Source organism: Xenopus tropicalis, chromosome 6 (assembly GCF_000004195.4).
Source record: "Xenopus tropicalis strain Nigerian chromosome 6, UCB_Xtro_10.0, whole genome shotgun sequence".
Lineage (NCBI taxonomy): Eukaryota > Metazoa > Chordata > Amphibia > Anura > Pipidae > Xenopus > Xenopus tropicalis.
In genome coordinates, this window is record NC_030682.2 from 71,890,783 (window position 1) to 71,958,030 (window position 67,248).

Below are 67,248 nucleotides of genomic sequence, written 5' to 3' on the forward strand. Positions count from 1 at the left end.
CCCTACCCTGCCTGTGTGTGCCATACTCTGCCTTCCCTACCCTGCCTGTGTGTGCCATACTCTGCCTTCCCTACCCTGCCTGCGTGTGCCATACTTTCACTGTGTGTGCCATTCTTGGCTGGTTTGTGCCAAACTTGGCCTGTGTGTGCCATACTCTGCCTGCCCTACTCTGCCTGTGTGTGCCATACTCAGCCTTCCCTACCCTGCCTGTGTGTGCCATACTGTATGGCACACACAGGCAGCCTACAGTGACACAATGCTGGCACTGCTCCTACAGTCTGCACAATAACTATATATTAAAAAACTTTTTAATTGCAGTACCACCTCAGTATATGTTCTTTTTGTAGTATGCAGGGATTATTTGTGGGTTTCTACTGCTCCTGAGGTGTGAACAGGGGAACAATGGGGGCGATTACAGCCTGAGCCTGAGGTGTGAACACTGCAGGGGGTGAACAATGCAGAGATTAAAAGGTGTGAACAGTACAGGGGATTACATATTTAAACAATACAGCCTGATTACTGCCTGAATCTGAGGTGAGAACCATGCAGGGGGGGGCAGTTAATCACAGTACTGATACCATTTAAAAAACCATCAAAGCAGCCAGACAGGTGGGGGGCCACACAGAGGGGTGTCGCGGGCCCCATGCGGCCCGCAGGCCGCCAGTTGGACAGCACTGTCCTAGACCAAACCTTTGAACATTTGGACAATCCCACCAGATATGTATCATTGAACCTGCTTGTCCACATCTCCTGAAACAGTCTTTACTGAGTTGGGGGTTTATTCTGTGTAGGCGAGAAGGGACCATATACCAGCGCATAAGAACTTTATACGTTGTTTCTAATAAAGAGGTATTTCTAGAGCAGTTGGCTGTAGTTTGCCATATCTGGGTCCAATTCTCATCAGTAATCTTAATGTTAAGGTCTCTATGCCACGCTTGGGTATATGGTAAAGGGTCTTTTGAGTGTGCACTTAGTAACATACTATACAAATTGGAGATTAACCCTTTAGAGTATGGGTATTTAATGCACATAGTTTCAAAATAGGTGGGGTCAAGTTAACCTTATCTTTATTAATTGCACGGATAAAATGATTTTCTGCTGATAGTGGAAAGCTTCTGAGGGAGGAGGGTTATGAGTGCTTAGAATTGTTGGCCACGTCTTAAGGCCTGAAAGGGAATAAAAATTATATATAAATTGAAAGCCTTTTGATATCCACCATTGGAAAGCAGCAAAGGAAAGTCCCGGAGGAAAGAGTGGGTTGCCAAACAGGGGTGTTGCTGGAAGAGTCGGTGACATAAGTGAGGCAGAATGCTTATATTTATCCCAAACTGACATGGAATGAGTCAGGAAGGGATCTGGATTTTTCGGCCGTTTTAGAGGGGGAGACCAAAGTAAAGAACATGGGGAAGTCGGGAAAAGTTGATGTTTTAGCATAGTAACCCATTTAGGAGGGATGAGAGCGTGCATATGGGCTAAAGGGACCAGTTGTGCTGCTATATAGTAGTTTTGTAATTGTGGAACACTCAAACCTCCTTGTTGTTTAGATCTATACATGGTTTGTCAGGTTATTCTGGGGTGTTTATCTGCCCAGATAAATTTAAATATTTTCCCCTGCATGGTCTTGAGATCTTGATCGGGAATAGGAACTGGCAGTGTTCTGAACAAATAAAGTATCTTGGGTAAAAGGGTCATTTTAAAGGCATTGATTCTCCCAAACCAAGATAAGTCCATTTTGGACCATGACTGTAACTTTTCTCTCGCCATTTTCCAGAGTTGTGGATAGTTATGCTGGTACAGGGTTGGTAAGTGAGATGGAATGTTAATTCCTAAATAATGTATAGCCGAGTGTTGCCATTTAAAATCAAAATTTAATTTCAATAGTTTGATAGTGTGTTCTGGTAGGGTTACGTTTAAGGCTTCTGACTTACTATGGTTTATTGTTAATCCTGATATGTTTCCGAATGCATCTAATAAATGGATTAGATTGCGTAATGAGGTTAATGGTTTTGTTATGGTCATTTGTATGTCATCAGCGTAAAGGGATTGTTTGTGCATCTGTTGTCCAATTTGAGGGCCCGTAATGTTTGCATCTTGTCTGATAAGTTCGGCTAAAGGTTCAATTGCTAGTATAAACAAGGTGGGAGATAGAGGGCATCCCTGTCTAGTACCCCTTTCTATAGTAATTGAGTTCCCCCGGTATGGACCCCATTTTGGGATAGCTTTGGGGAAATGGTACAAAGATTTTAAAATTGTGATGAAGTAGGGTCCGATTCCCCATTTGTTCAGTATAAAGTATAGATAATCCCATGAAATAGAATCAAATGCCTTATGGATGTCAATGGATAGTAGCATTCCTTGTTGTTTTGTAATCTGGAAATTATGTATAAATTGTAAAGTTCTTCTAATGTTGTCAGTGGTTTGTCTGTTAAGGATGAAACCTGTTTGGTCTGAGTTAATCAGGGTAGGGAGAAACATGTTAAGGCGATCTGCTAAAATTTTTGTTAGTACCTTAATATCAATATTCATTAGCGATATTGGTCTATAATTGGCGCATTCAAGGTGATCTTTCCGTGGTTTCGGTATAAAGGATAATTGCGCTTTTAATGATTCCTCATTACATGTCTCCCCTAGTCTGATTGCGTTGAACATGTTTGTTAAATGTGGGGTTAAAAGGGCTGACAGTTTTTTATAATAAAGGCCTGTAAAACCATCCGGTCCTGGTGATTTAGTTGTTTTCAAATTTTTAATTGCCTTCGTTACCTCATCATATATGATGGGAGCATCTAATGAGTCTGATTGTGAGGCCGATAATGTGGGGAGATGTAGAGTGGAGAGGAGTTTGTTAGCCGTTGAGGAAGGGAACGGTTTCGTTTTGGAATATATTGTAGAATAGTATGCAGAGAATTCTTGTAGGATCTTTTGGGGGTTACTTGTTAGGTATCCCAATTTCGTACTGATTGTGGTTGGCGGTGGAGTTTGGTGGGTTGGCTGATTTAGTTTCCGCGCTAGTAATGTTCCTATCTTGTTGCTTTAAGTATAGAACCTATGGTTGGTCCATTGTAATTGTTTCTCCATTGCTTGGGATTGAAGGAGATCCAAATCAGTGTGTATAGTAGCCTTTTGGGATGGGAAAGGTGTGATTTGGTCTTGTCTAGTTACTTTTTGTAATTGAAATTCTAGTTCCTTAATTTTTTGTGTAGTTTGCTTTTTCTTAATAGAGGCTATTTTTATAATTTCCCCCCTTATTACAGTTTTATGGGCTTCCCAAAGTGTAATCGGGGAGGAAACTGATCCTTGATTTTCTGTAAAATAATTTTCCACTGCTTGTTTTATTGAGCTGAAATTAGGTTTAATTTTCAATAAGGAGTCGTTTAGTCTCCAGTTCTTTGCCATAGGCTAGTGAGCGTGAGAGCGGTGGGAGAATGATCTGACAAGGGAGTGGTCAAAATATATGCTTGGCAAATATTGGGGATAAGTATTTGAGATACTAGAATATGATCGATTCGTGAATAAGTGCCATGTGGGTTCGAATAATGTGTATATTCCTTCCTATGTGGGTGGGATTCCCTCCAAGAGTCTATTAAGTTAAGTTGTAATAACATTTTCTTCAAACAAGTTGGGGAGTCTGTCATCAGTTGTGGGTAGGGAATATTGGGGTGTGATTTATCCCAAAGTGAGTCAAGGACTGTATTAGTATCGCCAGCTAGTACAATCGGGCCGGAATGGCAATCTGTTATTTTTTGAAGAAAATGTTCAAAGAAATTGATTTGTTGAGTATTGGGTGCATAATATGTGGCTATGGTAATTGGGGAGTCGAATATTTCCCCTATTAAAATGAGATATCATCCTTGATCATCCCGGATTTGTTGGGAGACCGTCAGGGGCAAGTTTTTCCGTAAGGCTATAAGGACTCCTTTAGTTTTGTCTGGGCCAGAAGAGGAATAAAAGGTAGGGAAATGGCGAGAGAGATATTTTGGGCTGGATGATTGAGAAAATTGGGTCTCCTGTATACAAAGTATGTCGGTATGGGTAGAATTATAATAAGTGAATGCCTTAGTGCGTTTATGAGGGGAATTAGAACCCTGTACATTGTGTGAAAAATTTTTAAGTGAGTGGCCATGCAAGGGAAAATATCAATCGATCACATTTTATACTCACTACCGTATTAAGCAGTAGAACCATTACGAACTCCTGGGGACGCTGAATCAAAATGGGAAAAACCTCTCGTAGGAACCTGTTCAAGTCAACCGTCAGTAGGATAGAAACAGTTTTAAAACTTTTAACATCTGAAATGTAAAAAAAACATAGGGCCCGATTCACTAAAGTGCGATAAAATTTATTGCACGCTTTTTTGAGCTAAATTAGTCACGATAATTATCGCGTGATTCACCAAAGTATTATCGCGTGCGTTAAAGGGAAAGGAAAGGCTTTTGAAGGTGTTCTCACCTTTAGATAAAGCCCCCTCCTCGCTCCTAAATCGCTATATCCGTTTCGCTATGGGAGACCTCCTGCTGCTGCAATCCCCGATTCAATTTCAGCACCGTTCGAAACGCTGGCGCCACCATTTTGAAAGCGCGCCGTCATTTCCCCTTTCCCCTGCGCATGCGCACACCGTTTTTTTTTTTTCTGAAACGCTGACCTCTGTAAGAGGTAAACAACCGCACGTGCAGAGCAGCGTAGGCAGAGGCGCATCGGTCAGGCAGGTAACCACTGAACACCAATGTTGTCTGCAGCCAAAAAAATAATGTATTAATAGTATTAAATACAATATGAACTGTGTACATATATTACAATAAAATTGGATTTTAACTGAAGTTTTCTTTTTGTTATATTTGTATATGCCACATACATTTTCAAATTAACATCATTATATTACATATCTGTTTTACTTATTTTTCAAATACTATGATTTTTAAAAATGGTATTAGTTTAAAAAAATATTTAAAATTGCATGTAAGTGCAATAATTGATACTTGGTAAAAGTTTACTTTTTAAAAAGTTATTTTCCTTTTTTTTGTGGGGTGCACTTTCTTCCAGTTGCTGTATCAAAATTTAACAATAATTTTTGGTTTACATTTAATAGTTTATTTACCTGTAAGATGTTAACACCTAAAGCCCTGTTCTTTTTAGTTGTCAAGCTGAAAAACACTTATCGATAATCTGCCCCACTGCTGTATAAATTTTAGATGCTGTCTAGATTTTAATTGGATACTTAAGCTTATTTTTGAATTACACCATTTACATAGCAAATAATTCCCTCTGCCATTTAAAAATTATTTCTTGAACCAACAAATGTATTTGTAGCTGTAATATTGGTGTGTAGGCGCCATCTCAGTGCATTGTGCCTGAGTCTGAGCTTTCAGCCAGCGCTACACATTAGAACTGCTTTCAGCTAACCTATTGTTTCTCCTACTCCCATGTAACTGGAGGGGTCCCAAGCCGGACTTGGATTTCTTACTATTGAGTGCTATTCTGATACCTACTGGCAGCTGCTATCTTGCTCCCTTCCCATTGTTCTGCTGATCGTCTGCTGGGGGTGAGGGGGCGGATATCACTCCAACTTGCACCACAGCAGTAAAGTGTGCCTGAGTCTGAGCTTTCAGAAGGAACGAGCGCTACACATTAGAACTGCTTTCAGCTAACCTATTGTTTCTCCTACTCCCATGTAACTGGAGGAGTCCCAAGCCGGACTTGGATTTCTTACTATTGAGTGCTATTCTGATACCTACTGGGAGCTGCTATCTTGCTCCCTTCCCATTGTTCTGCTGATCGGCTGCTGGGGGTGAGGGGGGGGATATCACTCCAACTTGCAGCGCAGCAGTAAAGTGTGCCTGAGTCTGAGCTTTCAGCCAGCGCTACACATTAGGACTGCTTTCAGCTAACCTATTGTTTCTCCTACTCCCACTCCTACTGGAGGAGTCTCAAGCCAGACTTGGATTTCTTATTACTGAGCTCCACTCAACCTTCTGATAGCTACTGGGAGCTATTATCTGGTATCATGCCGAAATAATGTGTGTGTGCACTCAGCCATATGCAATGTTTCAAGGTGCCGACATAGCCTAAAAATTTGGACTGAATTTTGAATTTTTGACAAAACGTTATGTGTTACTAAGGCTGCGGACACACAGAAAATTGGCTCCACTGCTCTCAGCCTGGCATTTCAGCCAGAGAGAAATGGATCTGCTCCTGTATATGGCTACAATTATCTTCACTGCATCTGTTTGCTTGCAGGCGCATGCATTGCAACAAATCTTATGTCAGACAAAAAGCACCTTTTTTCAAAATTTAATGGCTGAAAAAATAATGCCAGGTGGAGAACAGTGGAGCTAATTTTCTGTGTGTCCACAGCCACATGCCACACATAGAGTTGTGTTTGACAAGAGTCAGTCAAAATTTTTTAAGCTATGTCGGCACCTTGAACCATTGCATATGGCACACACAGCTTATAAATATCGATATTTTTATATATATATATTTTAATAATTTATTTTCAGATTTCAGACTTACTTTTACGGAATTAGTTAAACGGAAAAAGAATTTTCAACCCAAATAGAAGCAGAATTCGTAAAAATCATGGCAGAGGAATCTGAATCAAAAAGTGAAGAGGAATTCAAAACACAAAGTGAAGAGGAATCCGAAACACAAAGTGAAGAAGAATCCGAAACACAAAGTGAACAGGAAGCGGAAAAACAAGCTTCAACGTCTGATGATGAAAGCGTAAGTCAAAATATAATTTATTCTGAAAAATAAGAGCAAACGCTCCATGTATAACGGTCAAGAATACTTTCAGGACACTTGATTAAAGGGGGTCATAAACAGTAAGGCCGGCCATACACGCACTAATATTGTGGTACGAAACCCTGTTTAGTACTATATTCGGTGCGTGTATGGCGGCTCGACAACGTGACCGATATTGCAAAGTCTGCAGATATCTTTTGTGTAGTCAATCGGGCAGGTTAAAAGATTTAGATTTGGCCCCCGAGTAAAATCAACGTTTCTGGCTAAATCGTCAGGTGGAGGTTCAGTTTCTATGGTTTCTACCTCTACATCTGACAATTCAGCAATGAACGTCAATGGAGGGTTGGAACGATCTTTTGTGATCATTTCTGCTAAATGTATGTCCACCGTCATTTGTTTATAATTGTTGCGAAACATGTGAATCTGGTAATGAACCTAATCAAGTCTGCTGATGTACATTTGCACTATTTATGCCCAAATGTTGGTCATGTCGGTTTCTTGCAGGACAAAGCCGAGGGAGGAAATGGGAACATCTGCCTTTTCTTTATTCAGCAAACAGCTTCTTACAATTATTTACTAGACTTTTGGGACAGAGTCTAGTAAATAATTCTAAAAACCTGTTTGGTGATTAAAGAAAAGGCAGATGTTCCTTATTCGTCCCTCTGCCTCATCCTGCCAGAAACACGGGCGCCGCTGCAGCATTTCCTCTATCGCCATCAGGGACGGGGCTCATTTCCTACTGGAACCCAATCTGTGAAAGCTGCATTCAAACTGAGTGCGAAACAACCTTTTGCATTAAGTGAGCAGAACCAAGACTATGGAACTGCTGGAGCATCGGTTATTGATTGTTTTATATGTTACTCTGTATGTCCAATGTATGTAACCCACTTATTGTACAGCACTGCGGAATATGTTGGCGCTTTATAAATAAATGTTAATAATAATTAATAAAATAAATAGAGGCATGATGAGGGGCCCCCATACACATGCAGATAAGATAATTCATTTGTCCGAAGGACTCAAATACTCTGCTTAAATCTGCCATTGAATTTGCAACAAAATATGTGACTTTAGCTAACTGGTTCCAATCACTGATAATTATAATATATAATATACCAACAGACCATGATTTAAAAGGTAACTCTAAAGTAACAGTTTTTCAACTTTTTTCTAAAAATGTTGTTATGTCTGTAATTGAAGAGCACTTCAATTAAATGTATTACTTTCCCTAGTTTCACATCCTCCTTGAGAAAATGCGTCATAGACCTGATGTCACTAGGGCAAAGGATTGCTTTCCCCTCAACCCATCTATATCTAAAAAGATTAACATACAAATCAGAGAAGAACACAGTGATAGGAGTGTACAGCAATCACAGAAAGAGGATGATGAGGGTGTTTCTCAAGCAACATCGCAAACTGGTAGACTTCTAAATGACCCAATCAGGGTTGGCAATGCTGATTGGTGCCGGTGTGGCTTATGTATTCCCATGCCTACATCATTAGAATGCATTTGCTGTTATGATGTTCCTCAAATTTTTGAAAGAATACCAGAGGATGCTTTTTGTATAATTGACAATCCTGAATTTGATACAGAAGTCACCAATCATCAAAGACTTGATTGGGGTTACAGGATGACAAGCTTTAAAATTACTAAGCAGCCACGTAATTCTGATTATATGAGGTATTCATATTAGGTATCTTCAAAATTGTTAAAGAAAATAAATGATGTTTTAACTTTTTTATTAGGTATATGCATGTGATATATGATTTGCTTGGTATTAAACTGATCATTTATGACATGCATGAACTTACAGGACAAGCAGATTTAAATTGCATAGTGCATGTTCCAGCATAACCTCTACTGTGGTGCACAACTGCAAATACACAACAGGTTGATGATTATATTGTTAATATAACAAATAAATTTCAAATAAATTAAAAATCCCATTTTATTTTGTACATTGTTATGCAACCCCCCTGTATTTACAATGCTTACCTGAAAAACTGCATAAAACACCTTAAAAATTTACAGTAAAATAATATGATACCACGTACTCCAGCATGAAACTCCTGTGGCAATGTGGTTACTCTAAGCAGTCAACATAGAGCACATATAGAACACCTACATATAAATTTTGTAATTAAAAAACCTGTTGAGTGGTTAACATGCCCACAACTCTAAGGGGCTGATTTACTTACCCACGAACGGGTCGAATGGAGTCCGATTGCGTTTTTTTCGTAATGATCGGTACTTTGTGATTTTTTCGTATGTTTTGCGATTTTTTCGGATTCTTTACGAATTTTTCGGATCCAATATGATTTTTGCGTAAAAACGCGAGTTTTCCTATCCATTACGAAAGTTGCGTAAAAAGTTGCGCATTTTGCGTAGTGTTAAAACTTACACGAAAAGTTGCGCATTTTTCGCGTAAGTTTTAACGCTACGAATCCGAAAAAATCGCAAAACATACGAAAAAGTCGCAAAATGTTCGTTTTCAAGTCGGAACTTTTCCAATTCGGGTCGGATTCGTGGGTTAGTAAATCAGCCCCTAAGTTGAAAATACTTTCTTCTCCTTTAAACATATTTATATTCCTTGTGTGTTATCATTTTTCTTAATTATTAAAATGTCCCTGAATACTCATATATTACTAACTATCTTAAAGGGGTTGTTCAAGTTTGAGTTAAATTTTAGTATGATTAAGAGAGTAATATTCATAGACAATTTGCAGTTGGTCTTCATCTTTATTATTATTTTTTTTTTTTTTTAAATTACTTCACTTTTTTTTCTTCAGCTCTGCAGTTTGGAGTTTCAGCAGCTATCTGGTTGCTAGGGTTAAAATTACCTTAACAACCATGCAGTGGTTTAAAGGATAAGAAAGTATTTTCAACTTAGAGTTGTGGGCATGTTAACCACTCCACAGGTTGTATGTTAGGCTGATGCCACACGAGGCGTAGGGCTGAAATTTTCGGCAAGCAGAAAAACGCTTGCCGAAAATTCAGCCCTACGCCTGCTACTTGTGCCTGCACCCGAATGAATGGTATACGCTCGGGTGCAGGCACATGTAGCCGATATACGCATGAAAACGCGAGACTTTGTTAGGCATCAGCCTAACATACAACAAGTTAACTTAATTGTTAAATTTCACTTTAATTAGTGTAATATTTATTTTGTACACTCTGTACTGCTCATGTCAAAGGCTAATGCCTCACCATGCGTATGGTGTAATTTTTGTGCAAAGTGAAAGCGCTTGCCAAAAATAAGCGCCACACGCCCCTACCTGTGCCTGCATCGTAATGAATTGAAAACGCTCGGGTGCAGGCACATGTAGACAAAATCCGCATAAAAATTTGCAATTGTGCATTCTCTTGCATTTTTTGGTGGATTTTTGGCGTATTCCATGTATGCAGGTGCAGGTATGAGCGTATGGCGCGTATTTTTGGCAAGCGTTTTCGCTTTGCCAAAAAATTACACACTATACATGGTGCGGCATTAGCCTTAAACAATATATAATGTGTATATATATATGTGAATTTTAATTTATTATAAATAACAAAAAATGTTATTTATTTTGCAGGGCGCTTCGCAAAATAGCATACCGCGCATTCACCATTTGGATTTATACTTATTTGGGCTTCCAGAACAGAAAGCCGATACCATCCTGCGTTGTTAGAGAAATCAGAAGCAAGTTTCCTGATCCTAACAAAAAATATACTGGATTTCTACTAGCTTCAGACTACTTTGCAGAGGATATGGCTTATGAGTAAAAATAATTGCTCTGCTTCGTTTGTAATCTTTTCTGTGTCAATTTCAATACAGGTTATCTACAATGTATATTAATGATATTCGTAATGTTTGACTATTTGGATAGTTATAAGTTATTTGTAATAGTTATTATATTTTGGAGGCACAAATAAAAAGATTGCTTTATTAATGCTTAAGCACATGTTAAATACATGTATTGATGCTTTATTTCTAATGTGAAATAAAAGTAATTTCGTTACCTCAAGTTAGATGTCTGTGTTTACTAATTGTCTTGAATATGTGTGAACTTTACTTGGAAAAGTATTAAAAGAAATTGGTTAACAGTTAGGGGCACATTATTTATTTATTTATTTGAATTTATCCAACCACAAGTTTATATGACTGTCAAGGCCACAAAAATGAGTTTCAGGCCCCATCAGGGCCGCCGTCAGGGGGGACAGACGGCCCTGGCACTCTTCACTTTTAAAGGGGGCCCGGCCGTGCTACAGTTTTCTGACTAGCTTAAGCCCCCTTTAATCTATTACGGTCCAAGATAGAAAACTGTAGCAAGGCCAGGCCCCCTTAAAAGTGAAAATTGCCACTTTTAAAGGGGGCCCAGGCCGTGATAGGACGACTTGCCATACTTCATATGGCACAATAATAATGTTGTGCTGTATGAAGTAGACTGAAAGACAGAGGGGGTTGCCGTTTCTTGTGCGCCTTATGTCGACTATGCCTGCACTTGAGTAGAACACAACCTTTCCCCCCACCTTCCCGGTTATTGCTTTGGTACAATCTCACTTGTGTGATGATGACACCGAAGCTCCTGGCTGCAGGAGAAGTGTAGCAGCCTTAGGTACCTGGGTAGGTGAGGAGGCACCATACGGACAAACCCCGCGGTGAGTGAGAGGCACCCAGCTGGGTGCCAGAGCCAGTTTCCTCGCTGTCACCAACACTAAGGAGTTGCAATGGCCTCAGAATGTGGGAAATGTGTATGGGGCACTGTGTATGTTGGAAATTGGGGGCACTGTGTATGGGGGAGATTGGTGGCACTGTGTATGGAGGCTTTTGGTGGCACTGTGTATGTGGGGCACTGTGTATGGGGGCAATTGGGGGCACTGTCTTTGGGGCCCTGGCCAGCATAATATTAGGGGGGCACTGTGTTAGGGGGGCCCTGATACTTTTTATGTCTGTGTGTACTAATGGAAGGGACCACTGGGGAAGGGGCACTGAGGGATGGGGGCCCAGAAACTTTTTTTTTGAGGGGCCCTGTGAATTCAGATGTAGGACCTGTGCCCCATAGTATATATAAAAAAAAAACCGTCCATTTACACATTGAAGTCAATATTTTTATTACTACTCTGAATAAAAATGTAACTTTTACACCAACAAATTTTTCTACAAAAATTTTTATTAACTTTAATATATAAATAAGCCATGTATTTCAAATAATAGTAAAAAAATAAAATGTTGACAAATACTTTTTTGTGGCTTTAAAGAAAAAAAAATCACTGTACATTTTTTTTAATTCTATGATTTTTTGATAAAAATGCCATAGTTTAACATCTTGAAAAACGAGACATATGTTTTTCAATTACTTCACTTTTTTCTGGACGTTCAGTGGTGGCAATATTTTGTGGCATCTGCTTTGAGATGGAAACCCAGTCATGTCCAATCTCACCCGTTAATATTTTTATTGAGTCTGACGTGATGTCCAAAAGATGTTCATCATCCACGTCCTCGTATACTGGCTTTGCAATCCAATCTTTTTTCATTTTTGGAAACACGATTTTAAATCTTTTTTCGCCAAAAGCCAAAGATGTTTTTGTTGCTCTTTTAACAACAGCCTGATGTCTATGGACGTTTCTGTTATGTGACAAAGCTCCCAGACTTGTTCTTGCAATCATTGCATCCATTTTAAAGGAAATCCTTTTGGGCTTGTATTTGAGAACTTTGCTGTGAAAATTTTCCAAATCACCAGTGTGACAAAATTTCTCTGTTTGAGCAATATCACGCAACAAAAATCGGTCATTGATGATTTCTTTAAGAGTGGAGTGTGCCGGATGATTGCAACCAATCCATCGTGCGTCTTTTTTCTGTGCATCAGTAAGTCGGCGATGTTGACATTTTTTGTAGTGTTTTAAAGATTTGAATGTGTGCTTGTAAGCAACATGAAAAAGTACTGACTTCCATTTCGCTAGCAAAACATTGACATTTTGTTTGCAGGTTTGAGATGACCACCAAAGGTGATTGGTAATTGCATTGATCCAGTGTGCAATATCACGACATTTCCTTTTCTTACTTGCCGCTAATAATTTTTTCTGAATACTTTTGCAAAGATGCCACACATCAAACTGGTGGTCTATGTTTTTAAATTTGCTTTTCATCAATGCTCGAATACCACTGTGTCTATCTGTTGCAACTATTTTGACTTTTACTTTCTCATCAAGCAAGGTTTGCAAACATTTTGTAAATGCCGATTGTTCTAAAGCGTAAGAATTTTTCACGGTACCCAATTGTTGAATTTCAAAATGTACAATTTTTTTGCTTAGAAGGTCCATCGTAGTGTATGTGCAATACTTTGCCGAATGTCCCGGGCTATCGAATTGTCCATCTCCTGCTAAGGCAACAGATTGTCCCGATAAGGAGATCTTTACGGCAGCTGTTTCTTGTTGCCACTGTTTATCTATAGCTGGAAAAATATATTCTCGTTGGTAGCGGTAAAAACTGGTATGAGAATAGAAAGGCACATTCAGAATGTTGAACATATCTTTCACTTTTGTGTAAGTTGAACCGCTGAGAACAATTGAATTTGCCAGTGCTACATTGCCAATAGACGTGTCCCCTGCCATTGGTTGTGACATCCATTTGAAAGAATCATGTCCATTCAAACAAATCAGTTGGACTTTTAACATGCTTCCCTCTGTAGTTTTTTTTATTTGTATTATAGGTGCTTGACAGGGTGATTCAATACTGTGCTGGCATTTGACTAGTTTGAACAAGTCATCTAAATTCTCTTCATATATTATAAAATTTCTTTTCTGCACATACATTGATCGTCCACTCACAGCAGTCTCTTCTTGACTTTTGATTGATGCATTGTCAGATGAAGATTGCTCTGATATCTCAAAAGTTGTATCTCTGGGGTTTGTAGCCGTTGGAGTAGAACAAATTATGGATTCTTGTTCAACTTGTGAACCTAGATCTTTAGATGGTGTTTCAAGGTTCTCAAGAGGTTGCAATGTTGGTGCAATGGGAGAAGCAGAAAAAATATCGCTGGTGGGTTGCATTGATTTTACCGGTGTAGAAAAACATACTGGATAAGTATGGTCTTTTCTTAGTTGGTTAACATCTGCTTTAATGACTTCTTCAGTTTGGGTACTTATTTCTTTTCCTTCATTTCCAGTGGTTTGTGTAGCCGATTGGCGAGAGAACTTTTTTGGATGTCATTGTTGCACAAGTCTTTGTAATAATCTCTGTTTGTGTTGCAACAGTTACTAAACGTGAGACTATTCTGACCAGTTGAGTTGAGGTGGAAGGTTCCTCATTATCCACTCTTCTCCTTTTTGTGGATGGCAGTGTTGTATCAAATTCAAACACATTAATTACAACTGGAACAGGTATGCTTGCAAAAATGGTTGGAACTGCATTTGGTTTCAGAACTCTTCTTGAACCCTGCATCATATAACAATCAGGTGTGAAATGTTGAGAGCACATTCTGAAACTTGAATTTTTTGTACCTTGTAAAATTCTATCAGATAAGGTATCGATGTCACCTGCATGTTATCCAGTTTGCATTACCCAATTTTTTATCTGATGAATATTACGTGGAAACGGATGTAAAACAACATCTGGATACTGCAGTTTTTGGCCACTTTGATGAGGGCATCCTTTAACAATGCAGTTAGGCATGGTTTTGATAGATCTGTTGATATGAAGTTAATAATCATTGTTATTCTTATTAAAAACAAATAGCAAACAGTCACACAATGCAGGCGCTGCTCCTACAGTCTGAGGTGTGAACACTGCAGGGGGTGAACAATGCAGAGATTAAAAGGTGTGAACAACACAGGGGATTACATTTCTAAACAATACAGGGGGATTACAGCCTGAATCTGAGGTGAGAACCATGCAGGGGGCCAGTTAATCTCAGTACTGATACCATTTAAATCTTACACAAAGGTAAGTCATCAAAGCAGCCAGACAGGTGTGGGGGGGGGGGCACACAGAGGGGAGCTCATGGGCCAGCAGTTGGACAGAACTGAGCTAAATGATTAGAATCTGTAGTCCCTACCATTTTTAAAAATACCTTCTGCATTAAATTTGTAGCTCACCAATATACTTACTTTAATATGATGTAGCTATTGATATTATCAAATATTTTATATGTGGATATCATTCTATTTTAAAACATTTATTTTTATAAATGCAGTGTATTTTAAAATATATAGTACCATATATGATATATTACATATTAAAGTATGGTTCAGAACAGTAATGAATAGTAAGAAATACATATTTAGCACATAATATAGAAGTTCCACACATTTTATAACATGATTATATAAGTAATACTCAATTAAAAATATGTTTAAAATTCTGAACTTGGCCACTTACTAAAAGATTTTCCAAAATACAAATGACAGGTATGGGATCCCTTATCTGGTAACCCATTATCCAGAAAGTTCAAAATTACAGAAAGGCCATCTCCCATAGACTTCATTATAAGCAAATAATTCTGATATTTAAAATGTATCTCCTTTTTCTCTGTAATAATAAAACAGTACCTGTACTTGATCCCAACTAAGATATAATTACCCCTTATTGGGGGCAGAACAGCCCTATTGGGTTTATTTAATGGTTAAATGATTCCCTTTTCTCTGTAATAATAAAACAGTACCTGTACTTGATCCCAACTAAGATATAATTACCCCTTATTGGGGGCAGAACAGCCCTATTGGGTTTATTTAATGGTTAAATGATTCCCTTTTCTCTGTAATAATAAAACAGTACCTGTACTTGATCCCAACTTAGATATAATTACCCCTTATTGGGGGCAGAACAGCCCTATTGGGTTTATTTCATGGTTAAATGATTCCCTTTTCTCTGTAATAATAAAACAGTACTTGTACTTGATCCCAACTAAAATATAATAAATCCTTATTGGAGGCAAAAAACGCATATTGGATTTATTCAACATTAAAATGATTTATAGTAGAATACAAGTTATGGAGATCAAAATTACGGAAAGACCCCTTATGCGGAAAAACCCAGGTCCCGAGCATTATGGATAACCGGTCCCATACCTGTACCATAAATACATAATAATTTGAGAAATACTAATTATAAAAAAAAGAAGGCTTATTAATTATGATTTAACTATTTAGATAATGCACAGAGTAATAGTCTGATACTATTTGCAATTGGTCATAATTTTATTGGCTCTGTAATTTAAAAAAAAAAAAAAAAAAAATTGTTAATCAATTATCTGTTTGGTAGGGTCATTAAATCAGCTAAACTAAATTAAAAAGTGGCCTGAATCTAAAGAATATAACACTAAAAAAGCTAATAAACTTTATAATGTGCATAAATACATATCATCATAAATTTAAAAAGTCACCATCACATACACAATATATACCTTAAATAAATGGGCTATAAAAGAAACCTATTGAAGTGCACAGCTAATCAGCATAATGCACTTAAAAGTTAAAAGAACAATTATGCCACAAAAAATGACTAAAGGAATAAACAGTATGAGGATGACATTTTTTCTGCATTATGCCTAAAAAAAATAAAGACTGACATAAAAAAATCACAGCAAATAAAAATTTTGAAGTGTTCTGTACATCAGCAAAATGCCATACATAAGTGAAGCAAAGTATGTCTATAAAAGCAGCCAAACTAATAAACATTTTGTAGTAATATTTAATATTTAAGCCCCTTGGAACTGATCAGCTGATTTATAGTATGCCCTTTAAAATGGCACTGGGTACTTAGATAATGTTTATATTTTTGGCACAGAGAAGGTAAAATCACTACAGCACTAGAGCACTACTAATGATGTTATGTAAGTAGTTTGTAGCAGTTTGCACTTTACAAAGCCTGCAAAAGTTAAAAAAAAAATATAAAAAAAAAATACATGCAAAAATCTTTTTTTAAATTTAGCCTATAGCTAATAACATAAAGCATAGACAATAACTTTAAAATAACTTACGGTGTGATGCTGTGTGCAGAAGATTAATCACACTTCTGTTGACACTTCTGTAGAGCTCAGCTGACTTCCACAATAGATAGTAGGTGTGGCTGTGCAGGACTTTGACAGCGCTGTCATAGAAACTATCCACATGCGCTGCTATTTGTCAATGTGAAAAAGTGGGCGGAGCTAAAAGGTCATATTTTCGGCGCGACTGAAACAGCTTTAAAAAAAACAAAAAAAACACAAAGACAGCTCTGCAGCACAGTGCGCATGCGCTGGCCCCGGGAATTTTGTGCTTCAGAGCAAACGGAGCTAGCTCTGGGTGAGACCAAGTATGTGTTTTTTTGCCAGACTTTTGCTGATTTCAAGATTAAGGAAGCAAGGCACAGCTAAGCTAGGGCAATGTCATAGGTGTCATATCATGGCTGTTATTTGGAACTTATGTTATTTTCAGGCTTTCCTTCTCCTTTAAGTCGTCATATCGCATGCGTTATTTTTTGCGCGACCGCATGCGCTAGTTTTAACGCATGCGTTCATTTCCGCGCTGAAAAGAATACGATCGCATGATTCACAAACACTTAGGCGCGCTAAATATCGCATTGGTCTATGCGAAAATTAACACCTACTACAGGCAGGTGAAAAATGATAGAAAAGTACAGTAAATGAGTTTTTGGCAATAAAATATGGACTTACAGTGTTATTTATTCAAGTATGTGTCTTTTTACTCAATTTTTATTCAAAGTCTTGGCATGTATGGAATTTCGCTACTAATATACAGTACTATAGCACTAAGACATTATTTTGCCCAGTCCTGCACTTAAGGGCAAATGCCCATACCTGATGCACTCTTACCTTCCAGTTTGTGCCTGTATGTTACCCAACCACTCAGATTGTAAGCTCTACTGTGTCTCATACCACATGGCACTTATATATATATATATATATATACATATATGTATTTATTGTATTTATTTATTATATCACTTGTCCTCCCTGTGTGTAATTTTGTATTCTGTAAGACTGCACAGCGCTGCGTACCCTTGTGGCGCTTTATAAATAAAGTTATACATACATACATAGCGGTAAAAATTTAGTCGCCAAAATATACAGTACTATAGCGGTAAATCTTTAGTCGCGATAATATACAGTACAATAGCGGTAAATCTTTAGTCGCGATACAGTACTATAGCGGTAAATATTTTGTCGCACAAAATACATTACTATGTATATTTTGGCAATTTGCGGACATTTTGTAGCGATTTTGTAATCTTGTGACATGTGCGACTTGGGGCCATTTTGTGTCATTGAGCCTGCAGCCACACTACAGAGAGGATCATGCCTGGGGTTTTTAATCTGCTACCAGGGGAGAGGAGCTATATTATCAGCGTTCTCCTATGCTCAGCTCCAGCACCTGTGGTCTGACCTGAAGCGTAGGAATTCAGATCTGGTGGCTGAAATTGCGGAAGGTAATTATTGTACTTTATTATGCTTTTACAGTATACGTTCAGTAAAAGATTTAGCAAGTAATTTGAACTAAAGGTACAAATGTAAGAAATGTCAGGGATGACGAAAGTAACATAGTAAGTTGGGTTGAAAAAAGACATATTTCCATCAGGTTCAATCATAATGCCAGTGAGGAACTGAAACGTTGGTCACAATAAACCTCTGAATATTATTTCACATCTTCGTGACTCCTTGTGAAAATCCTGTGTGTGCCGTCACCCCATGCCTGTCTAGATTTTGTTTTGCCACAGGCACTCAGGTATTATTGTTCCTTATGGTGTGCAGCTTCCCAGCACTTCGTATTGTATATATATATATATATATACACATCTATTTTCAAATACATAAGCATAAATGAGTTTAAAGCAGGGGGGAAGCAGCAGGGAGAGGCCCATAGTATGAGTCATTTGGGGAAGGGCCACAAATGTTTTAGGGGGCCCTGGCTAACAATGTCTGTGTGTCCTTTGTATTGATGTGAGGGTTCACAGGGGGAGGGGCCATTGGGGGCGTGGGAGGAGGGGGGCCCAAAAAATGTTGTTGTGAGGGGCCCCGTTATGTATGATGGTGTATGAATGTATATATACAGTGGAGGAAATAATTATTTGACCCCTCACTGATTTTGTAAGTTTGTCCAATGACAAAGAAATGAAAAGTCTCAGAACAGTATCATTTCAATGGTAGGTTTATTTTAACAGTGGCAGATAGCACATCAAAAGGAAAATCGAAAAAATAACTTAAAATAAAAGATAGCAACTGATTTGCATTTCATTGAGTGAAATAAGTTTTTGAACCCTCTAACAAAAAAAGACTTAATACTTAGTGGAAAAACCCTTGTTTGCAAGCACAGAGGTCAAACGTTTCTTGTAATTGATGACCAAGTTTGCGCACATTTTAGGAGGAATGTTGGTCCACTCCTCTTTGCAGATCATCTCTAAATCCCTAAGGTTTCGAGGCTGTCTCTGTGCAACTCTGAGCTTGAGCTCCCTCCATAGGTTTTCTATTGGATTAAGGTCCGGAGACTGACTAGGCCACTCCATGACCTTAATGTGCTTCTTCTTGAGCCACTCCTTTGTTGCCTTTGCTGTATGTTTTGGGTCATTGTCGTGCTGGAACACCCATCCACGACCCATTTTCAGTTTCCTGGCAGAGGGAAGGAGGTTGTCGTTCAGGATTTCACGATACATGGTCTCCGTCCATTTTCCCGTTAATGCGAATAAGTTGTCCTGTGCCCTTAGCAGAAAAACACCCCCAAAGCAAAATGTTTCCACCCCCATGCTTGACAGTGGGGACGGTGTTTTGGGGGTCATAGGCAGCATTTTTCTTCCTCCAAACACAGCGAGTTGAGTTAATGCCAAAGAGCTCTATTTTGGTCTCGTCAGACCACAGCACCTTCTCCCAGTCACTCACAGAATCATTCAGGTGTTCATTGGCAAACTTCAGACGGGCCTGCACATGTGCCTTCTTGAGCAGGGGGACCTTGCGAGCCCTGCAGGATTTTAATCCATTGCGGTGTAATGTGTTTCCAATGGTTTTCTTGGTGACTGTGGTCCCTGCTAATTTGAGGTCATTAACTAACTCCTCCCGTGTAGTTCTAGGATGCTTTTTCACCTTTCTCAGAATCATTGACACCCCACGAGGTGAGATCTTGCGTGGAGCCCCAGAGCGAGGTCGATTGATGGTCATTTTGTGCTCCTTCCATTTTCGAACAATCGCACCAACAGTTGTCACCTTCTCTCCCAGCTTCTTGCTAATGGTTTTGTAGCCCATTCCAGCCTTGTGCAGGTCTACAATTTTGTCTCTGACATCCTTGGACAGCTCTTTGGTCTTTCCCATGTTGGAGAGTTTGGAGTCTGCTTGATTGATTGATTCTGTGGACAGGTGTCTTTTATACAGGTGACTAGTTAAGACAGGTGTCCTTAATGAGGTTGACTAATTGAGTAGAAGTGTCTAACCACTCTGTGGGAGCCAGAACTCTTAATGGTTGGTAGGGGTTCAAAAACTTATTTCACTCAATGAAATGCAAATCAGTTGCTATCTTTTATTTTAAGTTATTTTTTCGATTTTCCTTTTGATGTGCTATCTGCCACTGTTAAAATAAACCTACCATTGAAATGATACTGTTCTGAGACTTTTCATTTCTTTGTCATTGGACAAACTTACAAAATCAGTGAGGGGTCAAATAATTATTTCCTCCACTGTATATGTATAATATATTACACAAAATAACCAGGGCCGGATTTACAAATTTGCCGCCCCGTGGCCGCCCCCGGTCGCACGCCCCCCCCCCCGAGTGCGCATGCGTGAACAGGGGGGGGTGCGCGCATGCGCGAACGGTGGTTGCAAGTGCGCATGCGCCATAGGCCAAACTTGCATACGGAGCAGTGGGGAGAAGTCCCCATTGCTCCGTATGGGAACACAAATTTTTAGTTGATTTTTGTGCGGCGGGGCGGCATGCCGCCCCCAGGTTTCTGCCGCCCGAGGCCCGGGCCTTTGTGGCCTCTCCACAAATCCGGGCCTGAAAATAACATCTTGCAATACTATCTCACAGAACTTCAGCTGGCGCCTCTTCCCCAGGCACAACCCCAGGCCCTCCAGGCTCCTGTGGCCCACCAGGCTCCACCGGCCCCAGAGGCCCGATCTCCGGCCCCAGAGGCCCAACCACCGGCCCCAGAGGCCCCAGGACCATTGGCCCAAGAGGCTGAAGAGGCCCCCGAGGCCGAATATGCCCCCTTGATCCTCCCCCATTTTCCCCCCAGGCTCTTGAGTTCTCCCCCCAGGCCCCGGACTCCCCCCAGGCCAAGTGCTGGGCGCCAGGTTCTCCTGCACACGAGGGACCATCAGTGCAGGAGGACCTGGCCAACATCAAGGCCAAGCTGGCCCAGCTCCGGGGGGAAGTGGACAAACTAAAGAGGGACATGCGAGAACTCAAGGGCAGCAAGCCCTAAGTTTTATTTTCCCTATTTTTTCCCCTTTATTTGTTAAATGAAAAGTTTTTATTTTTCTACTTTTGAACTGAGTAATGTCTAATTATTTTTCCTTCATTGATATGGTATTCTACACTTTCATGTAGTTTCTCCTACACTCTTACATTTATCAGTAACAGCATCAATATGCTATATGGGTTAAATTTTTGCAAATATTCTGCCAACAATTTTGTCTTTAGCCCATTTTGCTGAATAGTAAAACTTGCGTTAATTAGTACGTAGCGTATTTTCTGGCGAGTGTGATAACTGCCAATCAAATGTTTTGTTGCCAGAATAATTGCAATATTATATTTGTCCCCATTTAATAAAGTGCCCATAACATATTTGCCATTTATTCTGTGTCTAAAATCTCCCACTTAATTTAAGCCACTTTAGCAAACGGACCCCTAAGTATTTGGCTAAATATTCTTAAATGCCCCCCCCCCCCCTATTTTATTATCTCTAGCACTTCTTTTTTTTTCTTACTTAGATTTTTATTGTTTTTTGGGGGTTTTTGGGGCAAATAAACATTTATACAGCACCTCTCTAGCACTCTGTGCTCTCCCAGGGCAAAATTGAGAGCAGAGGGGAAAGACACATATATAAACCTGGCACACCTATAGAACGATAAAATCAAATCTTTATTATATTTTGATTAAAAAGATTTAAAATGAAAGAAAAGCAAGAAAAAGAATATTTAAAAATCGATACCCTATGCCTAGAAGTTACACTGACAGATCCATAAGTCGTATCGCTTTTTTGTCTAAAAGTTTAACACTACCTTGATTCAGTGTGACAAATAAGTAGCAAATAAGTAACAAATGTACTGGGAATCAACAGTTTCCCTGATTGCAGTGGAGGGGACTTCTACTCCGTTGCAACGAATGTATCAAAATAGGCCCGTTAGGAATAGTCTGGTGTGGAGGTAAGTATCCTGACCTATTTCACAAACTTTTATTATGTTTCTTTCGTTTCGATTTTCATGTGTAATAAAGAGAACACTCTGTCTTGTGTGTTATTCAGTGTTTAACAGTTATTGTTATATGATTTATTAATAAATATATACACCAATCAAAACACACTGTGACAAGTAGTACGGTATATTTTGGACAGGCACTAAAAGGTCTTGTAAGACGTATCGTATTTGTTTCAGGGTTTGACACTAATTGAGTTCAGAGTGTCAAATAATAAGTGCGCTGAAGACCGACGGACCGTTAAGTGGAGAACATATATATCTATCCTGACTGCGTCGTTAGCACTATTCAGGGTGCTTATAACTGTGAAACTCGGTAAACAGTTTCAAAACAGTTTACTTAGATGTGGGCACATAATTATGAAAGACATACAGTAAATCCCTTAGACACCTCTTATCGTACCTAATATTGGGCACTGAAAAAACGTTATCAACGGCTGTTTACCGCTATTAATAAAGCGCATCTATATTCCGGAGTGTGGGACAGACCATCAAAACTGACAACAACTATTTCATGCTGTACAGCTTCTTTTACTAAGCAAAACGCCCTTAACGTGTATAGAGTTCGGCGAATAACGATACTTGGGGGCGGGTTGCTTTAGCCGCTACCTGGCTTGCTTCACTGCCTTAATCGTGCAGGAGTAACCAGTAAGTATGGTACTTCTAATTTACACCCCCGAGCGTCCCCTTCGTTCGCCGTCTTTGAGTCAAGCAGAACAATTTAGCAGTCTAGGTGTCAGGTATTCACTCGACACTAAAAACAGCTGTGTACAAATCACTGCGAAAAACCCCGTTTAACTTATAGAGTGCCGGGTAGGTGATACTGGCAGCGATTATTTCGCGCTATTCAACTCCTTTTACTTTGCGGATTGCATATGACATGCTTATTACTTAATTAGCTTAAGACACTAGGAGCGGGTTGCTTTTATCACTGTTCAGCTTATATTACTGCCCTGATCGTACAGGGATAGTTAGTCAGTACGGTACTATCAGTTCCTAGTCTCCCCTTTTCCCTGATAGTTATACGATCTTTTCGGCGATTGGATTAAACATACAATCCTGTCTGTTTCTCCTCATTACTGCCTAATCACGTGGGGCTCAGCCAGCTCTCAACCGATATTGAGCACGTCCTTAATTTGTGTATCCCGTGCCTACACCTCACTGTTCATACCTCGGCAACAGAACTGCACGAAAACAACCAAAATTGTGTTCTACATTAACACAAGTATACGCAGCTGATCTATGTTATTAGTCCGGATAGTAGTATTCCTGTGCCTGCCACTCAAGCAATTTACCTCGGCACCGGAATTACTAACAGAGGGATGCCCACCCAATCACAAATCAACAAAAGCGGAGATTTTAACCATCCAACTCCGCTATTAGAATCAGTGGGATCCTTGTGCCTACCACTCAATATTTATACCTCGGCACAAGGATCATAGGTATAGAATATACACGCCGCAAACAACCAAAATTGTGTTCTACATTAACACAAATATAGGCGGCTGGTCTATGTTATTAGTCAGGATAGTAGTATTCCTGTGCCTACCACTCAAACAGTTTACCTCGGCACAGGAATTGCTAACAGAGGGATGCCCACCCAATCACACATCAACAAAAGCTGAGATTTTAACAGTCCATCTCCGCTATTAAAGTCAGTGAGATCATTGTGCCTACCACTCAATATTTTTACCTCGGCACAAAGATCATAGGCATAGAGTATACACGCCGACGCGCGTTTCGCTAAAAAGCTTTATCAAGGCAAAATCTTGCTCCCTTCTCTGATGGGTTCTTTTTATACCCATGCTAGCCAATCATAGAAATTTTCTGCTTAAGGCCGTCCCATACGGCAGAGACAGACCAAAAACCAGTAGTGGATGTCTATAGAATTCCTTGAACAAAGTGAGGTTGTTTTAAAAGTACGCTATAATTCTAGACTATCCAAAAAGTGTTAACAAAAAGTGTTTGTTATAAACAATATAGCAAATATATATATACATATACACAAAAGTGGACTATTTTATTAATCTATAAAGTAAATAAAGGTGAAAGTGTTAATGGTGATGCGCGTGGATTCGCACAGTGTAAAGGTAAATAAACGTGAGTGATTGAGTGATCAAAAAGGTGAAGAGTAGTGTGTTATCTGCCTATAAGAAAAGAGGTTATGTGCTGAAAGGTGGGTCGGTGTAAAGGATTACAAAAGTAAGATGTTTGACGGGCTAGTCAAAGTGCCCGAAAAAACTATATATAGATAGATAGATGAATAATTGCGTGATGATGGAGATGCTCTGTGAGGATATAGGTCACTTAACCCAAATGACCCAACCTCTTCATCTAGTGAGAAATATAAGTGAAGTGCATAATGTGTGTCACTACCGTAAAAATGTGCTGAAATCAATGTTTTCATTCATGCCGGTTGGGGACTGGGGAGAGGGAATTGAGAAGGAATATCCATCTGCTTTCTCTTCCAAGCAGATGTTCCATAATGTTCCCTCCTCTAATTCCCAACGATGCGTGTTCTATTGCCCAAAATTTCAAATTTCTCGAGCAACAGTTGTGATATTTAAAAAAGTGATTAGCTACAGTGCTTAGAATTTTGTTATTTTGCCGGTCTTGTTCCGCATTGTTAATAGTGCTAATGTGTTTCTGTACATGTTTATTCAATGGTTGCGTAGTCATACCAATGTATTTTTTATTACACGGGCATTCGAGGCAGTATATTACATTTGTAGTTTTACAGTTTATGTAATCGTTAATGTAGTGTATCTTGCCGAAACGGTCTTTGAAGTTTTTTTGATTTTTTACTAAACTACATGACACGCAATTGCCACATTTAAACATTCCCTTTGCTATAGGTTGTCTTTTTTTGGTAATGAAATGACTCTTTGTTAAATGATCTTGTAAGTTTCGACATCGTTTATAGCAAAAGGACACTTTTTCAGGTAAAATGTGTTGTAAGTCTGAATCCTGACGCACTATAGGCCAAAATTTGTGTATAATTTTCTGGATCTCTGAGGAATGAGGACCAAAAGTGGTAATAAATCTCAGTTGTTGATCTTTTATAAGTCCTTTGGGATTTGTCCTAAGTAGGTGATTCCGATTGGTTTTAGAGGCCCTGTGATATGCCTGTTTTAAAATTCTGTTTGGATAGCCTCTCGCCTTAAGTCTTGCCTGGAGTTGCTTAGCTTGGGCCTTAAATTGATCAAATGTAGTGCAATTCCGTCTTATCCTTAAAAATTCCCCTGTGGGTAATGATTGTTTAACTGTGTTTCGATGGAAACTATTATAATGTAGTACGGTGTTGGTGGCTGTTTCTTTACGGTATAGATCCGTGATATTAAATTGTTGGTCTATAGAGACAATAAAATCTAGAAATGGAACTGATTTTTGTGACATGGTTTTAGTTAATTTGATATTAAGTTTATTGTTATTAAGGATGTCACAAAAGTCTTCTAATAGATTTATCGGACCTTCCCACAAGAACAGGATATCGTCAATATAGCGGATCCACAAGGGAATGTAGTTCGCATATAGACTTAAATCGTCGCAGAAGACATGATCCTGTTCCCATTTGCCGAGAAAAATATTGGCATAGGTGGGGGCACATGCAGTGCCCATCGCCGTCCCTTGTACTTGTAAATAATAAACATTGTTGAACACGAAGAAATTATGATGTAAAACAAAGCTCAATAGTCTTAAGAGAAAATACGCGATGTCTTGATCCATTAGGTGGTCTGTTTGCAAGAAATACTGTACTGCCTCCATACCATCTATGTGCTTAATAGAGGTGTACAGTGCTTCTACATCTAATGTTACCAACCATGTATCTTTAGTTACATGGATGGCCAATTTGGCCAAGACTTCAGTTGTGTCTCTGACATATGACGGCAGAGACAGAACATATTTTCTTAGATTAGAATCAATAAATTTACTGGCATTTTCAGTTAAGTTCCCATTCCCCGATACTATAGGTCGTCCAGGGGGTTTGGTACTATTCTTATGAATTTTCGGTAAGAGATAAAAAGTGGCTGTTCTCTGATGTTCAACTGTAAGGAATTCTTTGTCCTGTTGTGAAATTAAGAGGTCTTTGAAAGCTTCTTCAATTATTTTATTATATTTGGTGGTATATAATTCCGTAGGGTTAAAGATAAGCTTTTTATATGAATGTGACTGTAATTGTCGTATGGCTTCAAGAGTATATAAATCATTAGCCCAAATAACCACATTCCCGCCTTTGTCAGACGGTTTGATTTGGACATCTTCCCATGATTTAATTTCCTTGAGGGCTTGTCTCTCTGAATGTGACAGATTGTCCAAATTAAAAGGTTGCTTTGAGTTTAACTTCAAAAAAGCTTCAGAGACCATATCTTTAAAGACCGCCACAAAGTGGCTTATTCCGTAGGAGGGGGTGAAAGTTGACTTTTTCTTCAGTTTTTTAACTGTATTTGTCAAACCTTTATTAGGGGATTCAGTCTCATATGCAAGACTATTACATTAAAGGAGACATATTGGATAAATAGGAAAACCCCTAACCCTGTAGGCAATTATGAATAATATCAGGTGCTGGTTTCCCTTTGGGCTAAACATTAACCCTATCTGTAACAATGGCCCCTTTATTGGAGCTCCCTATAGATCCTCTCAGGTCCCTGTCTGGGTTTCACATGAGGGGTGGGCGTGTCCTAACGGTCCCTGCCAGAAGCACAGTAGGAGGGGGAGAGCCAATCACAGCCCTGCACTCACACAAGCACAGACAGGCTTCAGTTCCCTATCAGGTCAGCCTAGCTGCTGATTGGTTCCTATCCTACAGTGCAGGGTACGGAGGGCCGCCGGCTCCCCAGCTCATCCAGAGAATTCAGCCAGCAGGAAGTGGAACAGATGGGCGGGGCTAGTGGGGTTTGGGGGAATTTCTCAATAAATCAGTCAGAAACACAACATTTTTAAGCCCAATCCTTCTATATCTAGAGGAGTATAATTCCCTGGTACATTCATCATTTTTATAGGATATGCCTCCTTTAACATTTATTTATAAAGCGCCAACATATTCCGCAGCGCTGTACAATAAGTGGGTTACATACATTGGACATACAGAGTAACATATAAAGCAATCAATAACCGATACAAGAGGTGAAGAGGGCCCTGCCCAAAAGAGCTTACAATCTGCAAGGAGAAAGGGTTGAGACACAAGGTGTGGAATTGACTATTGAGAATCTCTAGTGTCTCCCTATCTGTGTCCTCGTCTAATTGAATGTCAGGATTGGGTTTCCTAAAATGTTTCTTTAGAAGTATCTTTCTACAGAATAAATTCAGATCTTTTTCTAGTTCAAAAGGGTCCCATTGTGGTGTAGGGCAGAAGGATAACCCTCTGCTTAAAACTGTAATGTGATCAGCATTTAGAAAATGTTTAGATAAATTGATAACTTGTAGTGCTGAATTTTCTACATCTTGAATTGGTGTCTCTTGTAACTGTAGTTTCGTCTGACTTGAGGTCTGAGGGTTTCTCTTTCTCTTTCCCCTCCTGATCTTGAATTGCGACCTAGTATGGGGAGATATTCTGTTTTGTTTCTTCTGATTAGCGGTCTGTTGTCCCGCTGGCGTTCTTCTAAAAAAGTTTTTTTAGGTTTCCCAAATCTCGGGGGTTCTGTATCTGTATCAGATGTATCGAGATCTTTCTCATCTCTTTGAGCTAAATTCTGTTTTTTATGTGGCCATATATATACCCTACCAAACTCAAAATCTTGTTGATCCCTAAAAAGCTTGCGTTTTTTACGTTCCACAATAATTGACTCAAATCTGTCTACTTCTGCTATTAGTTTCTCATACCCTCTCTGAACTTCTGATTGACTAGTTGAAAGGTCTTGTTGCATAGATTCAATCTCCTTCTCTAATTTATCTAGTTTTTCTCTTTCATTGGCGAATAGAATACCCATTAGCTTATAGGAGCATGTAGACAAAGGGCCTGATTCACTAAAGGGCGATAAAACGTGCGCTATTTTTAGTGTGCGCTAAAATTTTTACCGCTTGTTGATTTTTGCGACTTTTTGCACAATTCACTATAAGCATACTCGCGCCATTTTACGCGCGATACGGCATGCGATGTTTTATTCACGCTAAATAACGTGCGCGCTAAATGTGTGCGCTAAATGTGTGCGCTAAACATGTGCGCTACTTTTCACACTTCTGTGCGCTAATTATCACACACCCACAGCGGTATGGTACGCATGCGCGCTAATTGACGCGCACCCACATCGTTACCTGACACAAGCATGCTAATTCGCACGCGACTTGACGCTCGCCACAGCATAAAACTGGCGCCATTTTGCACATTTGCCCTGGGAGAGCACAGAAGTGCTAGAGCTTTTTTGGTGTGAGAGTTTGTTCCAAAAAAAAGTTATGTCAAGCAGAAAGGTTGCCAAGAGGAGGGAGCACCTTCAAAGACCTGAGTTGTCAGCCAGCTCTGCCACTGACACAGAGGTGCCCCTTTATCAAGGCAGCTCGGATTTATCTGAGGGTACAGAGTACCAGCCCCAGGAGGCCAGTGAAGAGAGCGAGGAGCTTCCCCCCACCTCATCATCTGGGAAGAGGAAGAAACGGCAGGAGGGTAGGCTTCGCCAGCTGAAGTTTTCTGCATTTGAAAACGAGGCACTTGTGGAGGGACTGGTGCCTGTGTACCATCGCGTTCTTGGCAAATATGCCACAAAAACGCCCACCTCAAGAAAAAGCCAAGCATGGAAGGACATTGCGGAGCGTGTTAACAGTGTGGGCGTATGTCTCCGCAATGTCCATCAATGTAAGAAGTGATATCAGGACATAAAAAGGTGCCTGAAAAAAAAGCTGGCAGAGGAGTCCAGATACAGGTAAATATCTTACATTCATCTTTCTATTGAAACACTTGCTCATCTGCTTTTCTACTCAAGTGGCTTTTCCTTTTGGCTTACTGTCTTTCCATCCTTTTTGCATTCTTTCCTGCTTGTATGTATACTTGTATGTATGGCACGCCTATTATTATGTGTGTAACTTATGTCCTCAAAGCTGTGTAGTACAACATGAAATTAGGCCAGTAAATGGGGGGGGGGCCTTTAAGAATATTTAGCCAAATACTTAGGGGTCCGTTTACTAAAGTGGCTTAAATTAAGTTAGAGATTTTACACACAGAATAAATGGCAAATGTGTTATGGGCACTTTATTAAATTGCAATTATTCTGGCAACAAAACATTGGATTGGCAGTTATCCCACTCGCCAGAAAATATGCTATGTACTAATTAACTCAAGTTTTACTATTCAGCAAAATCCATGTCTATATTAAAGGAGAAGGAAAGGCTAAGTCACTTGGGGGTGCCAAAATGTTAGGCACCCCCAAGTGACTTAGAACGCCTACCTTGTACCCCGGGCTGGTGCCCCTGTACGGAGGGAACAGCACCAGCCCGGGGTAGCTGCCGGCGCTTCCTCCTTCCTCCTCGCTTGCGCGCGCATGCGCAGTAGAGTGAAAAGCCGAACTTAAACATTAAAGTCGGCTTTTCACTCTACTGCGCATGCGCCGGCCGGCGGATTTCGCCGGCAGCGCGCAAAGGAAGGAGGAAGCGGTGTCTACAGGTGCCCCGGGCTGGTGCTGTTCCCTCCGTACAGGGGCACCAGCCCGGGGTACAAGGTAGGCGCTCTAAGTCACTTGGGGGTGCCTAACATTTTGGCACCCCCAAGTGACTTAGCCTTTCCTTCTCCTTTAAAGTCCCTGCGCAACCTGGCTATTAGGTCACGCAGGATGGCCCTCTTCCTTTCATGGACCCCTAAGGGCCCCAGCGGCAGGCTGTTATACCCTGAGCGCAGGAACCACTCAATAATGAAGCGCCTCTCCTCTGCTAGCAGTGCTGACACCCCAGACATGATGCTCTCAGCAGGCTTAATGACACAAAATGGCCGCAAGTCGCACATGTCACGTGATTACAAAATCGCTACAAAATGGCCACGTGACGCGAAAAGTCGCAAAATATACTAGGTATTGTATTTGTGCGGTTTGTCGTGACTTTGTAATAGTCACCGCTATAGTGGCGAATTAATATTTGCTACTATAGCGGTGACTATTACAAAGTTGCGACTAACAAATAATCAACTTTAACGTTAGCCACTGTTCATAGGGAGAGCCCTGGCAGCAACTTGAAGCATTTTTGTATGGTTTTGGTGTCAGAGCCAAAGGGGCACATTTACTAATCCAGGAATCAAAATCCGAATGGGAAAAGTTCTCATTGCCAACGAACATTTTGCGTCTTTTTCGGCGCTTTCGTATTGTTTCCCAATTTATTTTTGCTGGCGCGCAAAAATTCCCTAAACTTACGATAACGTTAAGAATGTTACTGAATGTGCCCCTTAGTATTGTTACACTTGAAAGTAAATGGAATTGATTTGGGTAACAATGAGTAACAAAAAGTGACTGCGTTGTTATGGGATTGATTATTGGAGACAACACAATAAAACCATTTGTCTATTTTCCTTAGATCAGGAACTGGAGGTGGACCGTGTAGAAGGGTGCATTTCACCCGGTATGAACAACTGCTGATGCCGTATATACACCGGGAGAGTGTGCAAGGTGTCTACGGCACCTTCGATACAGACCGGAATGTTGGCCAAGGTAGTTGTAATGACCGTAATCCAAGTGTTTTTACTCTTGCAGAGAAGTTTAAGATTAAAGTGATACTGACACAAAAAAACAACTATTTAAAAAATCAATCTGCATAAAAAGTTCCCTATAGGTCGTGTTGCTCATTTTTGGCTGATAGGTTTGCTTTTGGAAGTAATTGTTACTTGAAAGCCCAAAACCTGACTGTTTTGCCAACCTCACTGTCCCTTCTCAGCCTGTCAGTTATAGCTTCTAATGCTAACGGCCTCCTGCTGGACAAATATGGCCGCCACCTCATAGAGGAACATGGGGGATCAGATAGGGAATGTAAAAGCTTGGACAAATCCTTTTATGGGAAAATTAGAAATAGCATGCAAACACAATGTTATGACAGATGTAAAAATGGTTTCATTTCTGGTGTCAGTATCTCTTGAAGGTTAAACAATCTTTTTCTCCCACAGATTCGGCTCCACCTGGGCCGAGCAGGCGCAGACAAACGGCATCTGCTCCCGTTCCAGGTATTATTCTTAACAAATTTGTTTTGATGTGTGTTTTGTGTTAGGCTTGTGCAGTGGCATAATAATTAATTGTGTCTGTGTATATTGCCACTGTTTCAATTCCAGAAGTGCAGTGTATTGCTAATAAGATAGGGGTGTTATTTGCCAAGTGTGTCTTGCTGGCTTAGGTGCAGTCAGTTCATCTTGTACTTTTGGACAGTCAGTCTTTTCAAATTGATTTTACCTTTTTGCCTTATTTGGAATGAATCAATGTCCACAAATATTTTGGCTCAAATTAACTTGTTTATGTTTTCACAAAACTCATTTTGTCCATGAACATAATCCAAAATGAAAGATTTTTGATTTCTTCTTTCTTTTCAAAGGTGGTTGCTCCTTGTCAGTGCTGGCCTCCCCACGCAGCGATCCTGGAATAGAAGGAGAAGGATTTAGTGGGGAGGCAAGTGAGAGAGGGTCCCACGTCGGTGGCGGCGGCGTGGCCTTCTCCTCGGATGAGGAGCCGGCTAACATTCCGGAGCAACAACAGCAGCAGATCACAACCCAGGCTCCAACCCAGGCAGCTAAAAATGCCTTTCATGAGGCTATTAATAGACATCATAAAGCCCATATAAGAAAACTACACATCCAACATGTCGACTCGTGTGTGGCAACTAATGCCTTCAATGCAGCTCAGGCAAGACAAGCCACACACGAGTCGGCTATGCTTGCTCTTCAAGAAGAGCTTGTTCAGATCAGTCAGGCCAGACATGCTGCACAACTGCAGCATGAGGCAAGGATCGAAGCCATCATGGAGCAGAGACATCTTGCTCAATCACAGCACGAGGCTGCCATGTTGAGCCTGCAGGAGGAGATGGTAGAGCTCAAAAGGCAAAAACTGGCTCTGTTGGCTAAAGAGAAACAACAAAGTGCTGCACCAAAGCCAACAGAGCCCACCAGCTCTACCAGCGCAGCTCCCCCTCCTGCAGGCTCAACAAGGCAGCTTCGCAAGCGAAAGTGATGTGTTGTTTTTTTTTGTTTTTTTTTCCATTACTTTATTAAACCTTCCAAAGGTTCTGTGAAAATAAAAATCTTTTTTTTGCCTCAAGTTGTTTGGTATGTGTTGTGTATGGGATTAAAGATTTTAGGTACTTACAGGCAAAGTAATTATTAACAATTTGTCCCCGGACTTGACTCCCTCGGGCATCCGCACGTTGGACAGGATCCAGTGGATGGACGGGGTCCTCAAGGTCATCGGCCACCTCAGCTGTAAAGTTGTGAGGAACGCGGGTCAAAAACAAATCATTACAGTAATGATGCTTCATCAGGGCCGCTGCTGGCCAAATGGGTGCCCTAAGCTGAAATTAACTTTTGTGCCCCCTCCCCCAAATATTACGGAATTAAAATTTTAAAAAAACAACTACTATAGAGGCCACACACACAGTGCCCCCAATTGCCTCCATAGACAATGCCCCCATAGTAAGTGGCCACAATAACCCCCATAGATTGATTTAACTATCCGGGAAATTGGGATGCGCTCTAAAAACCAGTGTTAGGGAGTATGTTATAATATATACAATTATTTATTTTTGGGAGCTGGGATGGTGTCCCCCTGGTAGTTGGTGGCATATGCAGTACTCTGCTTATAGGGAGCAGCGGCCCTGTGCTTCATTGTTATTTGGATATGACAACTAAACTCACAGACCGCGTTGTCACGTGTGCTTGATTAAAGGCACACTCCGCCCGTGAGCGCAGCCTGTGAATTGGTGTTATTAGCCACCGACCGCACGGGTAGCCAGCATATCCTATCGCCTATTATTATGTGTTTAACTTATGTCCTCAAAGCTGTGTATTACAACATCAAATTAGGCCAGTAAATAGGGGGGGGGGGGCATTTAAGAAATCTTTGGCCAAATACTTAGGGGTCCATTTACTATTACTAGTGGCTTAAATTAAGTGGTAGATTTTAGACACAGAATAAATGGCAAATATGTTGTGGGCACTTTATTAAACGTGGACAAATATAATATTGCAATTATTCAGGCAACAAAATGGGCTAAAGACAAAATTGTTGTCAGAATATTTGGAAAAATGTAACCCATATAGCATATTGATGCTGTTAATGATGAATGTAAGAGGGGAAACTACATGAAAGTATAGAATACCATATCAAGGAAGGAGAAATAATAACACATTACTCAGTTCAAATGTATGAAACTAGAAAATTTTACTACAATAAAATAAATTTCAAAAAGGGGGAGGGAAAAAAAAATTAGGGCTTGCTGCCGTTGAGTTCCTCCAAGTCACTACTCAGTTGTGCTACTTCCCCCCGGAGCTGGGCCAGCTCAGCCATTACATTGTCCAGGTCCTCCCGCATGGACCGATGTGCTGGGCCAGGAGAACCTGGTGGCTGGCATCCGGGGCCTGGCTGGGTCCTGAGGCCTGGCTGGGTCCTGGGGCCTGGCTGGGGCCTGGGGCCTGGCTGGGTCCTGAGGCCTGGCTGGGTCCTGGCTGGGTCCTGAGGCCTGGCTGGGTCCTGGGGCCTGGCTGGGTCCTGGGGCCTGGCTGGGTCCTGAGGCCTGGCTGGGTCCTGGGGCCTGGCTGGGTCCTGGGGCCTCGGGGGCCTGGGCAGGTCCTGGGGCCAGTTGAGCCTGGTCTGCCTGGGGTGCTGCCTACAGAAGGAGGAGAGGCCCAATGTCGATGTTAAGTTCTGTGAGACAGAGTATTGCAAGATGTTGTTTCAATCTATTATATATATCTAGATATATATATATATTCATACACAGAGGGCCACCATCCTAAATAATGGGGCCCCTCACAACAACATTTTTGGGGCCCCACTCCTCCCACGCCCCCACTGGCCCTTCCCCCTGTGAACCCTTACATCAATCCAAAGGACACACAGACATTGTTAGCCAGGGCCCCCTAAAACATTCGTGGCCCTTCCCCCAAATGGGCCGCTCCCTGCTGCTTCCCCCCTGCTTTAAACTCATTTATGCATATGTTTTTGAAAATGTGTGTGTGTATATATATATATATATATATATACACAGGTATGTGATCCCTTATCTGGAAACCCGTTATCCAGAAAGCCCCAAACTACGGAAAGCCCGTCTCCCATAGACTCCATTTGAATCAAGTAATTAATAATTTAAAAAATAATTTCCTTTTTCTCTGTAGTAATTAAACAGCACCTTCCTTTATTGTGTATTTTATAAAAAAACATGCATATATACACATATAGAGAGAGACAGAGAGATAGAGAGACAGAGAGAGAGAGAAATTACATTTCATGTTCAAATTACTTGCTAAATCTTTTAATAAACGTATTTTGTGTAAAACCATATTAAAATAGAATAATTACCTTCAGCTATTGCAGCTATCTCCTGAAAGTTCCTGCGCTTCAGGTCTGACCAAATCCGATGGAGCTGGCGGAGGTCCATTATGAGGCGAAGGTCCCTGCGCAACCCAGCTATTAGGTCACGCAGGATAGCCCTCTTCCTCTCATGGACCCCTACTGGCCCCAGCGGCAGCCTGTCATAACCTGAGCGCAGGAGAAATGCAATAATATATTGCCTCTCCTCCATAAGCAGCTCTGACACCCCAGGCATGATGCTCTCAGCAGGCTGAATGACACAAAATGTCGCACATGTCACGAGATTACAAAATCGCCACAAAATGGCCGCAAGTCTCGCGACACATCGTGACACATCGCGACAAATCGCCAATATACCTAGTAATGTATTTTGTGCGACTAAATATTCACCACTATAGTACTGTATATTATCGCGACTAATTATTTACCGCTATTGTACTGTATATTAGTGGCGAAATTCCATACATGCCAAGACTTTAGTGAAATTGAGTAAAAAGACACATACTTGAATAAATAACACTGTAAGTCCATATTTTATTGTCAAAAATCATTTACTGTACTTTTCTATAATTTTTCGCCTGCCTGTAGTAGGAGTTAATTTTAGCATAGCCGAATGCGATATTTAGCGCGCAAAAGTTATAGTGAATCATGCGATCGTATTCTTTTCAGCACGGAAATTAACGCATGCGGTTAAACTAGTGCGAAAAATAACCCATGCGAAAATGGCGAATTTTCGCACGCGATAATACTATGGTGAATTTTTACGCGAAAAAGCGTGCGATAATTTTTATCGCCCTTTAGTGAATCAGGCCCATAGTCTCTTCCCATTTCTCTTTGAACTCTATATTTGAGAATTCAAATGAAGGGTAGATATTAACTTGTAGGCCTCTGGGGATAATAATTATGTGCCCACATCTAAGTAAACTGTTTTGAAACTGTTTACCGAGTTTCACAGTTATAAGCACCCTGAATAGTGCTAACGACGCAGTCAGGATAGATATATATGTTCTCCACTTAACGGTCCGTCGGTCTTCAGCGCACTTATTATTTGACACTCTGAACTCAATTAGTGTCAAACCCTGAAACAAATACGATACGTCTTACAAGACCTTTTAGTGCCTGTCGAAAATATACCGTACTACTTGTCACAGTGTGTTTTGATTGGTGTATATAATTATTAATAAATCAGATAACAATAACTATTAAACACTGAATTACACACAAGACACAAGTGTTCTCTTTATTACACATGAAAATCGAAACGAAAGAAACATAATAAAAGTCTGTGAAATAGGTCAGGATACTTACCTCCACACCAGACTATTCCTAACGCAGCTATTTTGATACATTCGTTGCAACAGAGTAGAAGTCCCCTCCACTGCAATCAGGGAAACTGTTGATTCCCAGTACATTTGTTACTTATTTGCTACTTATTTGTCACACTGAATCAAGGTAGTGTTAAACCTTGAGACAAAAAAGCGATACGACTTATAGATCTGTCAGTGTAACTTCTAGGCATAGGGTATCGATTTTTAAATATTCTTTTTCTTGCTTTTCTTTCATTTTAAATCTTTTTAATCAAAATATAATAAAGATTTGATTTTATCGTTCTATAGGTGTGCCAGGTTTATATATGTGCATTTCCCCTCTGCTCTCAACTTTCACTACACAGTGAGCACCCTATACCTGAGTTCTAGTGCGGGGTTTCCCCAGTACTCCCAGGGCAAAATGTCACCAGTTTTATGCTGCCGATTGTCTCGTGCGTAATGTCGCGACAATTAGCGCTTGCGATAAATAGCGTGCATGCGAAAAATACCGCGCACGCTATTTATCGCGACAAAATTAACGCATGAAATACCGCACGTAAAATAGCGCGGGTATGCTTATAGTGAATCGTGCGAAAAGTCGCAAAAATTAAGACGCGATAACATTTTTAACGCAAGCTAAAAATAGCGCACGTTAAATCGCACTTTAGTGAATCGGGCCCATAGTGAGTACGGAAAAAAATATAGTCAAAAACAATAATAAAAAGAAAAAAAGAAAACAAAAAAAACAACGGATCTGTCCGTCGAGCATATAGAGATTTAGCTTGAAGACCGTGGTTGGGGGGTAGCTCGGGTGCAGCCAGGCACCTATGTTTGGTTACATAGTTATATATATAAGACAATGTGGGGGGGCCCCTCGGCCATCTAGGGTATAATAGAAACAGTCATAATAATAGTATACGGCTATCCGTCTGGTTTCGGGGATTGGGCTGGTGAGGGTCGATTATTTTTGGTCTTTTGGCGTGACCATTTTGGAGTGAGAGCCGTTAATCCAGACGAGATTTGTGAAGGGATTGGTGATGGTTGGTCTCGTGGGACTAGTTGTATCCTCCGTAAAATTTCCCAGAGATCATCGTAGGAAGCTGGAGAGTACTGTCTGCCTTTGTAATTGAATAGCAGGCGGAAGGGGAACCCCCATCGATAGCGAATGTTTGCTTGTTGTAGAATCGCTGGCTGGCTTGAAGGTTCGTCGTTTTTGTATAGTTTGGGGAGCTAGGTCAGTGAAGATCTGAATTGAATGTTCTTGGTAAGTGATCTGGCCTGCTTCTCTGGCTGCTCGTAATAGTAATTCCTTAGTTTGAAAAAAATGAAGTTTTGTAATTATGTCTCGTGGGAGACCTGATTGGGGTGGTTTACCCAGTGTCCTGTGGACTCTGTCCATTTCCAGTCTTGCTATAGGGATATCCGGGGCGATTGAACGAAATAAGTCGGTAATGTCCTGGTCCAAATTTTTATATGTTTCTGGGAGACCCCGTATTCTCAGGTTGGATCTCCGGGATCTGTTCTCCAAATCTTCCAGTTTATCTTTAAGGTCTGATACTTGTGCAGTAAGTTAATGAATCTCTGCTTCATGTCCGTCCAAGATGGTGATTGCGTCGTCCATTTTATTTTCCAGTGTATCTGTTCTTTGACCCAGTTCTTGTATTTCTCTGGATATGGATCTCATAATTTTCTCTGAGGTTTTTTCCAATTCAGAGCGAAGCAGGGTGTGATTTCGGTGTATCAGATCAGAATATTTCTGGGTTGGGGGGTCTTGCAACTGTCCCTCATGCTGGTGTTGTTGTGTAAATTCAGAATCTGAGGTCATCTCTATTTCCTCCGGTGGTTGTCGATTAGGTCTGGAAAGGAAGGAGTCCAATTGGTTTGCTGGTTTTGGAGTTTTATTGCGTGGTCCACGCTGAGTTTTAGGTAGTTTACCCATTTAGTTGGTGTATGGTTGTTGATGGTGGGTCTAAATTATAGACCAAAATCCCAATTGAAGTTGTAAAGAGTCAGGTTCCGGAGATTAGGGTTTCCCAATCTAGGAATATGGGAATATTTATTTTTCCAGAGTCCAACTATATTGTGCTTACAGTTCTGTTCTTGTAGGCCGAATTAAAGTTCTCCAGTATTAAGGTATTAGAGTATTTGTTTGTCCAGGATCGAGATAATTTTTTGTTCATGTATTATTGTGCAAGATTATTATCTCTTAATCCCAGGTAGAGACCTGGTTCTCTAGTAGAGTTGTATAATTATGGATCCGGTTTTAGGATCGGATATAAATGTAAAAGCTCTCAGTGTAGGGGCAAAAAAAGGCCTTTGTTCAGCCAATAGTATAGTAGTTTGTTGTCAAATTGCTATTGCAGAATTAGTAGCATATGTTATAAATGTCTGGGATGGCGGTAGTTTGCCAAGCTCTGCCTGTAGTAGATAGCCTGTATTCTAGGCCAACAGTCCCGCAAATCTTAATAGTAGCTGTTTTGCCCGGTCTGGTTATGCTATCAAACTACAGTGCTTGGGTTGTGCATGCAGGGAAAAGCCCCGTTTATCACTTTCTCCCCGGGGCCCCAATACTCCAAATTGTACAGAGTCCCCCTTACCAGATTGAGCAAGTCCTTAAAACACCCCTTTTGCCAGTATGTACAGGCGGCTCTACCGACCTTTGGATGTTGCTGGGTAGGGTGGCGTTTCAGCAGCGCTGTCGCGCGTACGGTGCTTGTAGGCCCGAAGTGCGCAGCAGGTTATGTAGGGTTTGCGTGGCAAGTGAGCTGTCAGAGAGTTGCGATGGATATCACCGCTTGGTGCAGGGTCTCCAGGGGATTTGATTGCGCAGGTTTTGGGATGGCAAATCTACCGATGGCCGGGGTTTCCCACTGCTTCGGTGCTTGGCTGGTGTGGAGCTCACTTATGGAGCTGCCATCTTGGAAGCTGCGCACTAGCGCCCCCGGGCCCATAATTTTTGAAATAGTTCTTGCTTGTTGTTAAGAATGTTAGTTAATTTTTCATTAACGAGTATTCAGTCTATCTTGTTTTTTAATTGTAATATTGGCAGAAGTGGAGATCTCCATGATCTAGCTATCGTTAATTTGGCTGCAATAAATATTTGATTTATTAGTATCCTTACGTATTTATTAACATTGGGAATGTTTTTCCCCAGTAGCACATATTCTGGGGCTTTAGGTAGATTTATGCCTGTTATTGAATATATCATTTCATGGACTCTGGTCCAAAATCTTTGCACCCTGGGGCATTGCCACCATATATGGTAAACCGTGCCTTCCCCTCTACAGTTTCTAAAGCATTATGGATTATGTTGGTTATTTATTTTATGCAGTCTGGCTAGAACCAAATACCAACGTAATAGAACTTTATATCCCGCTTCCAGCAGGGAAGTATTAATTGAGCTATGTGCTGCTTGTTCCCATATTTTGAGCCATTCCTTCTCCTCTAATATTTGACAAAGATCTTTTTCCCAGGCATACAGTAAAGTTGGTGGGAGGCTAGCCTCAGATAAAATATTATACAGTTTTGAGAGCACTCCCTTGGAGTATGGGTATTTTGTGCATATAGTTTCTAGATATGTGGAGGGTGGTGTACTTGTATCGTTGAATTTGGTTTTTAGGTAATGTTGCACCTGTATGAAGAGATGTCTTGTTTTGCCCAAGCTTTAAGGGTTGCAGATATTTTGTTCCACAAGGGGGAATAGTTAGTCTTGTAGAGATCCCTTATTTGTGGAGTTATCCCCTAGGTATTTTAAGTATATTGATTGCCAATTAAAATCAAAGTTCAATTGGAGAAGCTTGATTTGTGTGGGTGGAAGGTTGATATTTCGCATAAGTTTTGGCATAGTTTATCCTTAATCCTGATATATCTGCAAATATGTCAAATGTGTTGATCAAGTTGGGGAGGGAGGTAAGTGGTCTAGTTACTAATAAGATATCATCTGCGCAGAGGCATAACTTGACTCTGACTCTGTTTTTAAACCCATGATGTTAATGTTGTTTCGAATTTGTGCTGCCAGTGGCTCTAAAGCCAGTATAAACAAGATGGGAGATAATGGGCAGCCTTGCCTCGTTCCTCCTGATAGCGGAAAAGTGTCTGTAAAGTATGGGCCCCACCTTACGTATCTAATATGTAGTGCAAGTATGGCCATGAAACTGAGTCAAAGGCTTTGCTTAGATCTATAGATAATAATAGCCCAGGTGTGGCCTTTGCTTGAATTGCATGTATAAAGGTCAAAGCCCTTCTGATGTTGTCTGACGCCTGGCGTTTAGGGACGAAACCCACTTGGTCCCTATCAATTATGGTAGGTAGAAAGGTATTCAGCCATTCAGCTAGGATTTTGGATAAAAGTTTCACATCTATGTTCATAATTGAGATTGGTCTGTAATTGGCGCAGTTTAATGGGTCCGTGTCTGGTTTTGGGATCGGGGTGAATCTCTCCCCCAGGATCCTCCTTCCATGATTCATTTAATGCCTTTGTTAAATGAGGTATCAATATTTTAGCATATTTTTTCTAATATAGGGCCGTAAAGCCATCCGGGCCCGGTGCAGTCGATGTTTTTAATTGCTTTATTGCGTTTTGGACTTCCTCCTGGGTTATTATGTTTTCCAATAGATTGGCCTGGGATTCCGCTAACTGTGGAAGGTTTGCGGATTCTAAAAATGTATCTGCTTTTTCCTTGGGGAAAGGTGTGCCTGATGAAAATAAAGATTAGTAAAATTTGCTGAATTCTTCAATAATTTTGTCTGGGTTCCCTGAGATCTCCCCTTGGGAGGTTCTAATTTTATATAGTGCTGTATTAGGGATTGAAGGTTTTTTCAGTTGCTTAGATAATAATGTAGTGGGTTTGTTGCTTAACGAATAGTATTTCTGGGATCTCCATTGTAATGTGGAGGCAGCTTTAGCACATAGGTGCAGATCTAGTTCTGTCCTTACTTTAGACAACTGTGATCTCAGTATTGGGGTGGAAGTCTTTTTATTCTGTTCCTCTAAATCCTCTAATTTTGCTTGCATTTGGACTGTTTGCTGGTTGGATTGCTTAATTTTGTGCGAGATGACACTAATAATATGGCCCCTTAAAACTGCTTTGTGGGCTTCCCATAAGCTAACCTTAGAGTTGACGCTATTTTCATTTTCTTTGAAATATTGTTGTACATGATTTTGTATTTCTTGTTGGGTCTGTGGGATTTTTATAAATGTATCGTTAAGTCTCCATTTTCTAATTGGAGGCATATGGTACAGATCTCTCAGGGTCAAAGAAAGTGGTGAGTGGTCTGACCATATTTTCCATGTAAGTACCTTTGGCAGGAGAGCTTGTTGTACCCAAAAGTGATCAATGCGTGAGTAAGTTGAATGTGGGTTGGAATAAAAGGTATAATCTTTTTTCCTGGGGTTTATTTCCCTCCAAACATCTATAAGCTGCATAGAGGCTAAGGTTTTCTTGAGGAGGGATAAATCCTTATGTATAGGAGTGTTATGTTGTTGAGGGGTTTCTATATAGTTATCTAGGTATTGCTTGGGAGCGGATGGGTTATATCTGTCCATTGTTGGGTCTAGGCTTAAGTTAGAGTCCCCTGCCATTAAAAGGGTACCTTCTCTGTGTTTTTGAACTGTGTGAAGTAGATCTGGTAAGGGTTCTGTACTGGCCCAATTTTTGTTTAATTTGTTCATAAATGACTTGGGGGAGGGTATTATAAGTAATGTATCAGTGTTTGCAGATGACACAAAACTCTGCAGACCAGTCAATTCCATCCAGTGGCATCCTTGCAGCAGGATCTTGACCAACTGGCAATCTGGGCGGCTAAGTGGCAGATGAGATTTAATGTGGATAAATGTAAGGTCATGCACCTGGGATGTAAAAATATGCAAGCCACTTATACCCTTAATGGGACTGCACTAGGCAAATCCATAATGGAGAAGATAATAAAGATAATAAACTTGGCTGTAGCAAGCAATGCCAGGCAGCAGCTGCAAGGGCAAACAAGGTTTTGAGCTGTATTAACCCTTTCACTGCCAGCCGATTTGTCCCAAAAGTGAACATCTACTGCCAAGCCGTTTTTAGACATTTTGCACTCATTACATTTGCTTCGGTTTCTTGACAAGAAAACCTACATGAAATAAAGCATGTTATATATCGTTTTTTCCGGAATGAATTGGGCTTGAACATTGTAATACAATCTTGTTCTTTTTCTGGAGATTTAACACATTTTTTGAGTGAAATATGTTAAAAAAAAGTGAAATAAAGAAAAAAGTATTTTTATTTTGTGTTTTTTTTCCAAGAACGATTACATTAACTTACAAAAATGTTACTGTTTGTAAAAGCCCCGATTCTGCTGAATCCAACAATACCAAATATGTATTGGTAACCCACTTTTCTTGTCCAGAAGACACCACAATAATAAAACAGCATTTTGTGCAATTTTACATCGAAAAAAAAGTGAAAAGGCCATCTGTTTTAACATGGCATATCTTATGACAGAAATGGAATACCCCCATAAGTCACACATTTTTAGAAACTGCACACCTCTATATTTTTAGTTGTGGTGTAGTTTTTGCTCTAAATGTAGCTCCTGTCATACAGATAGCGTAAAAACATTTTTTTTTTTTCTGAAACACTATCACAGTCACGAAGTCCAAAGTAAATTTGAGAATAAAACGCCAATGAAAATTTACAAATGAAGGCAGAACAAGTTATCCCGAGTAAAACGATACCCCACATGCATGGGTGCACCTAAAGACACGGCCTCCAAACAGCCCAAAACAGGGGCAATGCATAAGAGCAATATCAGCTGGAAAATTTAGACTGCGCTCAAAGTGCACACCTTGCAGTTGTTCAGTCTAAACACCCCCTTACTTGTGAAATACCCCCACAAACTATATGTTTTCTGAAAGTGCACATCTGTAGCTAATCGGCAGCGCCATTCTTGCTTTCCTGCATGCAGAATTGTGGACGCAGTTCTCCGTAGAAGTTTGCGATTTGGCCTGAAATAAAGAAAAAAAATGATCCAATCCAGTTAGATTTCTCCCCGAAATTGCCATAACAACGAAATAAAACAACTAAAACATCAATCTGCAACTTGTCCTGAAAAAAACGATACCCCACATGCATGGGTGCACCTAAAGACACGGCCTCCAAACAGCCCAAAACAGGGGCAATACATAAGAGCAATTTCAGCTCGAAAGTTTGGAGCTGCGCTCTAAGTGCACACCATGCAGCTTTTCAGTCTAAACACCCCCTTACCTGTGAAATACCCCCACAAACTATATGTTTTCTGAAAGTGCACACCTGTAGCTATTCAGCAGCACCATTCTTGCTTTCCTGCATGCAGAATTGTGGACGCAGTTCTCCATAGAAGTTTGTGATTTGGCCTGAAATAAAGAAAAAAAGTGATCCAAACTTAGATTTCTCCCCGAAATTGCCATAACAACAAAATAAAACCACTAAAACATCAATCTGCAACTTGTCCTGAAAAAAACGATACCCCACATGCATGGGTGCACCTAAAGACACGGCCTCCAAACAGCCCCAAACAGGTGCAATACACAAGAGCAATTTTAGCTCGAAAGTTTGGAGCTGCGCTCTAAGTGCACACCATGCAGCTTTTCAGTCTAAACAACCCCTTACCTGTGAAATACCCCCACAAACTATATGTTTTCTGAAAGTGCACACCTGTAGCTTTTCAGCAGCACCATTCTTGCTTTCCTGCATGCAGAATTGTGGACGCAGTTCTCCGTAGAATTTTGCGGTTTGGCCTGAAATAAAGAAAAAAAAGATCCAATGCAATTTCGGGGAGAAATCTAACTTTGGATCTTTTTTTTCTTTATTTCAGGAAAACCTGCCCAATTTAGCCCCAAAATATATTCTATTTACCTTTATCTGTTTAGTTGAACATCTTATCTGTATTCCTGCAAATCTTCGGGTGATGCGGGGAGGTGGTGAAAGGGAGTAATGACAACCGGCGGGGGCAAGAGAAGGGAGCGCGGGCTAGGGTTAGGCAGGAGAGGTTTCTGCCTGGCACCCCCCAATTGTTGCACCCTAGGCAGGTGCCTCTTCTGCCTACCCCTAGTTCTGGTGCTGGCATTAGCTAAAGCATACCTTTTAACATTTGGAAAATGAAAAGTGGGACAAAAAGATTTGGTGCGCGCAGCGCGGCAATTTTTTGTGCGTGCCCACTTTTGTGGCCCCAATTTCTACACCCCATTTTAAAAAAAATAAAAAATACTCCTTATATATAGTTGAAATGGCAGGATCAGTGCTATACCCTCATACTGTACTATCTAATAAAAATCTAATAAAAATAAGATAAGGCAGTCAGTTATAAGTGAGTTATAACTATGTACCAGTTTTGCCCCCCATACACAATGCACCCATAGAAAGTGCACCCATAGACAGTAGCCCCCATACACATTGCCCCCATAGTCAATACCCCCATACACAGTGCCCCCAATTTCCCCCATACACAGTACCCCCATACACAGTGCCTTCAATTGCCCCCATACACAGTGCCCCCCCATACACAATTCCCCCCATACACAGTGCCCCCATTACACAGTGCCCCCATTACACAGTGCCCCCCATACACAGTGCCGTAATCTATTACATAAGTTGCATAGCACCACAATTCTGAAAAAAGCTGAATGCCTGCACCAAGAACAAAAAATATATTGCCCAAAATAAAGGCCTCAATATCTGCATTGAAAGCTGAGCTAATGAGTTGTGAATTCGCCAGTTTCTCTCCAACCAAAAGAGCTATGCCATCAGAACAATACTATTACTCATAATAGGGAGAAAGACTACAATTAGCATAAGTGTTGAAATGTTAACTCCCATCTACCAACAAACTATAACTTTCTTTTCACTACTACAAACAAAGACCCTAACTGTGCAAAAATAATAAAAAAAATATTCCATGGAGACCTAATACTGTACACTTGTAAAACCTAAAACGTCACCCAGAAATACATATAGCCATAGCAACTGCCCTGAAAGGGTAGCTTGTGAGGTGTCGGTAAAAAAAAAACCTTGTGGCATCAGCAGGGGAGATGAAATCATCCGCAGGCAAGATGAAACATCATGATCATCACGCACCACAAATTTTTAGGGGCCCAGTCCGTCACGCAACACCTCAGTTGGCTATACATAACCTAACATAACATTTTAGGTAAGGAAACACCCAAACTAACCACAACATAAAATTCTGACCTGAATACATAAACCATAAGGCTATTATATTAATTTTGCACAAAGCGGGATGCCAATAATTATTATAAAATCCATCAGTGCACAACAATTTATTACCCTTTCAATAGTGCAGCCGAGTATGGTATATCTCAAAACATTGTTTGAGACATAACCCGGGGTTGCGAGGGCACTTAGGGCAGTAGTACCGTGTATCTCGTCTTATACCCCTTTTGCGGCACACTCTGCAAGCTTTCTGGGCAAACACTTTTCCAGGTGTGGGTGGAAGCGTATCAATAAAGTGCTTCCCAATCAATCGGGCCACATCGTCACTAGGGGGCATCTCAGGCTCTGTCTCCTCTACGCCACTTAACAACAGGGCAGGGATTATCTGCAGCTGGTATTTATAGTAGGATAATTTGGGGCCTGGTACTGCTGCCTTATATACAACGTATGAATTTCGAAGGACCATTTGAATTAAGTATATACCAACTTTTCTGAACCAGGCCTTAGTTTTTCGAGTGGCGTTGTAGTAATGTTGGAGTTGATCAGTTCTGTCAACGCCACCCATGTACCTGCTGTATTCCCTGCAACAGAGAGGTTTTGTTTTAGGGGCCCTAGCAACTCTCTGTACCACAGTTACTGACTCATCGTGGATTGTCATCAGCATGAATACATTTTTTGTGTCATAATTTATGGCAAGGAGCTCATGATTTCTTAGGGCATAAACTTCTCCACGATTAAGTTTTTTGCTGACCAGATCCCTGGGCAATCCCTTTCGGGTACGATTTATAGTGCCACAGGCTGGGGTGTCTAAACAATATAAATCGACGGGACAACCAGGGGGGTCTAATTTGGAGTCCTTGCCTTCATAAATCATGAAATAGCTGGTGTACCCCGTAATGCTTTTGCACAGTTTGTAAAATTTGATCCCATAGCGGGCACGATTTGCTTTTATGAGACCCATAGCTAAAGTGAGTCCCAAGAACTTTTTCATTTCGGCAATGTCAGTGGGATGCCATGCCTGCGCTCGAGCATACCTAGGTAGGGGATTATGGGCAAGGTATTGCTCGGCGTATAAATTTGTATATAGGACCATATCCTGTAGGATGGCCTCAGTAATATATAATTGAAAAAAATCAACTGGTTCAAAATTCCTGGTGTCCACCTTAACACCAGCGACTGCAGTAAATGGGGGAATCTCAGGGGGAAAATTACAAGGAGGCCTTCACGCAGGCTCTCCTCCAGCTGCAGCATCAGCCCTATCACCCTCTCCCTCATTTGGAACACTCTCCTCTACCTCCACCTCCACCTCCATGGGCTCCTCAAGAGCACTAACCGTGCTACTACTACACTATGACTCCTCAGTAGAGGAGTCACTCTCTGAATCAGGGGGCACATACTCGGAATCAGAGTCACTGAATTCCTCCGAGCTAGAGGCCATGAACAGTGCAGCAGCCTCTTCAACTGAGAACAACTTTCTAGCCATGTTGCCAACAAAATATTTTCAAAACTAATATAACACCCTAGTCTAAATGCCCCCAATCATCACACAAAAAATCAAGTAAATCACAATATGATCAGAAGCCAGATAAACTACAGCAACACAGGCAAGGCAGAGAGTAGGAAAAAAAAACAGATAAGATAAACAAATCTGGCAAAGAAACCCCCACCCCTCCCTTGAACTCTAGACCTCCCTAAAAAAAAAAACAACCAAGGACAATGAAGAGCAAGAACAATCAGGAACAATCCGGAACAAGCAAAAAAAAAAGGCAAACGCCAGTAGACCAACAGCAACACAAATAAAAATGCAATATACAAAAAAATGATTATGACCAAATTACTATTGAAATAAAAGTAACACAAGCAAAGTTCTGTAAATACAACCAAGAACAATCAATAAGCAAGAACAGTAAATGAACAGCAACACAAATCTAAAAATGCAATGAAACCGCTGACAAATGCAATAAAATGCAAGAAAAGAAATGCAAAATCAAGGTAACACAAGTAATATAACTAATCAAAAGTACAACGCAGAACTGGAAACTCAGAAAATCACTAAGAAACACAAGAAAAATGAGATTATGCCGTGTGACTTGCGTTCAGGCTACCTGATCACTTGTGACACTGCAAAATCAAGCTAACACAAGCAATATAACAGTAATAAAAGTACAACGCAGAACTTAGAAATCAGAAAATCAATGAAAAATGAGATTATGCCGTGTGACTTGCGTTCAGGCTACCTGATCACTTGTCACACTGCAAAATCAAGCTAACACAAGCAATATAACTAATCAAAAGTACAACGCAGAACTGGAAACTCAGAAAATCACTAAGAAACCCAAGAAAAATGAGATTATGCTGTGTGACTTGCGTTCAGGCTACCTGATCACTTGTCACACTGCAAAATCAAGCTAACACAAGCAATATAACAGTGACATTTCCCCCAACCCTGGCCCTTACCCCATCCCTGTTCTGTTAGGGACACGTTCCCCAAACCCACCCTGTACCCCTCTGAAGTACAGGACCCTTACCCCTATACCCAAAGCCTCTATTCAAATTTCCTGTGCCCTCTGGAATTCCCGCTCTGTCTGCAACAAACTCACCTCCATCCATGACCTTTTCATCGCTAAATCGCTTAACTTGTTTGCAATAACTGAGACCTGGCTTTCCCCTACTGACACTGCCTCACCTGCTACTCTGTCCTTTGTGGGGCTACACCTTACTCACACTCCCAGGCCTGGAAACAGGGCAGGGGGTGGGGTAGGGCTCCTTCTCTCCCCCCGCTATTCATTTAAAGTCCTTCCACCTCCTCATTCTCTTTCATTTTCCTCATTTGAGGTTCACTCTATTAAGCTCTTCGCCCCTGTTTCGCTTCGCATTGCGGTCATATACCGACCTCCTGGACCGACCTCACAATTCTTTGACAACTTTTCTGCCTGGCTTCCTTACTTCCTTTCCTCTGACTCCCCATCCATTGTACTAGGTGACTTTAACATACCTGTTAACAATCCTAATGCCCCTGCTACCTCTAAACTCCTTTCACTAACATCCTCCTTTGGGTTATCTCTGTGCTCTGACTCCCCCTCTCACTCTAATGGAAACTCCCTGGATCTTATATTTACAAAATGTTGTTCTACCTCCAACTTCACTAACTCCCCTTTCCCCCTCTCTGATCACAATCTGCTCACATTTCACCTCTCGCTTACTCCCTCTACACCCTCTGCTGCCCCCCAAACATACACATACCGAGACCTGCAATCCCTAAACACGTCACATCTCTCTTCTACCTTTGACTCTCTTCATTCTAACATCCAAATGGTCTCTTGTCCTAATAAGGCTACCTCTGTCTACTACAGCACACTCACCACTGCCCTCAATGTGCTTGCTCCTGCCAAGACTAAACGCATGAGGCCCAAACCGCTCCAACCCTGGCACACTGCTCATACCAAATCCCTCCAAAAACAGTCACGTACACTTGAGCGCCGCTGGCGCAAATCAAGGTCAGAGTCAGATTTCTGCAGCTACAAATCTGCTCTGCTCTCCTACAACACCACCCTCTGCCAAGCTAAACAAACCTACTTCACTGCACTTATTAACTCCCTCTCTAAAAAACCTGCACATCTCTTCTCTACCTTTAACTCTCTGCTGTCCCCTCCTCCGCCCCCTCCGTGTGCTTCAGTCACTGCTCAAGCTATTGCTGAGCACTTTAAAAATAAAATTGACACCATCCGAAGTGACATTGCACAACTAAATCCCCATAACCATTCCCCTCCCTCCCTACATGCTCCCCAGTCTCTTCTTGGCTCCTTCTCCCCTGTGACTGAAGAGGAAGTCTCAAAACTGCTGTCTTCCTCCCACCTTACTACCTGCCCGCTTGATCCCATTCCTACCAAACTTCTACGTAATGCCAACCCCTGTCTTATCAAAGCCTTAACTCATCTATTCAATCTCTCGCTCTCTACTGGAATCTTTCCCTCCCAACTGAAACATGCACTTGTAACCCCTATTCTGAAAAAACCCTCCCTAGATCCTTCCAATCCTACTAACCTCCGAACCATCTCTCTGCTCCCATTCATCTCCAAACTGCTTGAGCGCCTAGTATACAACCGACTGGCGCTATTCCTCTCTGACAATAACCTCCTGGATCCCCTACAATCTGGTTTTAGACAACAACACTCCACAGAAACTGCTCTAACCCGACTAACAAATGACCTCCTTTCGACTAAAGCCAAAAAACACTACTCGCTACTAATACTTCTCGATCTCTCTGCTGCTTTTGACACTGTGGATCACCCTCTTCTCCTCCAGACTCTCCGCTCTCTTGGCCTTCGTGACACTGCCTTATCCTGGTTTTCATCTTATCTCTCAGATCGATCCTTCAGTGTCTCTTACAATGGGGAATCATCTTCTCCCTTGCCTCTTTCTGTTGGGGTTCCTCAAGGCTCTGTCCTGGGCCCCTTACTATTTTCTCTCTATACCTCCTCACTTGGCAAACTAATCAGTTCTTTTGGCTTTCAGTACCACCTCTATGCTGACGATACTCAGATCTATCTTTCCTCTCCTGATCTCAACCCAGAGCTTCTAACTCGCGTCTCTTCCTGCCTGTCCGCTATCTCCACTTGGATGTCCCAACGTTACCTGAAATTAAACCTCTCTAAAACTGAACTGGTTCTCTTTCCCCCATCCAACGCCCACATTGTTCCCGAGGTATCTATAACGGTTAACAATTCTACCATCACCCCATCTTCCCAGGCCACCGGGCCTTGGGGTTATCCTTGATTCTGCCCTGTCCTTCACCCCTCATATCCAATCACTTATCAAATCATGTCACTTTCACCTAAGAAATATCTCCAAAATCCGATCATTTATCACCCAAGATGCTGCCAAAATTCTTATTCACTCTTATAATATCTCGCCTGGACTACTGTAACTCCCTATTAATTGGCCTTCCCCTCCAAAGACTGTCCCCTCTCCAGTCCATAATGAATACTGCTGCCAGGCTCATACACCTCTCCAACCGCTCCTCCTCTGCCATGCCGCTCTGCCAATCCCTGCACTGGCTTCCCCTACCATCCAGGATAAAATTCAAGCTATTGATCCTCACATTTAAAGCAGTCCATAACTCTGCCCCACCCTACATCTCTGAACTCATCTCTAGGTACCATCCAACCCGCTTGTTACGCTCCTCTACTGACCTGCTCCTCAACTCCTCTCTCATTCCCTCCTCACACGCTCGCATTCAAGACTTTGCAAGGGTCTTCTCTGGAATTCGCTCCCACAAACTGTCAGACTTTCTCCCAATCTCTCTGCCTTCAAGAAATCTCTAAAAACACATTTATTTAGAGAAGCTTACCCTAATCTAGTTTAGCAATACCCTGTGCCCCACCTCTCACAACTCTGGTCATGCCCATTCCCACACCTTGTGTCTCAACCCTTTCTCCTTGTAGATTGTAAGCTCTTTTGGGCAGGGCCCTCTTCACCTCTTGTATCGGTTATTGATTGCTTTATATGTTACTCTGTATGTCCAATGTATGTAACCCACTTATTGTACAGGGCTGTGGAATATGTTGGCGCTTTATAAATAAATGTTAATAATAATAATAATAATAATAATAAAAGTACAACGCAGAACTTAGAAATCAGAAAATCAATGAAAAATGAGATTATGCCGTGTGACTTGCGTTCAGGCTACCTGATCACTTGTCACACTGCAAAATCAAGCTAACACAAGTAATATAACTAATCAAAAGTACAACGCAGAACTGGAAACTCAGAAAATCACTAAGAAACCCAAGAAAAATGAGATTATGCCGTGTGACTTGCGTTCAGGCTACCTGATCACTTGTCACACTGCAAAATCAAGGTAACAAGCAATATAACAGTAATAAAAGTATAAAGCAACTAAAAACTTAGAAATCAGAGTAATAGCGTAAAACAAGTACAACAGAAAATAAAGCACAATGCAGAACTGAAAAAGCAATGAAACACAAAAGCAATGAACAAATGAAATCAATAATATAAAATAAAACTGATCAAACAGTGATAAGTGTGTAAAGGCTAAAAAATAAAGGCAAAGTAAAAAATATGTATGTGTGCACACTTGCAAAGAAGTGATAGGGTGTATAGGTGTGTATATGTGTGTGTAAGTGTATGTAAGTGTAAAAAAAGTAAAAAAAAATAAAAAATGGAAACTGCAAAAAAAATTAAAATCAGCAAAAAAAAAATTACGGTTAGTGTAAATGGTGTAATGTGTGTGTAATAGTGCAAAAATTGTACCTGGGGCAGATCTCAAAGGCAGGCAGGCAGATCTCTGTGCTGGAGGGTCGCAGGGGGCTGCAGGCAGGTCCACGAGGCTCCAAGAGTGAAGGGGGCGGCGCCAGAGGGGGGATTTTAATACCCCACGCAGCAGGCACGTCTTGATGACGTCGCTGCGACTTGGGGTCAGTCTGGGGGCGATCGGAGGAGGGAGAGGACCATCAGCGCTGGTATGCTCGTTGCCTAGGGGGTTGTGGGGCTGGCAGCGCGTCTCTGCCCTCGCATTGATCGGCGAGTGCAGAGAACGTGCTGGCTGAATGTAAAACGTAGCTCCTACGTGCTGGGCACTTAGCGACTTTTTTTGTCAGCACGTAGGAGCTACGGTCTTGGCAGCCAAAGGGTTAAAAGGAGTATAGATTCACGGGAGGAGGGGGTTATTCTTCCCCTTTACAGAGCGCTGGTAAGTCCCCATCTAGAATATGCTGTCCAGTTCTGGTCTCCAGTGCTCAAAAGGGACATGATTGAGTTAGAGAGGGTCCAGAGAAGGGCAACTAAGTTGGTAAAGGGTATGGAAAGTCTCAGTTATGAAGAAAGACTGGCCAAGTTGGGTTTGTTTACACTGGAGAAGAGGCGCTTAAGAGGTGACATGATAACTATGTATAAATATATAAGGGGATCATATAATAACCTTTCTAATGTTTTATTTACCAGTAGGTCCTTCCAACGGACACGAGGGCACCCACTGCGTTTAGAAGAAGGGAGGTTCCGTTTAAATATTCGGATAAGTTTTTTTACTGTGAGAGCTGTGAAGTTGTGGAATTCCCTCCCCGAATCAGTCGTGCTGGCTGATACATTATATAACTGTAAGAAGGGGCTGGATGGATTCTTAGCAAGTGAGGGAATACAGGGTTATGGGAGATAGCTCTTAGTACAAGTTGATCCAGGGACTGGTCCGATTGCCATCTTGGAGTCAGGAAGGAAATTTTTCCCCTCTGCGACAAATTAGAGAGGCTTCAGATGGGGTTTTTTTGCCTTCCTCTGGATCAACTAGTAGTTAGGCAGGTTATATATAGGCATTATGGGTGAACGTGATGGACGTATGTCTTTTTTAAACCCAACTTACTATGTTACTATGTAATTGTACCTGTTCTGTATTTGGGCTATAATAGTTTACTATTGTGATTCTTTGGTCCTGAAGGTCCCCTATCAAGATCAAGATCAAGTAACCCCCGGTCCTTAATCTTGTTCCTTATTGTTAACGGGAGACCCTTTCTTACACATACTGCTACCCCTTTTGTTTTTTTTGGGCCTTTTGCTGTGTAAAAATTAGAGAAATACGAGGAAAGGAATTTGGGAAATAATGAGGCTGAAAAATGTGTTTCCTGTAACAAAAGGACATCTGCTTTAGTTGAGTGATAATATCTGAAAGCTTTTGTTAGGGGAATTGAAACCTTGAACATTATGGGAAATAAATTTCAGTTGAGATATCATTGTCAGTGATTTGTAAAACTTATTGTAACGATATAGAATCCATTACTGTTTATGTGTCTTTGTTGTATACTAAGATGGCTTTTCCCTTTTAACCGTAGTTTCCCTGTGGGTTCACTGGGTGGGGTGGAGGTGAGTGCAGATAGTAGAACCTTCATGTTACTCACATTTCGTTGATTGTTACCGTTGGATATCTTACGTATCCGACCTATGATACCAGGATCCCGGAGCATTGGGGGATGAACATTTTGGAGGCAGAGGACACCCAACATAGAAACAAAAAAACATGTTATTATTGTAACCAAGACAAAAGCATTTCCGGCCTATATGGCCAACTCTCAAGTTAAGCTAAAAGCTAATCGAGATAACTTTCAGTGAGTTAAGTGGTGTGCAGCTTTCTCGGGGGGGGGGGGCAGCCATGCTGTCTATGTGGGTATACAATTTCCCATTAACTATGTTATGGTGTTTAGACCCGTTTAAGGTTAGTTATCTTAAGATTCCAGGGTGGGTTTCCCCCTTTCTCGTGGAGTGCGTTGGGTTTTAGCCCATATTGGGCATAAGTTAACTGAGTGAGTAGGGCTCCGTGATGCTGGCGGAGACTGCGTTGTTGGTTCCACCAGTCGGAGCCATTGCAGAATTTCCATGGTATCTCCAACCATAGATGGGGAGTTTGCTATTGTAGGTAAAGTTGAGACGCAGCGGGAATGACCAATAGTGATGAGCGAATCTGTTACTTTTCGCTTTGCCAAAAAATTTGCAAATCTTTCAAAAGATCTGCGAAACGGCGAAAATGTTGTGCGGCAAAAAAAAATTGTCGCCCACGGCTATTCTTTTGTTGCCCACGGCTGTCCGTGGCTATTATTTTGTCGTGCGGCTATTATTTTGACGCCCGCGACTATTCTTTTTTGAGGCCCGCGACTATTCTTTTTTGACGCCAGCGACAATTTTTGGACGTGCGGCGAATTATTCGCCGCGAATCCATGCCTGGCGAAACATTTCACCCATCACTTAAAGGAACAGTAACAGTATAATGTACTATTGCCCTGCACTGGTAAAAGTTGTGTGTTTGCTTCAGAAAGACCACTATAGTTAATAGAAATAGCTTAAATTAAAAAAAGGAGAAAAGGCACAGGTTACATAAGAAGATAACAGATAACTGTGTAGAATACAATGGGAATCTATGCTACTTATTTGTTATCTGCTTAGTAACCTGTGCCTTTTCTCCTTTTTTTAATTTAAATGGCTGCCACCATGGCTACACAGCAGGGTATTTATATAAACTGTAGTAGTGTTTATGAAGAAAACACATAACTTTTACCAGTGCAGAGCAATAGTATATAATATATGAATTATTTTTATACACTTTCATTTTTTGGTGTTACTGTTCCTTTAATGACCAACGGTATTTTATATTATGAGACTGGAGGATGGTTAGACCTGGTTTGAATGTACGTCTCCTTTGAATGGTTTGCGGGACCAGGTCTGTGAAAATTTGGATGGGATGTCCTTCATATTGTAGAGGAACCGTTTCTCTGGCTGCTTTCATAATTGCTTCTTTTGTTTGGAAATAGTGAAACTTTGCAATAATGTCCCATGGTTGATTTGGTTGTACTGGTTTACCCACAATCTGTGAACTCTGTCCAGTTCCAATTTAGCCTGAGATAGATGCAAGGCCAAGGTAGTTAGTAGTGTTCCAATGTCTTTCTCCAGGTTTTTTTAGGTCTCGAGAAGGCCTCTGATGCAGATATTTTCCCTTCTCGAGCGATTTTCCTGGTCCTCTAATTTTTCTTGTAGGTCTGTTATTTGTCTTTTCATGGTGTTTATATCCAGTTCATGACCATCCAGGACTGTAATTGTATCATCCGTTTTTTGTTCAAGGAGATCTGTGCGCTGTCCCAATTCCCATATTTCTTTGGTTAATGGTTTGGTTATTTTTGTAGCGGTTGCCTCAAGTTCAGTGCGTAGCATATGCTTAAACCACAGTAACAGGTCAGATTATTTTGCAAAATGCTGAGAGTCTGTTTGTAATATTGTTTCCGGGTCTTGTTGGTGGATAGGATTGCAGTGCCGGAATCTGATTGTTGCGGGGGTGTAGTTTCTCTTGACTTTTGCATATATTCCTCTATTTGCTTGTCTGAAGTTGTCTGCTTAGGTGTGGGAGCCTGTGGTCCCTGTGTTTTGCCCCACTTTCCCATTGTTTGTAATGATAGGTTTAGGGGTAGGGTTCTGTATTTGTTTAATGTTTGTAGGTTTCTTTTCCCTGATGTGGTCTTTAACAGTTATTGAGGGTATTTTACCCCTGCGAGTACCAGACCTTCTGCTCAGGAATGTATCAGATTCTGCTTTTTTTTTTCTCCCCTTTCCCCCTTTACTCTTTTTGTATGTGCTTTTAACTTCCCCTTTGACAGTCTGTTTCAGTTATTTGGGGGAACATAGACCCTTAATTATGTTATGTAGGCCTTGGGTCTCTAATTGGGGTATGCGAGTGCCGGGCTTAGTGAGAAATTAACTTGGAGGGGGGGTGCGGTTTATATCGCCCCGGAGGTGTTTATATACCTCTCTCCTTCTGAGTATTGGCTGGCCTCTGGTCCTTTCCTCTCTCAGTGCGGGCTCCGTTCGGTCCGGGTGTGTCGCCTCAGCCGTTTTGTTCAGTGCGCTTGTGTGGGACTGCAGGCCTCATGACTCAGCTTACAATGCGGGTTACCCGTTTCTTACTTCCTGCCTTGCGACACAGTCCAGGAGCCACAGGAACGCTGCAAGGTGGGTACTTTTCTGTTTCCCCACTTTTTCCAGTTCTTGCTGCCCCTATAGCTGGGGATATTGCCCCTTGTAGCACCAGTGGGTTGCGGAGCTCTAAGGCGGTGCGGCCATCTTAGATGCTGCGAGCTAGCACCCCCCTGTAAAGCACTTTTTCAACTAAATGTAGCTCCATTTAGCTCCTGGATCAATTTAGATCCATCAAGCTCCTGGATCAACTATACAACAGCCCTCTTCTGATCAGCAACTTTAACTGAAGTGGCAGTAATAAGCAGAACATGAAATGATCCGTCGTATCTAGGCTCAAGGTGTCATCTCCACCCAATCTCCTGACTGGAGAGAGTGAGCTCCAAATACAGTCTCTGAATCTGGTAAAGAAGAGAACACCTTTCCAAACATAGTCAGTAAAGAAGCAAAAACTCCCTGAGTCTTTTTCACCGAGTCTTTTTCGCCGATTTCGGGAAATCGCGCCGCCGCGACTGCCATCCCTCCGGCGACTTACATGTTCACCGGTGGGATGGCAGGGGTAGGCAACTCGGGGAGATTAGTCGCCCGCGAACAGGGAGTTTTGCCACAGGCGACTAATCTCCCCGTGTGCCAGAGCCCTTATCAGTAGTTAGCTCTGTTATCTCTAAAAGCAGAGCAGGCAGAGGGTCCCAGTTGGCCAACACGCCCGGAGCCCTCTTGTCACAAGGCTCAATGGGTGGAGGAGCCTTGAGGCCCTCTGTCAGGGGGGCTCATAAATGATATCAACAAGATGGAGTTAAGAAAACAAGATGTTTTTTTTTTCTTTTACATTTCATCCCTGTTGTTCACACCTGAAAATATATAACATATCCCACAATCTGGGTTCTCATCTAAATTAGCAAGTTCTTCCTTATCCTACTCAAACAGGAATGGCATCCTGCTATGGATAAGGTCATCCAAAACACAGAAGGTTGCTGATCAGAAGAGGGCTGTTGTATAATTGATCCAGGAGCTAAAAAGATGAGCGCCCTCCCTTCAGCTGCCCCTCCATGTAACCTCTGGATGAAATACTGTATTTGCAGCAACACAAAATCAACCTTACTATAATATAAAACACAAGGCCTATTGTAATTACACACATTAAGTACCATAAAAACTTTAAAAACATTTGATAAGTCCTGCTAGTCGCATGTAGCTCCATTTAGCTCCTGGATCAATTTAGATCCATCAAGCTCCTGGATCAACTATACAACAGCCCTCTTCTGATCAGCAACTTTAACTGAAGTGGCAGTAATAAGCAGAACATGAAATGATCCGTCGTATCTAGGCTCAAGGTGTCATCTCCACCCAATCTCCTGACTGGAGAGAGTGAGCTCCAAATACAGTCTCTGAATCTGGTAAAGAAGAGAACACCTTTCCAAACATAGTCAGTAAAGAAGCAAAAACTCCCTGAGTCTTTTTCACCGAGTCTTTTTCGCCGATTTCGGGAAATCGCGCCGCCGCGACTGCCATCCCTCCGGCGACTTACATGTTCACCGGTGGGATGGCAGGGGTAGGCAACTCGGGGAGATTAGTCGCCCGCGAACAGGGAGTTTTGCCACAGGCGACTAATCTCCCCGTGTGCCAGAGCCCTTATCAGTAGTTAGCTCTGTTATCTCTAAAAGCAGAGCAGGCAGAGGGTCCCAGTTGGCCAACACGCCCGGAGCCCTCTTGTCACAAGGCTCAATGGGTGGAGGAGCCTTGAGGCCCTCTGTCAGGGGGGCTCATAAATGATATCAACAAGATGGAGTTAAGAAAACAAGATGTTTTTTTTTTCTTTTACATTTCATCCCTGTTGTTCACACCTGAAAATATATAACATATCCCACAATCTGGGTTCTCATCTAAATTAGCAAGTTCTTCCTTATCCTACTCAAACAGGAATGGCATCCTGCTATGGATAAGGTCATCCAAAACACAGAAGGTTGCTGATCAGAAGAGGGCTGTTGTATAATTGATCCAGGAGCTAAAAAGATGAGCGCCCTCCCTTCAGCTGCCCCTCCATGTAACCTCTGGATGAAATACTGTATTTGCAGCAACACAAAATCAACCTTACTATAATATAAAACACAAGGCCTATTGTAATTACACACATTAAGTACCATAAAAACTTTAAAAACATTTGATAAGTCCTGCTAGTCGCATGTAGCTCCATTTAGCTCCTGGATCAATTTAGATCCATCAAGCTCCTGGATCAACTATACAACAGCCCTCTTCTGATCAGCAACTTTAACTGAAGTGGCAGTAATAAGCAGAACATGAAATGATCCGTCGTATCTAGGCTCAAGGTGTCATCTCCACCCAATCTCCTGACTGGAGAGAGTGAGCTCCAAATACAGTCTCTGAATCTGGTAAAGAAGAGAACACCTTTCCAAACATAGTCAGTAAAGAAGCAAAAACTCCCTGAGTCTTTTTCACCGAGTCTTTTTCGCCGATTTCGGGAAACCGCGCCGCCGCGTGTGCCATCCCGCCGGGGACTTACATGTTCGCCGGTGGGATGGCGGGTGTTAGAGTTTATCACAGTTAGTCCTTGAGCCTGGTTAATAAATCTACTACTACAGACAGAACTACTCCCTCTGTTTCTCTCATTTGATTATAATCCTCTGCGTCTTTCATGTCACTCCATGTCTTCTAAATCTTAGTTACATGGATCCCTACTGTGTGTCCCACTTCTAATGGAATACTCAGCATCCATCTGCCCCAAGCTTCTAGTCACGCAATTTTGACGTTTTCGTGCGATATTTTGCATGCGGTAAGTAATGCAGCATGCGGTAATTAACGCAGTGCGCGGTAATTAACATATACGGTATTAAGGTGCAAAATTCTGCACACAATCGTTACGCGTCATATACCACATGACTAATGCCATTTTGTGCAGTTGCGCTGTGAGTGTAGAGATGGAGAGCACACAAGGTGCAGGTGCGCAATTGGCAAAGCGGGCAAGGAGAGCCAAGTGATGGAGAGCGGTGTTGAAGCCAGCAGTGGCAGTGGGAAAAGGGTGGCAAAACACAGGGAACACTAAGGTAGGCTGGGGCATGAGGAATCAAAGATTCCTCCCCTCATCACCAAAAAGGAGCAAGCAAAAAAAGCAGGAGGGCAGGCTCCGTAATCTCAAATTTTCTGAATTTGAGAATGAGGCTCTGGTGGACAAATTGTTGCGGAAGACTCCAGATACAGGTAAATATCTTACATTCATCTTTCTATTTAACACTTGCTCATCTGCTTTTCTCCTCAATCTGCTTTTCCTTTTGGCTTATCTTTGTCTTTCCTTCCTTTTTGGCTTCTTTCCTGCTTTCTTTTATTGTATGTAATGTATGTATCGCACGTCTATTATTATGTGCGCAATTTATGTCCCAAAAGGCTGTGGAGTAGAACAACAAATTAGGACAGTAAATAGGGGGATAATTTAATCAATATTTCCCAAAATAGTTAATGCCCTGTACTCTCCTTTATGAAGGAGGATTATTGTGGAAGCATTGTTTAATACAGAGTATAAGGGAGAGCCATGGGAGTTAGCGAGGCCACTTAGCAGCAACTTGCAGAATTTAAGTAGAGTTTATGTCAGAGCATGCCTTAGTATTGTTACACTTGAAAGTAAAGGGAATTGATTGGGGCAACAATGAGTAACAAAAAGTGAGTGCATTGTTATGGCTTGCTTATTGGAGGCAACACAATAAAAGCATTCATATATTTTATTTAGGTCTGGAACTGGAGGTGGCCCTTCAAAAAAAGTGTTTTTCACGAGGTATGAGGAGCAGCTGATGCCTTATATACATGCACCACCTAGCACAAGCAGACGCAGAAAATCATCATTTGGTCCAGGTATTTTTGTTACCAAATTTAGTAGGGCATGTGTTTTGTGTTAGGCTTTGTGCAATGGCATGAGAGTAAATTGTGTCCATGTATATTGCAGGTGTTTCAATTACAAAAGTGCAGTGTATTGCTAATAAGATGTGAGTTATTGGACAAGTGTGTCTTCCTGGATTAGGTGCAGTCAGTTCATCTTGTATTTTTGGGAAGTCAATCTTTTCAACGTGATTTTGCCCTTGCACTAGTTTTTGCAAAATAAACTTTGTCATATTGTAAAACAAATGATAAACATTATTGTCCATGAAGTTTGCCTGGCATCATGAACATAATTACAAACATTTAAATTATTTATTTTTCTTTTATCCAAAAGGTGGCCAAAGATGTTCTGCTGGACAGTCCTTCTCTAGTCTGCTCCACTCCCCACAATGCGATCCTGAAATGGAAGAAGCAACGTTCAGTGGGGATGCTAGCGAGAGATGGTCTCGGGAATGTGGCAGTGACGTGGCCTTATTTTCGGAGGATGAGCCCGCAGAAAATCCCCAACACCATGTCAGATCCATGGCCAAAACCAGCACATCTCATGTGCCCCCCCAAACAGTGGAACCTGAGAAAGATAGGTTCCACAGAGCCCTAATACGGCACTACAAATCTTTAATGAAAAAGATGGACACTTTACATGTGGACTTTTGTGTTGCCACTAATGCATATGAGAGTCAGGCACGACAAGCCGCGTATGAGGCCGTTATGCATCAGGAGCACTTGAAAGTCCAACAACAAAAATGGCATTGTTCGAAAATCAAAATGCACTTATAGAAAAACAAATTTCCTTGCTAGAGAGCATGGCACATGGGCAAAAGGAAATTAACACCAATTTAATAAGTGTTGTCCAAACAAGTAAAGCAATGACAACACACTCTACTACTAGAGATAGTGCTGAGAGTTCAGCTACCACTCCTGTAGCTCCCAGTAGACAGCTGCGTAAAAAGAAATAAATGTGCCTGTAACCTTTTTTGGGGGGGTTTAAGTGGCAAATGATGTATTAAGAAATAATATTAATACACATTAGGCCTATGTTCTTTGTAAATAGATATTTTTCTTTTTGCTATTTGTGTTGTTTGTCACCTGCTCAAATCCACATCAGCCTTAGTTGCCACTCACTACTGCTGTGAGAAATAAAAGAAAGGAGCATTTCTTTTGTAAGTGGGCAACTAATTTCCCTATAAATAAAAACATTTTTTTTTTTGGAGAAGTTGTTTGGTATTTCTTGTTTATGGGTTCAAAGATTGTAGGTACTTACAGGAAGAGTAATTGGTAACGATTTCTGGCCGGGCTTCATTCCCTCTGGCATCCGCACCTCGGACAGGATCTTGGGGATGTATGTGGTCATCCAGGTCCTCAGCCACATTGCCAGGTAAGCCATGCCGGTTAGCTAGATTGTGCAGTACAGCACACACAGCCACAATTTGTGAAACTTTAGTTGGGCTGTACATCAAGCTGCCTCCCGACTTATCCAGGCAGCGGAAGCGGGTTTTAAGCACCCCAAAATGTACACTCAATCACAGACCGCGTTCTGACATGTGTTTCGTTAAAAGCACACTCAGCCCGTGTACGCGGCCTGTGAATGGGGGTGATCAGCCACCTAGAGCACGGGTAGCCAGCATCTCCTGAAATAAAATAAGATGAAATAAGATGCTGCAAACAAATAAGCTGCTTCCAGTCTCCCTCTGTCAAAACACGGCCCTTTTGCAACAGATGTGACAGTGTGAGACTGATAGGTGACACTACAAGTAGCAGCTTTGACTCTCCCACTGGCAAAAGAGGGCACTTTTCAAATTGCAAAACAAGCTTATGACAGGCAGGGCCTGGTTTGACAGTGGGAGACAGAAAGTAAATGTGGGCAAGTTGTGCTAGACATGACACAAATACTTACCTAAAAGCAAACAAGATGAAATTCCCAGACACCGAGCGGATGGCATCCAGGACCTGGCCAAGGCACCATGAAAAAGTAGGCTGTAACCCCCCCCCCCCGTAGACCCCTATAACCCCCCTCCTGTGGCCAAAAAATGCAGGGAGCACAGCAGTTTTACAAGGCCAGGAGCAGCGCATTGCATAACGCATGTGATATGCATCTTAATGCATGCGAAATGATTTTGGTGAATCGGTACTTATTTATCGTGTGCTTTTTAACGCAAAAAAGCATGCAATAAGCGTTATCGCCCTTTAGTGAATCGACCCTATATCTGATGGTAGGCAATCCTTACTAGTATCATTCTACAGTAAATCCTTATTATGTTGGGTTCAAAAACCCAACATACTGTTCTTCGACTTCAGCTTATTCTTCTGCTTTTTCTTCTTCTTCTTTTTCTTCTTCTTAGCGCCCCCCCCTCCCATTTTCTAACCACTACTCCTCCTACAGTTTTAGGGGTACAACACCCAAACTCTCCACACATCTTCCTCCTATAGCGGAGCAGGTTGCTTGTGCTTTTCTAAGCGATCCTGACCCCCATTTTTTTGTGGCGCCGCTCCGAACACCCCAATTTTCCCATTGACTTTGACAGGGAACATTTTCAAACTCCTGCCACTTACAGCTTTGAAGCTACACCCTCCAAACTTGAATAACATAATAATGGGGTAATGGTCAGACAGGTAGAAAACTCAAAGATAGAATAAGAGAACATGTACTGAACATCACTAACGTTAACAGTCTTACCACCGTTGGGAAACATTTTTTTGAATGTTCAAATAGATCCTTGTCTTTTTTACAAGTAATAGGGATAGATAGAGCTATCCTTAGTCCTAGAGGGGGCGATATCTCTTCAGTGTTAATTAGAAAAGAAACAAAGTGGATTTTTTTCCTAAAAACTCGACAACCATATGGACTCAACTACGACTATGATGTTACTTGCTATGTATAATTATCTAAATCTAGCTTTTTTATGACTACACTTAAACTTAATGTATACAATGCCTAATATATCCTTATGTGAATTTAAGACTTTTTATCCACTCTCCCTAACCAATTGACCTATTGGTCTGATTGGCTGATTGCAAAATTTATCTCATTGGTCAATTTGTCTTTAAATATTGTGTATTGTGTTTAATGTATCCAGCCTATGATTAAGTACCCTATTGGTATGAAACGCGTAAGGCTATTTGCTTTTACATATGGATAAAATAAAATTTATACTTTTTTAATTTAACTATTTTCTACTGGCTGCATTTATCTACTTTTTGCAACAAATAATTCGGAGTGCCTGCCTATCTTCATATTTGATTTCCTGTGATGGCTCCCAATGCTGAATGGTCTGGGGCATGAGCACCCGGACCCACCGTAACTGTGGGTAAGAGTTTATATCCACAAAAAAAGTGTGATCATATCCTATTGTGTTTTTAATAATGGGGTAACCCCGAATGAAACAACAACATTTGTTGGATGACCCCAAAGTGGGAGGGGCCAACAACAGCCAATCAAATTTCCCCCATTGACTTTAATGGGGAAATTGAAACTGCTGCCAATCTTACAGCTTACAGCTATACTCCCCAAACTTAAATCACATAGTAATGGGGTCAGCCTGAATGAAAATATGATGATTGTTGGATGCCCCAAAGTGGGCGGAGCTGTGAATCCGAATCAGATTTTACCTATTGACTTGGCGGAAATGCAACCTGCTGCCATTCTCACAGTAATAATACCGGGGTCCCCAAACTTCACTGGGTATTTGCCGTTCAAAGTTAGAAAAAAAAGTGAACGGAGCCACCAACAGCCAATAACATTTCACCTATTTACTTTCAATGGCGAAGTGTAAAATGCTGTCAGTCTCACAATTTTTGTGCCTCAAACTTTGCAGAGTTGGTCACTTGGGGCCTGCAGTTCAAAAATAGGAAAAGTGGGTTGGGCCACTAACAGCCAATCAGATCTCATCCATTGAATTTATTGGTTTAAATTTAAAATGCTGTCATTCTCACACTATTTATGCCAGGGTGCCCAGTGTTTGTCACTGGGTGACTTCGACTAGAAAAAGTGGGCATACCCACCAACCAACAATCACAATTTACCTATTGGCTTTTATTGGTTTCAATTTAAACCCAACATGAAGTTTGTTCTGAAACTTCCCTTTCTAGTTAATATTGTTACACAGTGAGAGGTTAGTTATGGAACAATTATCCCGTGAAGGGAAGAGAGAGAGCTCTTATCACTAAAATACTTTCACTGACACATTAGTACATCCACAGTTACCTGAACACAACAATGTAATGGGTTATAAACAGCTGTCACACTAAACTCACAAGGGTTAGGCACAGACTAAAACAGAGACATACAAACAACTTAAGGCTGGCCCATCCAAGGTTCTTAGAGTGGGCTATTCTTGTAGATACAGCCAAGAGAGGGTATGAAAGTGATAGTGAGAGCTTATAAGAGGCAAATCTTGGTCTCATCTTTGTTGGCACCTAAGGTCTCAGTATCCAGTCATCTCCTCCTGTATGGCTGTCCTCCAATTTCTCCACTCCCAGGTTTAATAGGCACCAAGCTGTTAAAGTGAAACTTTTGGATAGGCCAGTTTGATTGTAGATATGTTTATACGTACAAAGAGAGTATACACAGTGATAACAGAACTGTTTTCAAGATGATACTCTGGTTATTGTTACAAGACATGCTCGTATTATAGAATTGTAACACTTGTTTGGCTAGGAAATGGTTAAACCCAGGCTAGTGGTGATGTGAGAGCATGTGTTACATGTGACTTTCTTTCTTAGGATGGGCCTCTGCTTAGGTGAAAGAGACCTGAACGGAGCTGAGGGTGTAGTTGAACTACAACTCACTGTAGCTGTGTAGTGCAGTTGGTAAGAATGGACGCCAGAGAGGTTCTTTTGGTTAACTAAAGTACAGATTTATTGTCCAATACACGATGTTAAGCAGGGTTATCAGTACTCACACACAAGCAGATGTAGATGGTATATAAGTTCACTCTGAGGAAGAAGAGAGGGCGTACACTGGTTTATCCCACCTCTTGGTAGAGTCTGGGCAGGGAAATACACCTTTCAGCCAATACCCCTTTGGAGGTAGTCTGGGTAGATATCTGCTCCTTCAGGTTGATAACCTCTAGTATATGAGTCCTCTGGGTTAGTAGGGATCAGGGTTTATTCTGGCCTGTCACTATCTCTATTCCGCGGCCCTACACTGAGGCAACATTGCCGGATAGGAGAAATACTCCTAGAACTAAACTCTCCTTGATGGGGCTATTAAGACTGCCCTTGCTTACTAGAGCTAACTACTTTCACTTTCCTAGAAAGTACTATTACAAATCTGCTGTGCTATCTGATACCTCATTCACGGGGCCCTGTCCCTGACTTTCTCCAAAGAGCTGGTGTCCTGGGGTACAATGGCTTCTGGGGCCTAAAGTCTGCTCCCAGGCTCAATGGAGCTTTGCTTGGAAGGCAGACTGCAGCCAAAGAGGAAGCCACACCTTCCTGCTAGACAGTATATCAGTCTGCAGGGGGCGTGTACAACCAGACTAAACCTATAAGGAATAGTTTCATAACTGTAACCTGAGTACAGAGGGCTTTGCCCAATAACAGTAAAGATGTGAAGAGGTAGGGTTTTAAGCCATAGGGAGTTAACTCTATGGGTCCCTACAGAATGTTCTTAAACACTCTTAGGGTTCTGGCACACGGGGAGATTAGTCGCCCGCGACAAAACTCCCTGTTCGCGGGCGACTAATCTCCCCGAGTTGCCATGACCCGCCATCCCACCGGCGAACATGTAAGTCGCCGGCGGGATGGCACACGCGGCGGCGCGATTTCCCAAAATCGCTGAAAAAGCCTTGCGAGTCTTTTTCGGCGATTTCGGGAAATTGCGCCGCCGCGTGTGCCATCCCGCCGGCGACTTACATGTTCGCCGGTGGGATGGCGGGTCATGGCAACTCGGGGAGATTAGCCACCCGCGAACAGGGAGTTTTGTCGCGGGCAACTAATTTCCCCGTGTGCCAGAGCCCTTATCAGTAGTTAGCTCTGTTATCTCTAAAAGCAGAGCAGACAGAGGGGCCCAGTTGGCCAACATGCCCAGAAGCCCCTTGTCACAAGGCTCAATAAGTGGAGGGGCCTTGAGGTCCTCTCTCAGGCGATCTCAGCAAAACTCATCTTTTTTAAATGATATGAACAAGATGGAGTTAAGAAAACAAGATGGTTTCTTTTTTCTTTCACAAAGGATAGGGGGTTGAGACACAAGGTGTGGGAATGGGCAAGATCAGAATAAAGCAATGTAAGAGATGTAGTACAGTGTATTGCTTTTAGAAGCCTACTGAGGTTGTGCTAAATATAATGAAGGTAATCTTCTCTAAATATATGTGTTTTTAGAGATCTTTTGAAGGCAGAAATATTGGGAGAAAGTCAGACAGACTGTGGAAGAAAATTCCACGAAAGGGTGCAGCCCTTGCAAAGTCTAGAATGCATGTGTGAGTGGAGGTAATGAGAGAGGAGTTGAGGAGCAGGTCAGTAGGGAAGCGTAAAAAGCAGGTTGGTTGGTATCTAGAGATGAGTTCAGAGATGTAGGGTGGGGCTTTAAATGTGAGGGTCATGATTGGCAGAGTGGCATGGCAGAGGAAGAGTGGGTGGAGAGGGGTATAAGCCTGGCAGCAGTATTTATTATGGCCTGGAAAGGGGACAGTCTCTGAAGGGGAAGGCCAATTAATAGAGAGTTACAGTAGTCCAGTAGTAGAGAGTGAATAAGAATTTTGGCAGCTTTTTGAGTGATAAATGATCAAATTTTGGAAATATTTCTTAGGTGAAAGTGACATGATTTGATAAGTGTCTGTATATGAGGAGTGAAGGACAGGGCAGAATCAAGAAACCGGACCAGGGAAGATGTGGTGATAGTAGAATTGTTAACTGTGATAGTTACTTCAGAGGCATTAAGGGTGTTGGATAGGGGGAAAAGAACCAATTCTGTCTTAGAGAGGTTTAATTTAAGACTGTGTTGAATATCCAAGGCCGCTATGACCCTAACTTCAGTGTTACCATGTGAATTGGTTAGGTTAAGGTACAGCCTTCTTGTGTTAAAGAGATACTGGCACCAGAAATTGACATTTTGTCTTTGCATGTTATTTATAATTTTGCCATAAATGTATTTGCCCAATGCTTTTACATTACCAATCTGTCTGTGGAATACTTAGGATACTGTTTAAATGCACAAGGTATCCACTCAACAGAAACCAAGTTAACTGCCATAGTTAATGCACCCCCACCTTCATATCTGTCTGAACTGTGCTCTTTCCTAGGACTGTTAAATTACTGTGGACGGTTTCTTCCCAATCTTTGCTTTTGCTTCTAGAACCCTAATTCAAACAGAGTGCAACTACTGTATGCTCAAATAGAACAGAAGGCACTCAGTATAATTTTATAAGTATCTTTATGGAAAGAAGATCACAAACCACTTTTGGCCATTCTGGGCCCAAAATCCACCCAAACATTGGCAGCACTTTGAAAGCAACACTGGGCGCTACTCCTATTGGCATATGACTAGAATATTGTATATAAACGTTCTCAGGATCATGGAAATGCAGATGCTTAGTCACAGCTTCCATGCCCATATACAACAGATATTCATGAAGGTGTCATTTTTCATGTTTCAAATCTTGTACAGATATTGCAGCTGGGACTAGTCATGATCCTCTTCTGACCAAAGTGTGGGATTATACTTTCAATGGTTGGCCCAACTGCAGTTCTGACAAAATGCTTAATTCATATTTTGAAGAAAGATGAGCTTTCCATAGATCAAGTTTGCTTACTATGGGGGATATGGTTTGTCATACCCCCAATATACCAGAAGAGGCTCTTGCATGAACTCTATGAGGG

General features: G+C 41.4%; 1 protein-coding gene across 3 annotated transcripts; it reads left to right on the forward strand.

The window, feature by feature from the left end:
* The first annotated feature begins 6,488 nt into the window (after nt 1-6,488).
* Nucleotides 6,489-10,743, forward strand: LOC100492529 (tripartite motif-containing protein 44-like). Of its 3 annotated transcripts, none has more exons than XM_031904622.1 (3): nt 6,499-6,717; nt 7,971-8,419; nt 10,312-10,743. In XM_031904622.1, the coding sequence occupies exons 1-3, from the start codon at nt 6,574-6,576 to the stop codon at nt 10,499-10,501; spliced, it is 783 nt and encodes a 260-aa protein (XP_031760482.1). In that variant the 5' UTR covers nt 6,499-6,573; the 3' UTR covers nt 10,502-10,743. The 3 variants fall into 3 exon arrangements, with proteins under 3 accessions (XP_031760485.1, XP_031760482.1, XP_031760484.1); XM_031904624.1 differs by having other exon boundaries at nt 6,502-6,717; nt 7,971-8,157; XM_031904625.1 differs by lacking the exon at nt 7,971-8,419 and having other exon boundaries at nt 6,489-6,717.
* Nucleotides 10,744-67,248: the final 56,505 nt, after the last annotated feature.

What these genes read in the sequence shown, in the direction of transcription:
- LOC100492529 (XM_031904622.1), top strand. Translation starts at nt 6,574, where the DNA reads ATGGCAGAGGAATCTGAATCAAAAAGTGAAGAGGAATTCAAAACACAA. An exon ending in CAACGTCTGATGATGAAAGC is followed by an intron (nt 6,718 to 7,970) that starts GTAAGTCAAAAT and finishes TACTTTCCCTAG; the next exon opens with TTTCACATCCTCCTTGAGAA. An exon ending in CGTAATTCTGATTATATGAG is followed by an intron (nt 8,420 to 10,311) that starts GTATTCATATTA and finishes TTTATTTTGCAG; the next exon opens with GGCGCTTCGCAAAATAGCAT.